The sequence below is a fragment of the Tyto alba genome, unplaced genomic scaffold, assembly GCF_018691265.1.
Source record: "Tyto alba isolate M040663 unplaced genomic scaffold, T.alba_DEE_v4.0 Super-Scaffold_10, whole genome shotgun sequence".
In the NCBI taxonomy this organism is placed as follows: domain Eukaryota; kingdom Metazoa; phylum Chordata; class Aves; order Strigiformes; family Tytonidae; genus Tyto; species Tyto alba.
In genome coordinates this window covers 1,437,776-1,501,896 of record NW_024881262.1, presented here as the reverse complement: position 1 = coordinate 1,501,896, position 64,121 = coordinate 1,437,776, and the positions used below count along the sequence as shown (strand labels likewise).

Sequence of the window (64,121 nt, the reverse complement as noted above, 5' to 3'; positions counted from 1 at the left end):
AGTGGTACCAGTTTAACTCTCCTTGTTCTTGGTTGTTGCAGTACTTAGGTAGAAATTTAGCTAGTTTCTTTTAACAACATAAAGGGCAAAAAGAAATGGTGGTGATAGCAGAGCCTGGGTAACAATAGCAGTGTTGGTTGAACAAATCAAAGAGCAGTTGTCTCAGACCCCTCTTTTCCCCCCATGTTGTGGAGGATCAGGATCAGGCTGTGGTATTAGGGCCACCACCAGAAGAACTGCATGCTTAGGTGTTCATGGGTTGGTACGGTCAGGTCTTGAGGGGAACCTCAATCCATCCCACTACTACCAATTTGATACCAGTGTCAGCAATAGATGCCCAGAGCCTGGAGAGGGGTCACAAAGCAGCAGGAAGACACCTGAGCAGCACAAAAGGATTCCAGTAAGTCAGCTTCAGTAGGGGCCCAACTTAAATGTCTACACAAATGTGCATAGCACCTTCTTTATTGGGGAATAAGGAAGAGTAGCTAGAATGTGTGCACACCTGCAGGGATGCAATCTTACTGGTATCATGGAGATGTGGTGGGATGGCTCCTGTGATGGAGTGTTGGAATGGAAGGGTACAGGTCCTTTAGGAAGGACAGGCGGGGGGGGGTATCATTCACTGTGTCAGTGACCCACTGGAGTGCAGGGAGCTCTGCCTCGTGATGGGTAAGGAACTGAGAGCTTAGGGGCCAGGATTAAAGGGAGGGCAGGGGGTGTTGTAGTGGAGGTCTGCTAACAGCCACCCCATCAGGAAGATGGAGGGGATGAGGCCCTTTATAGACAGACAAGGAACAGCCTCATGTTCACAAACCCTGGTCCTCATGGGGGATTACAAACACCCCAATATCTGCTGGAGAGACAATGCAACAGGGTATAAGCAATCCAAGAGGTTCTTGGAATGCATTGATGATAACTTTCTTCTCCGAGTGATAGAGGAGCTGCTGAGGAAAGGGGCTGTGCTGGATCCTCAGAAAGTTCACCGACAGCACCAAGGTGTGTGGTGTGGTGACATGCTGGAGGGCAGGGATGCCATCCAGAGGGACCTGGACAGGCTGGAGAGGTGGGCCTGGGCAAACCTCGTGGAGCTCAGTAAAGCCAAGTGCAGGATCCTGCCTGTGGGTCTGGGCAATCCCAAGCACAAACCCAGGCTGGGTGAGGAGTGGCTGGAGAGCAGCCCCGAGGAGAGGGACTGGGGGGAAAACTACCTGTGAGCCAGCACCATGCGCTCGCAGCCTAGAACCCACCCGTGCCCTGGGCTGCAGCCAGAGCAGGGGGGGCAGCAGGGCCAGGGAGGGGATTCTCCCCCTCTGCTCCGCTCTGGGGAGACCCCCCTGCAGTGCTGGGGCCAGCTCGGGGGCCCCCAACAGCAGAAGGACACGGAGCTGCTCGAGCGGGGCCAGAGGAGGCCACGGAGATGCTGGGGGGGCTGGAGCAGCTCCCCTGGGAGGCCGGGCTGAGAGAGTTGGGGGGGTTCAGCCTGGAGAAGAGAAGGCTCCGGGGAGCCCTTCGAGCGGCCTCCCAGGGCTTAAAGGGGGGACGGGAAAAGGGGGGGGGGGTGGGACTCTGGATCAGGGGGTGGGGATGGGACAAGAGGGGACGGGTTTAAGCTGACAGAGGGGAGATTTAGGTGAGCTCTAAGGCAGAAATTGTTCCCTGTGCGGGGGGTGAGGCGCTGGCCCAGGGTGCCCAGAGCAGCTGTGGCTGCCCCCTCCCTGGAAGGGTTCAAGGCCAGGTTGGACGGGGCTGGGAGCCCCCTGGGCTGGGGGAAGGGGGCCCTGCCCAGGGCAGGGGGTGCCACTGGGGGGGGGGTTTGAGGTCCCCACCCAAACCATTCTAGGATTGTGTGTTCTTTACTTGTAAAGTAACATGACTAGTGTGTAAATAATGGTATTGGCTGTACTTTCCCAACTATGCTTAAAGTGTGTACTTAACCTACTTTTTTCTTTAATCAAAAATGTATTGGAAACCACTGTGTTCTTTAGCATTTGAAAATTAGCCTTTTCCAAATGTCAGGTGTACTAGTTTTGGCTGGGGTAGAGTTAATTTTCCTCATAGTAGTGTGCATGGGACTGTGTTTCGGATGTGTAATGGAGTGAGTGTTGGTGGCACAGGGGTTTTTTCAGGTGTTGCTGAGCAGTGACTGCATGAGGAGCTGGGAAGGGGCACAGCCAGGACAGCCGACCCCCCCCTGACCCCAGGGATATCCCACACCAACCATTGGGCTGTATTGCTCAGCAGTAGAAGTGGGGGGAGGAGGGAGGAGGGGTTGACATTTGAAGTTGCAGGGTTCATCTTCCCAAGTCACCATTAGGTGTGACGGAGCCCGGCTGGCCTGGGGATGGCTCAGCCTGCCTGCCCAGGGGGGATGAGTCGCTGCTTTTGCTTTGCTTGTGCATGGCTTTTGCTTTATCAGTTAAATTTTATCTCAACCCATGAGTTGTCTTTTACCCTTCTGATTCTCTCCCCCATCCCACTGTGAGGAAGTGAGAAAGTGGCTGTGTGGGGCATAGCTGCACACCGGGGTTAAACCATGGGATTGGGTTATTGAGCAATCTGAGATAATGCTGACGTAAGGTTTTGCACTGTCTTTTTCATATGGCTAGCTAGAGACCATGGATGTTTCTCTTCCTAGTTCATAGTGCTCTTACTTAATGAAGGCTGTTTCTGTCTGTGTGTTAGAAACCCCAGGTTATGGAATGAAACAGAGTTCAACGATGATAATTAATTTTTCCTGACTGTTGTGTTATCTCCAGTTTGCCTAAATGATGCGCTTGTTATGATACAGCTGTTGAAAATCAGCTGCAGACTACAGTAGAGCTAAGAGCAACACTATCTCTGGGTAATTCCCAGATTTCCTCAATCTCGGCATCAGCATTTACTCTAGGTTTGTTTCTAACACTTGTGTTCTGTCCACTTTTTTTGACTTACTTTAGAAACAGGATCTACAGGGGGAAGAAAAAGTTTGTGTGAATGTATTCTGTAGGTATAGAGTTTAAGGTATGTGCGTGTAAATATGATGCTGCACAAAGACGTCATTTTGTGAGGTTGTGTAGGTTGACTAAGCGGTGCTACTTTTACTACTTCATTTTCAGCAAATTAGCTTTGCATAATGGAGAACAAACGTGGCTTCTGACATGAAAGTCAAGAACAATACTGCATTATAGCATTTTTTAAAAAAGTTCAGCAGATAAAAATGTTCTATTTATTATGTTGCAGAGATGATATAAAGAAGCAGAAAAGACAGTACTAATAACTGCTGTTCAGTAGTGTCGTATGAGTGTTTGGAAATGTTGTGACAGGGCGATGTCAGGCGGGACGGGCTGCAGGAGCCCGCAGCCCCGGCGCAGGGGCTGAGGGTCCTTCCCCTGGCAGGGCTGCCCTCCAGTGCTGTCCTCCTCATCCAGGCAGGTACCCCGGGGCTGGGCCAGCCCCACGCCTTGGGCTTTGCGGGGCTCCTGCCCACCTTACATAATGTGTATTTAATTGCATTGTGTAAAATGAAACTTTGTCTTGGGGAAGTGAGAGCCTTTCATTTTTGGTCAAGTTACTTAAAACCTGATTAGAGGAGTCATGTAGGGAAGCGGTACAAATTCCAGGCCCTGCAACAATGAAAGTTAATTTTTATAGTAACAAAGACCCAGCTGTATTCTGTCACTGCTGGGCTGTTTAATTAAAAAGGAGATATTAGTGTCCTGTCCTCATTGAGCAGGAGAGAAAGAGATTGTGCATGGGTGTGTGCTCATGCATGTGCACACAGGGGTTAGAAAGTAAGGAGTGAGTTTTTTAGATCATTCCCTCTGCAAAAATGCTCATCCTAGAGCAGGTCAGAGTTAAAAGATGACTTTTTTTTTTTTTTTTTTTTGGCTAATGAAAATATTGTGGAGTTGTTAGAAGGGAAAAAACCAACACAAACCCTTAGCTTTTGAAAATTTATTTCTACAAACTTCTAGATGAATTGCTTGTCATGCTGTCTTAAGTTTCTAAGACTTCTTTGAGCTATGATCGAATTTAGAGTGAAAGTCAAAGATTTTAAGGTCGGACCGGTTAATATCAATCAGCACTATGGGTGCTAGATGCCACTTCCAGGCACCTGCTTGTGCTGCATGAACAGAACCTGGGGCAGTCTCTTATTTCTGGGGGGGGGGGGGGGGGGGGGGGGAACTACATAATGCATGCTGGGGCTGTGTAGCTTACAAACACTGATGGCATTGGCTGCTTCCCTAGAAAACTCACTGCTCTTCAGAAAGTGCTGCTTTGGCAGCTCACCAAAAGGCCACTTTTTAAAAAATTTGGCTCCTTTGTTTAGGCATCTTGCAGGTGGGGGCAAACCAACCTGCTGGGGCCAGCAAGGAGCAGCCTCGGGCAGGAGAGGAGAGTCCTGAGGCTCCCCCTGCCCCAAGCTGTCGGCGCTAGTACAGGCAATCGTCTTCCTTTGTATGCTAAACCCCAGGTAAGTTATGCATTATAAAAAACTGCAAATACAGTCTTTCAGCATTTATTGTAACTATTTATTAATAACTAATGCAGTCATGTTTAGCATGATACCTGGATCCAGCATTTCTAGTTCCTGAGTGCTCTAGGGTAGGGCTTTATTTCTTCCTTCTCTATTACTATACAGAAAATAATGCAAAATTCACTTACAGAAGTCAGGTGTGCAAATTTCTTGGAGACTCGGGGCAAAGCAGCTGGTGCAGGGCAGGAAGGCAGCTCCTAGGAGCAGCTGAGCACTCAGGGTTTGTCTCAGCTAAGGAAAAGGAGGCTAAGAAGTGACTTGTCGCTGTCTGCAGCTCCCTGAGGAGGGGACATGGAGAGGGAGGTGCTGAGCTCTGCTCCCCGCAACAGGAGCCCAGGGACTGGTTCAGACTGGGCAGCTGTCCGACTCGAGCCAAGGGGGCTGAGGAGCCTTATGTTCTGTGCTTTTTTCCTGCCTCCCTCCCGCTCCTACTGCAGTCCCTGAGAGATGAGGTGTTCTCCCAGGCCGGCATTTTACACCACTGCTCCAAGGTCATGGGCAATACAAGTGAAGTGTAGCTATGCCAGATGAATAGCACCATGCTCTGTCCTTTACAGAACAGAAAATTTCAAATGCCACAGGTCACAGAACAGATTTAATTTCTTTGAGAAGAATGACATTAACAACTTTAATTTTAAGGGTATTTCTTAAAGAAAAATGGAAACTTTGTTTAGTAAAGATGTAAAAGGATTTTATTGATTGTTGTCCTATAAAATCATAGAAGTCTTTAATTCCTGAAGAACTGTGTCCAACAATAGGAAAAATTGAAAAATGTATTTAAAAAACATTACAGCATTTTTTGAAAAAACTAGGTATGAAAAATATATACAATGCATTTTAAAAATCTGAATAAAATTAATGTCTGGATTTATACATTCAGTTATGTGTTAAACATCTGCCTGTGTACAATAAATTTTGTTAAAATATTAGCAAGTTTTTTACTATGTTAAATAAGTCTTTGTTCAATTTACAGTTTCTCATTACTATTTTTTATGAGTCTACTTATAAATTAATTTACAAGGCTGTATAACCACTGTCAGACTGTCCAGGTAAGTATTTTTGTACAAAACTACTGCTGCCTTGATATATTTTGTTAGAGAGATACATCTTTACAACATCCAATTAATTCACAAATTGAATCAACATATTATAGCATACAAAACAACATACAACCCCTTTATAAACAGACGGGGAATGCAACAAGAGGAAAACCTTTGTACTTCAAGCTTTTCCCTCATTTTTACTGAACATGTATTTCTACCCTGCTGAGTAATCAGCTGGTCCTTAGAAAGGTGAAGATTTTTATAATACAAACTGTCACACATATACAGAAAAGATGCACTGAAATTTAAGTTTATTTTTCAGTGCATTTCATTCACACAACCTAAAGTGGTGTTTTTTTCTTTGATGTTCCAAGCTAAACTGCAGATGCAAAGCTTTAGCAGGTGCTGGGTGGAGAGTGCAATTGTGAGAAGTCTTCTCTACAGCCAAGAAGAGCACTTGTGAAGCAGCACCAGTGTGAGCTCCTCTCAAAGCAAGGTCCAAGCACTATTTTATCCATCACTCTCTCACCCTCCCTCATCTCTTGCCTGAAGCAGCCAGTGACATCAAGTCACACTGCAGGAGGGGAAGGCAAAGGTAACGAAATACCAAGTTCAGGTTCCAGGGCTTTCCTCAGTGGTGCGCCTTCATTTATATGTACAATGGAGATGAGAAGGCCTGGCACCTTAACAAAATTCCACAGATCTTACTTGTCCCTCTGTTTTTTTGCCTGTGGCTTCAACATGATGCTAACAAATGTTAAAGATGCAAGTAAACTGAAGTTCAGTTGAACTCTTTGCCTCCACAGAAGGAAATAATCTTCTCTAGTAGAGAAGAGCAGAAAGACTAAAAACCAAGAAAACCCTCACCAAAACAACCCCCCTAAGCCCAGAACAACATATTTCATGTTTTCTGCAGTTTGCATCAAAACCCTTGCTGCTCTAAAGCATGAGCTTAATCGGAAGACCTAGTTAAACACCCATGAGGAAAATGGGCACATTTCCAGCACTTAAACTCCTTTAAAATACCTGTGCTAAAATGGATCTGAGAATGAGATAATCAACATTGTATCTTGCAGAGTTTGGTACCTCTTTCTTGCTTTCAGGAATCCTTTCACCACTGCAGCACTAGAAGGAGAAAAAGTCTGAGCTGCCTGAGGGACCACCGCCCCAGGCCCTTCTCTGGCTTCATCCCTGGAGCTTGCGTCAGCTTTTATGCTTTCTCATCAGGCAGAGATCTAATTACTTCTTACAAAGCCTGGGACATCCCTGGATTTGTGCTGGAGAGGTAGTCCTTCATGAGTTACAGGGTTGGTTATTCTAGTTCAGGTTAAACACCGATTTTGCCGCAACTGGGATGTATCCATTACCATACCCTGGTACTGGGAATCCAACGCTGCAGTTCCCTCGGAGCAGGGAGCCCCCAGTATTATTGTTCACCTCCAGCTGCATGGCTTGGGTGAGATTCTGGTGTTCAGTTTCCTACACAGACTGCTACACCAAGTTCTGCTTCTGAAAAAAAAGTCAAAATGCTCCAAAACAGATGGAAAAAGACTACAGCGAGAGGCAGGGATGGAGGAACCAAAGTTGAAACTGAAATTTGAGTCAAAAAGCTGCATGGCTGATCTCCAGTGCCTAAGGAACTACTTCTAGTTGAAATCTGCTACTGGCTGCGCCAGGTTTCAGTTCAGAGCTCTCAAAACACAAAATAAAAAGGGAGGACGTGTCCAACACATCAGTGCTCTGTTAGCTAGGTTTTTTGCATTGGTGACTCATCTTCCACGCGAGAGCTGCGGGGCCTGCAACCGTGCCCCCACCGAGAGCCGTTAGTGCAAATCCTGCAGTACAGTATGAAGCAGCAAAAACAGTCTACACATTGGTTTCAAGTCCAAGTAAGCGTCCCATCCGTTCCATGTTCTTGTCAATCGTGGCACGACATGTGATTTCTTTAGCACATTCCATGGGAAACCAACCTCTTTCACCATCCCGCAACCGTTCCCCTTCGTACCAACCTGCCAGGGTGAACGGACAAGGAGTTACAAACCTTTTCAAGTAACGTTAAAGATCCTCGGTCAGAACTGTGTGTGTTGCACTGAGTAGACACAGCTGACACAGGCATCACATGCATTATACATCTACCTTTGCAGTGAGTAAAAGTATCAGATTAAGATAGGTTTGGCAAATCAATTCCTTATATTTTAATGCAAATATAGTTTGAAATAGTATGTAAGAATATAGTATTACAATCTAAAGAAAGCAATGCAATACAGTCGATAGGATCTTTAATTTCATATGTAATACTGAATAATATCATTAAGTTCATGTTTAGTACTTCAACTGCTGACAGCTTCAAGCATCACTGAGCCAGCCCATCATGAGATATCAGTAGAAGCACTGGGATGTCCAGGCAAGAACCAGTCTTGATCTTGGGGTACGTGATGCTATGATAAACTTAGGCAAAACCACTGCGCTAGACCCCTGTACTTACCAGGCAGTGAAGCACAGGTATGACACAACTAATGCTGTGCATGTTTCTCCCAGACAAACCTAGAGCTCACTCACTAAAATGTCCGAGCTCCATGTTTTTAGATAGAATTTGGTTTCCTATTTGTGAATATTTCAGATGTCAAAACCAGCCAGCACTTAATTTATATAGCTAAATAGCTACAGAAAGTGTGACAGGCGATGAGTTACTTTGAACATCTGTTGCCCGAACAGAGGCTGTCCTTCAGAGACCTGAACCAAAATGCTCACATTTCTCCTGGAAGCTGAAACCTTTATTCACTGTACAGCCAGCACTATTACGAAACAAGTGCTTATATCTGGAGTCAGCTGCAGTGGTGACAGAGGGCTACTGACAGCAGAATTCTCACTCACCATCATTTACTTTTTGATAAACCAAAACAACATCAGCAACTTGAAGAGACAGTTCATCTGACTGCTTTGCTGTGTAAGTTCTGATGATCTCTACCTGAGTCAACGCTGTGGAAGAAATAAGCCAGGGTGAATCAAGAGTATCTTTTATTAAAATGTATATACAATTTGTTTTAAAAAATTCCAATTTAGAGTATACCCCACCCCCAAAGTCCAAAAGAGGCAACAAATTTTGCAAAGGGCTTCCTACCTGAGCAACTGCACATGAGCTTGGGATAAACATGTAAGGGAAGAGGCTTTGCACTTTTGCTAACAGATTGAAACAGCTGACCAAACCAGAGTTAATGAGCACCAATGGCAATTACTGTGTGAAACAGAACTTCTCAGAGAAGCCCTTGGGCACAGGAAGGGATGGCAACTTCACATGTACTAAAGCAACAGTGCCCAGGGGAAGAAACGGACCTTTCCAAGGGTATTTAGAGCATCGGCTCGCTCGCAGCCCCACCACCAGACAGCGCCTCTCCCCTCTCCTGTCAGAGCTCTCAGAAATCTCGGCAGGTGTAACTTACTTGTCCTGTCCGTTTTCTGCCCGTCTCTGTCCTGTCCGAGCGCTGTAATCCAGCGAGCTCTGTCACTCCTGCCAACAGCAAACACAAAACTCGGTTTCCCAACTCATGCTCTTGATAATGGCCAAGACTACCCCCCTTTTCAACATTCTGGATTTTCCCTCTTTCTTGTTGGGTGGAGAAAACAAAACCTCCTTTCTCCTACTCTCAGAATACGTCTGGAAGGTGTAATACTGCTTCTCCTAATCTATTACTCAAACATATTTTAACTATTTTAAGCAGGCTGGATTAGGAAAAAAAGCCTATAAACATGGGACCTACTGGCATGATGTCTTATATACTTTTATTTTAATTATTGTAAAGTAATACAGGTAAACTTCTCTGCTAGTGTCTGTGACTCACTTACTAGTAATCTTATATAAAAAAATCCATCTGATGTTCAAAGCACCTGATAAATGCAATACAGCAATTTTAATATACAATACCAACCAGTTTAGTGCAAGAAGTATCTGCAATATGTACTTAGAATGAAAAGGGGGAGGAAAAAAAAAAAAAACCAAAAAAAAGCCAGCCACAGTTTCTCTGTGCTCTCAGAAGGTCACATTTACGTTTCCATATGTGTCAGTTTGGGGAAATCTGAGAGCCAGCACAAACAAGCAAGGATCCAACAAAGGCCTAAATCAGTTACTGGAATCTCACCTTGGATAACCTAGGAAAAACATAACCGACCTCAGATTACGTGTGTCAGTATTTCTGAGGAGAGCAAAAAGAATTATCTAGTTTCTAATTGTTCTACAATAAATCACAGAAGTGCAAATTACTGACAACTAATTTTGGAAGGGAGTGGAACAAGCTAAAGTGCCTTCAGACAGTAAAGAAAAGGAAAGCTAATCCTAAATCAGGCCTGTCAATGGCTGAGCTAGAACAACTTAATCACTGGCACTTTGAATTCTGGCAAATCAGAATTTGAACTTGATTCCCAAAACAAACGTTTCAGTGAAATTAGATTTTCTCTCATGTTGTTGAAGAGCTTTGCTGTCAGTACAGATTAGAATAACACAAGGGATTGGCAGGGTTGAATTTTCCTATTTTCCCCTCCCCTAAAAAAAATTTTTGTTGCTATCTTTGGATAACTTCAGTTTTTAACTCAAAATAATGGAAAACATCTGCCTTCTGCTGAGACCCGATTTTGTCAAAAATCTGAAACCAGAATAAAATTTTGTTTGGAAACAGCACTATGGTGTCTTCAGGAGTGTCAGAAAACGGGACGTTTACACAAATTATGAGCCTTCTCTAGAGTCTGTCTTCCCGGACGCACCACCGCTGGGCGAGCGAGGCGACAGCCCACACGGGGTTGCAGTTGGTCTGGGAAGCCCCGTCTGAGGGTTCCGGCCCCAGCGCCCACCCGTGTCCGCCCAGCCCACGCCGGAGCACTCGCCCGCCCACGGAGTAGCGAAACTCTGGGGGGTGAGGGGATCCGCGCTTCTTTCAGGATGAAAAAATATCCCACTGATTATTTTGAACAGAAATTTTGGTGGTGTTTTTTTTTTTTTTTTCCTGGCATTTAGTAAGAAACTGATTATTTTTTTAAACCTCAGCATGCATCTAAGATTTGATACCTGTTGATCTCATATAGACGGCCAAAACTACAATACTTGCTATTAGACATTTTAGTCTTTAAAGTAGGTGGTACTAAACTTGCTGTGTTTCAACCAAAAGAAAGTCTGCATGCAGTTTTGCGTGAGCTTAATTAACTTTGTGGCTTGCTTTATTTAGACTCCTACTTTCCTTTCCCTGTAACCACTCATAATATTTACTCGTGCAAATCTCTACTCAGTAAGCACTCCAGAGCATCCAGCTTGGCCTTCCCATTGTCGATTCCCTTCCCATCCTTCTCAAAAGTTGAGAAAGTTTTTCTGTACTTTTTGTATACATAATGCTCTATAAAAATAGGTAATTTTCAAATAATTATTTTCAGAATCTTTTCCTCTGAATGACAATCTGCTAGACTGCTATTTATATTACAAACAGTATACAGCGAATCAGTAATAAATCTGCAGAACAAAGTGTCTTTTCGTAAGAATCCCAGACAACTAAAAATGTACTGCTTTTTCTTCCCAATAAAAACGCATTTCCAAACAAGTCTGAATCATCTGCTTACTTTATAATGAGATCTTTAATAGAAGTCATTAATGATCTATAGTTTCTTTCAGGGTTATTCTAAACTTTGAAAGCAAACCTAAAACTGTAAATTTTTCCAGGCTGGCATACGTCTGGAGCACTCTGTTTCATGTCTTCTATCCCGCCTCCAGCTCCCACTAAAACAGATAAAATCTTTCACTTTTGTGGAGGGTGTTGTGTGGAACTTAATGGCACCACAGCGAAACGATGGCCTCGCGGATATTTGCACCCGAAAGAACAAGACACTTCTTGTTGCGGGTTTCTAAAGCGGAGCGCTCTTCAAACTGTGTCGGGAGAACAAGGAGCACCTCTATCCCAGCGCAGCTCCACGGCTTCCCCAGGGCCGCGCCAAACTCCTCCTCCCATTTAATCCAGCACCCTTCCCCTGCTGCACCGCCCAGCCGTTACAACCAATAATTCACAAATCGCTGCTCCAGGACAGGAGCGTTCGGCACTCACACCCTGACGGCGTTTGCTGCTGCCACCACCCTGCCTTGGACACGCCGGTGCCTATTTCCTCCTGCAACACCGCGCTCTACACGTTGCCAACACGGTATAAACGTCCCGCTGCCCAAAGAACTGACAATCAGGATAAGATACTTTAAAACAATAAGCAACAAACCAGCGCAGACGAGCGTTGGAGCAAGCTTAAATGAGTCTCCGCAGGCAGATTGCGTGTGGGCTTCTCAAGACCAGGCTCAAAGAGCCGCCCTTAGCTACGACAGGGAAGGCAGCGCTTCCCTCCAGTGACCTGCGTCCCGCTCGGGTTCACACGCTCAGCTGCCCCTTGTGCGCAGCAGCACCCTGGGCCGCAGGGCAAGACGGGGGCCTCCTGGCTCTCCCCGCCTTGACTGCTCGTCAGGGACCTTTCGGTAGCAATGTAAGAACCTGCAGCTCTTCAGCACCGACGTCTGTTCTTTGAGGTCTGTAATGGTCTGAACGGTTTGTAGGACAGCTAGGTATTAGACTGCACACCTACGCAGCGCTTTCAACTACAGTATCCTCTTTGCTGTGGTTTACTTTAGGCGCTCACCCTCTGGACATAATGATTATGAGATAAAAGCACTAGGTTAACAGGTATGCTAGGCAGAAAACCTGTGTCTACCTTCCAGTTCTCAGGTTTGTTCGAGAAGCATTTAAATGCATCGTGCTTATGCTACAACAAAGCCCAGTGATGACTCAGATATTTAATTTGTAGTTCAAATTAAACGGTAAGAAGTTTCCATATTGCAATGTGTAATCATTAGATTGTGCAGTTTACTTAACAGTTGCTTTAATGTGGCAGAGCTTTGATTTCCTTTTTTTTTACTGTGGCATCACTTAAGTTGGAAAGAATGTAAATTTAACAGAAATTAATTCCACAACCCCTCAAGCCCCAAGAAATCCAAACTGCTTAAATCTCTGTCCTGCAGCCTTTGCTTCTTTGCATCACCAGTAACAACTAGAAGAGATTCAGCAATCCTTGGCTAGGGAGCTGGCCACCTCTGCGGCAGAGGCATAGTTAACTCTTGGCCTGAAGACCCAAATCAGTAGCACATAATAACGGCTACTTCAGTTTACAGAATTTCAGCATATGCAATTTTCCATTATTCCTACACCGTGCCCTCAAGGAAAGAGGTGACTCTGAGTTACGACCACTGAGTTCACGTTAGAGGAACTGAACTAGGTTTGCAGCGGCTTTATTTTATTCCAGGAATATTTATTCCAGTATCTAGGGGGACATTACATAAGCCGCACGTTCTCCTGCTCTGCTGCTCTTCAGAAATCAGACGGGCCCCTCCAGGTTACCCTGCCGCGCTTTGCAGGCGGCCGCTCACAACACGACCTGCACAAGTCAGCGCCGTTCACGGGGGGCACAGCGGGTGCGTGGGTGCCCCCGGGGATCGTTTCTGCGGTGGCGTGCCCGTGGGCAGACCTCACAGGGACTGCTGGCTTGGAACTTCTGGTCTCATTTCGGTTTACGTTTGCAGCACAGACGGGAGCTGGGCGTTTGAGATCACCTTAACCGGGTTGCATAGGGGGAGGCAGCCTGGTGAGATGATGAGGTGAAAAATCACAGAAATTCTGTTTACTTACTGAGTGTCTGTTCCCAGGAGCATCTCCACCTTCTCTCCTGCGTGGTTACTGAGGACGGCCAGTCTGAAGAGGTGAGCTGCAGAGCTCTGCCGCGAGGAGAGCATGGTTGAAGTGTTCTTTACAGGAGAGGAAGTCGGGTCCTCACTGTCACATTGTTGTACCACCAGCTGGTCCCTTAAAGAATAATCTGTGACGTTGTAACTCTCCTCACTGCAGAACAGAGAAGGGAAGAAAAAACCCCCAAGTTTAATGTTTAATTTCCTGTTGAGTATGTCTGGAAGCAAACTCAGTCACAGAATCCACTTTTAACAACAGAGTATGGCCCAATTCTTCTGAAACGTCAGGTTTTCATCTTTTCCGTTTCTCTGTCTTTCAAAACTACCAATTCTCCAAGATTCAGAGTAGATCAGTTTTTAAACCCCATGGAATTTAATTTAGTGGCACAGTTAAATGACTTTGGCATTCCTGAGATGGTGTACGCTCAACTCCACTAAATTTGAAAACAGGCCCAGCAATTGTAGAGAATTTTTCTTCTGTAGCTTCAAGTGAGCAACAGACCTTAATTTTAGAATGTGACAGGACAAAAAGTACAATTTCCCTTTTCCTGTGCCTGTAGAACTATGGATATGCGTACTGCTTCCCGATAAACAACGCTGATCTTCATTTTAAATAAAGCATAATACTCTGTACTCCTTGTCCATTTGCATGTAGAAGGTCTAGTCCAAAGATATAATATTCTGAAATGTAAGCTTAGTCGATTGTGAATTTTAAAAATGGGCAAAGGCTTGTCACACACTATTGGTCTCGCAAAATGCACTGCGCAGTTCACCTTCTGGAACCTGCTTTGTCAATAAACACACCGACTCTGAGTGACACCAGTAAAGATTTCCTACATGTGCTTAACTTCCTGGAAGCGACTAGAAAGAATTCTGGGCAATTATGCAAGTCCCAGCTTTGCTTTCCTTACGGTTGGAATGTAGGTGGGGAGGTGGCCAAAACATTAGACATCACAAATCAGAGCATGGAAGTGTTACTGATTTTAACACCCGAAGGACTTAAATGAAAACACGTGCTCTCCCCTAGCAGCAGCCTTTTCCTTCTAAATGTGAGAGTCGCTTCAGGTGACCAGGGTGAGGACAGGGCAGAGCGGGAAGCGGCGTGGCTGGACCAGGCACGCTGTCGCCTGTGGCAGCAGCGGACAGGAACGCTCGCCTCAGCCCTCCTGCTCAACCCCTCACGATGCGTTTACACCGTCTGCTTCAACTTCAGAATATCCAGAGAGCTTCAGCAGCGTCCTTCAGCACTCACACGAGTTCAGCCAGTTACCGTAGCTGTTGGTTTTGCTGCTTACTCGTATCTGGTAATACTAGAAACGTGGGGTTTTTTCCCAAGTGGAAAATAACTGTGCATTTCCAAACTTTTACAGTCATGAAACATAATTAAAACAAGAGTTAAAAGAATCTACATCGCTTACTCGAGAAATAGCAGCTGATCACCAGAGAAGAGAAGCCAGCTGAAAAGGCCTTTTTGTTTCCGCTGAAGCTTGCGAGCGCGTTGCCCAGAATTGTCTTACATGAATTTGCAAGTTTACCACGATATATCACGAACCTAGAAGACTGATAAACTAAATTACCTCAGTTTCAGGTAAACTTTTTCAGATTTTTGTCCTACACTGGCACAACAATAAAAGATACAAAGAAACAGCTTACATGGGCATAAAGTCAATTGTCCCTCCTGGCCCCTCCATTGCTGCGTTTGTCGAAATTTGCAGTAAATCAAATACACCAAATTTTAAGGTGCAGCTACACGTACTCCACCTTAAAGTAAAATCCATTTAGCTCTTAGTCTTGAGCGATGAAAAGCTGTGCTAGTCTCAGATTACTATGGTTCACTGAAATAATGTAAATTTTAAAAATACTTGAGAAGATTAATTTTGCTGCCAGAGATATCCAGAAACCCAAGCACTGAGCTGATAGAAATAAATCCCAAACACCTGGAACTGAAGCTGATGGTGACGTACCCCTTTCTGTCAGGTGCAAATGAAGCATTTTCTTCCTTTATGGTTGCTCAAATATTAAAATGGAGAGATGATGACTTAATGTCTGTTAGGATATATTCTACCCATTTATGAACTGTCAGAAAAATACCTGCAAATACCTTGCCAGTTATTATAATGGTCTTTATAATTCTTATTTTTAATCCTACAGAAAAATAATTGATAAAACACAACTGAGCAACATTATGACTCAAAATATAAGTTATTGTTGATTTCTGAGACTCATACAGCATTAGAATTTCTGTTCTTCAAGTTATGACAGATTTACAGATCACACTGTATTTGTGGATTAATAGTTTCTGCCAGTGCATCCGGTGTAAAAACAGATTTGTTATTTCAGCTACGTGCAGTATGTTTTTACTTTTGTTCTGTGAATTAAATACTGGAAACAGGTTTTTTGCAGTACAGCTTTGTACGTTCTCAAGTGATGGACACAGAACATGATACTAATGGAACTAATCCTTCCAGCATGTATTTTTTTCTTATCTTTTCTTGAGGAGCTTGGGGACTTTGCAAGGGAAGCAGAAGCAACGACAGACAAGCTTAGTGAGATTTATCCTACAGGAGGACTGAAATCTCTGTAGCTTGTAAGATGATTTTTCTTCCCCGTTTCTTTTTCTCCAGGTCTCAAAATGGTACCAACAATTCCCCACAATCCACTGGTTTTCTCCACTCAGGTACCACTGACAAAGGCACAAACACACCAAAACTTCCAAGAGCACTGTCGCAAGAACTTTAAATAGCTTTAAAAACTCTCTATACAGATTTGATTAACCTAGCTTTTGATCAGACTGTTGTTTCAGAGAGTAAAAAAACTGAAAATAAATCACCTAAGATGAGTCGGATGCAGAAAATTTCTAGAGCTCTGTAAAAATGAAGCCGGGTTAATTGTGCTACTACACATGACTTCTGGGGTCCCAAAGTAGAAAGAAACCAGATTCCAAATAGGTTTGGGTCTAATTAAAGGAATTTAACACATAAGCGCACCAAGAAGCTGGGATAACCTTCAATCTTGCAGCATGTGGAAAGCTAAACATTAATTTCTGCACATATAACCCAGGGATGCCAAAAGGAATCTTCATTCCAGTGTATTCTGTATGTCCTTACCTTTTGGGAAGGGTGTGCACACAGCTCGTCCCTGAACCAGAACGAACTGTAATTTACTGTGACTGTCCTGCTGTAGAAAAGCGTAAGTGCTTCAAGAGAAGCTATGAGAGGGGACGGAGTGGAGACTCGGGATTTAGGTTTTGCAGTCCCTGAAACCCAGCTCCAGGTTCAAATTCATTCATTTATCTACAAAAAGATGCTACTTGCCACCTGAAGACAATTGTTGCAAGTGCCAGCTGAGGGTTCCTACTGAAGAACAAATCACTTTGTATCTAGCATTTATCAGTCTCTCTCTCCCTCTTCCTTTTTTCTTAAACTATATACTCTGACCCAGGGAAAGGTTGGCTGGTTTGTTTAGTGTGGGGGTTTGGGGTGAAGGCGGGGGGTGCTGGTGGCTTTATTTGTTGTTGGGTTTTGTTTGTTTGGGGTTATTTTTTGAAGAAGTCAGTTCTCTATTTTAGTCTGGGCAATCCCCGCTTAGCCAAGGGTGGAACTAGCAAAACCAGCTAGGGGTGCTGCTACGGTTATTTGGGAATCTTGGGTCTGAAAAAGAAATATAGCCTATATGTTTGCGTAATGAGTAATAAATGCACTGCTTACTAATTCATCAACTAGGCCTTACATTAGTGTAGCTAATAATAAATGCATTCCTTGCTAATTAATCAACAGAGATAAACCTCTACAAATGCTTCCTAATTCTTATCTCCATTCAACAGAATCGTCTGATCTGGAACTACCAGGCAGTCCTCCCTCCCTCGCCCAGGAGCTCTCCTCCTTCCCCGCGCACCGTCCGATCCGCCGCTGGAGCCGGCAGCGCTGGCGGGACCGGAGGTACAGAAACAGAAACTTAACCCGCTCAGAACCTTTTTGCTAAACTTCTATTTAGATTCAGAATAGGAAACAACAGGACTGGTTCATCCCCCTCCAAAGGGAACATGTGCAAATTTGAGGGGCGTTCTTATGAAGCCCGAACATCTCTCGCTGTAACGTCATCTGTTTGAGGCCACGCCAAGCACATGGTCAGGCTCCCCGTTTCCTTTACTCTTTCCACCATATATTGAAAGGGATACGGATCCTTCACGAACCTTCTTCAGCTCTGTTTCATCACAGCTAAAGCAGCTGCACTACTCTCAAATCCCTGGCGTCCACAGAAGTTTCTTTGCATTTGTGCTTGCCTTCAGTTACAGACCCAGCCCTGGCGCCTGGAGGCAGCCCGCGGTTTCACAGGGAGCTGTGAGCAGGGAACAGCCCCCAGCAGCAGCGAGCCTCCGGGCGATTTCCAGCGCACAAAGTCCAGCTGCACGGAGCTGCCGGGGCATCTCGGAGCTGCCAAGCCGTAGAGCCATTAAGACAGACTGGATGCTAGAGGTATCCTTGGGGGATTATGGAAAGCAGAATACTCACTCAATGTACACTCATTCAAAACCCTAAGCCGCCCTGGAGTTCACCTGAAGCCTTCTGAAAGCACTCAGGCTCTAACTGGTGGATTTTCTCAACAGCTGGATGAGGCAGCTACTTGGTTGTATATAAAAAAATGTATTAGTTCTGGAGTTCTCCCCAACTCTGCAGAACACAGAGCTGGCTCACAGGCAGCTGTGAGCATTAGTAACGAAAATAGGTAACCAGGTCTGTCTGCCTGGTCCCAGGACATGTGGGATAAAAGGAGGCGTTTGACTTTGGGTGGAGTTCAAAGCTGGCTGTACCCTATTTTTAACAGAATGTTGTTACAGTGTACCCTTCCAAGCCTGCAAAAGGTGTGGGAGAAATCACCTCCTCTGTAGCCCAGTCGCGTCCCGGGGCAGCTCTGAACTGTCCCCTATAGAATCTCTACCACCCCTGGCAACAGCCAAGAGCCTCAACCCAGCAGCTGTGCTCATCCGCGGTGCAGGAGAGGCACGGACCGTGCTTGTACCCACACCTGTGGCTTAGAAAAACTGAAAAATTCCTGAAATAAACCTGATAAAACTGAAAGCTCATTATGAAGGAAATACAAATCCTACTTTTACATTTGTATGTATGTAAACTAAGTATTCCATACTTTAATAAAGCACTAATTTCGCCGTACTTTGTGGAACCTGGAAGCTTCTTCACTAGCCCAAGAGAAAGCAAATCTCCCAAGCACGGCACAAGTACCAGCAGTTGCACCGTAGTGCAGGGAATCATGTGGCAGCTTGAAAGAACCACTCTAAGAGATGAATTCCGTTGCATGTCACCCCTTATATCAGAGCACCACCTTCAAAACCCAGTGTCGGCGGACGCTGTCGGTTTAGCGGTTCCTGCTGGGGATGTCATGGCCCAAACGGTGGCGATTCACAGTACAGCAAGGAGGAAAGCAAAAAAAGAACAGAAGCCAGAAAAGGAGCAAGAAGAGAATGAAACAGAAGGGTGAAGCACTAGTACAAAGCTGAATGAACAATATGTGAAATATTTAGGTTAAAGTCAGTCTACACTTGGATCTTTGCAGAGTATTCACAACGTTTAACTTTACAGATTTCCAAGCTGACTTCCCAGAGCTACCGAAAGAGTCGAAGCAAGCTGCTCTGCCGGAGGGCGGCTGAGACAAGCTGACTGAGGCGGCTCTGCGAGCGGCTCTGCGAGCGGCTCTCCCCCGGGAGGAGCACCGCCGAGCGCCCGGGCGGCACCCGGCCCTTCGCTTCACGCCCCAGTCCAGCCGACAGCCGCTTCGCCTGAACGAGAATTAGCCGACAGCTTCCTGGGCAGCAACCACATAAAAGTCGGCCTTTCTACCAAGACTTGGACATCCTGACACAGGCTAGCACTCACTATTTTTTTCAAGGTAATGCATTAAAACGTTACAAGCTTTAAAAGAGTCTATTTTTTTTAAAATTACATTTAAAAAAAAAAAAAAATCAGATTCTGTCTACACAGAAGAAGGAGCTACAAGAAAGGAACTCGGACAGGAAAAAAGTTCCCAATAAACTAAAAGCTGGGCACTGGGGAAACGCTGATTTTATTCTTCTCCAAAATCTTGTGTAGAACAACATCTATCACAAGTTCTTGTGTCCCTTTTTGGCTTAATTCCAGCGGCCAGTCTGGAGCACTATTCAGTAGCCATTTGCCTTACTTCTTCAAAGGGCAAGTGTGAGGAAGCAGCTGAGCACCCTGCAGCTTTACAGCACACAAAGCAGAGCCTGCGGGATAACCAAGGTCTCCAACACACACCAAAAGGGACCATCCAGTAGCTGCCACGGGAAGCATAAACCTCTGAAACAGCTGACAGTGCGGGGGATACGGCCACACAGCGCCCAGGAAAAAGGAAGGGATTTTGGTAGTTGAGTTCTGATTAACCCATTTAATGGCTGAGAGAAGAGAGTTAAACCCTGCAGTTTCGTATCAGGAGGTGAGATTGTAGCCAAGGAAGATTATGATGAATAAAGTGTCATTAACACTGAAACGTAAGAACTGGGGAGCACGTCTGAGCACACACCAACACAAGACCTCCCTTTATCTTTCTGACAGATAAACCCAACAGTTCTCATTACAGAAAGGTTTCCGGAGCGCTTGCTCCCTCAGCATTCAAAGTGCAGCAGTTCCAGCAGTGACTGGCACGGGAGGGCGTCCCCGCAGGCCGGGCTCTACGCGTGCGGGCAGCTGCTGCGGCGGGACGGCGGGAGATGAACCTCCGGGTACAGCTGAGGCCGCGTGACTGGGGCACCGAGTCATTAGTACTTTTAGCACAGCAGCGAGCAGTGGGTTTTCTGTGCAATGGTAAGAATCTTCTGCAACGCAACCGGCCCAGGTAAGCATACAAACATTTCAAACCGACCAGCAGCAAGTGTTTCTGTCCACTGCTGTGGCATCCATGGTAACACTGTGGGTGGGAGAACCGAGCACCACAAGCGCAAATATTATTACTAAGCTTATTCACATGCTTCGTGCTCAGAGGATCCGGGAGGCTCGCAGAAATCTGTCCCCTTCAATTACATCCATTTGTTTAAGGGGTCTTGGGAGACTGTGAATCTGATCATTAACATGAAGTGTTCTGTGATTTTGGCTTCTGGGCCCATCTAGGGCATTTCAATTCCAACAGCTGGAAGCTGTTATAAATCAAAAGCCCCAAAGTTTGGATAAGATGTGTCGTTATAAAAATCTGGTGTATAATCTGGACAACAAGCCATCACATAGGAAACCGATAAACAATGTAACAACACAGATAATAGATTTTTCACTGTTTTCCCAACTCAAACATTTACTTAGCTACCACCACAGCAATATGTTAACATTAGGCCCATGAGAAAAGAAATGCACTGTTTAAAAAAAGTGCAATACAACTCTGATGTGCTGCCAGTGATTTAACAAGGGACTTTCACAGAGCCATTTCAGCATCAGCTTTGATAAACACTGAATCTCAGAAACAAGGTCACATCGGTAAGACAGCTGGGGAGAAACCTATTCACTTTCCTTCCCATCTTTATAAAAAATCCCCCTTTCACTTAAGTATTTCCCACCCCCCCATCTTCATTTAGCTTTCTCTTTGCTTAAATATTAGTGTTTTCTTCCCAGATTTTATAGCATACCTCATTCCTCAAAATTTATTTAAATTATGGATTTGGAATTTCACAAAAGGGTGTCTTCTAAAAATGGCCGGCATTTGGCTTAACTGGCCAACCCAGATCCAAAATAATTGTTCTTCAAAACAGTTTTCAGCCTTGGGAGTAAGGTTTACCGAGCAAGCATTACCTAATAACAACAGCTGAGGATGTAAATTCCATCCAATTCAATTATGCTAAATGTCCCTCAAAATCTAGTGATAAAAATTTAAATGGAGACTGCTAGAGGTTGTATCCCATACATCATTCTCAAAAACAGCCCAACTGTGGAAAGCGGGGGGGGGGGGGGGGGGTGTTAGGGTGTGGGTGTGAAAAATCCTTCCAAAACTTCTCCCTTTGCTAAGCCATCAAGGATGAATTTTTTAATTTGTTTGACAATTTGGAATTTCAATTGTGTTTGTCAAAAATAAATCCTGTTTAACAAGTAGTTACTTGCCATACAATCTGACAGAAAAATATTAGAAACTCAGGTAACTTCTTAATTCATTTACTCTCTCTGACACAGCATATTAATATAAGTGGCTTTACAAATGTCTACTGGACTTAAAACATGTTTAGACCAGATTTCCTCCTGTTCTATGCTGCAGGTGTACCAGCTCCACTACTCTTTGAATCTCCTTCATTCTTTCAAACTAGAAAATATGTAAAAATGCTGCGGGTTCAATCAAGTTTGCTGTTTCAAAGCCCAAAGCTTCGCTTTTTATTTCCCCTAGGCTGAGGCACACACAACAGTCACAGTAATTTCGGACGACAACAATAACTCAGCTGTTCTCTCTGTGATTCAAGGAGTTGAACACAAAGGCAATTTTACTCCTCTTACCTCTTCTTCTTGGTGATAATCAGGACGTCATTGAAGAGGAAGAAGTACACCTGCTGTTTAGAAGTTCTTTTAGAAAAAAGTCCAGTGTCTTCCACATACGCTGTTAATTCGCCCCTTTTCACTAACCATCGTGAAGAGGAAACCAATGGAAACGGCTACAAAGCAAGAAAATAACATTTTAATCCTTCAGAAGCAGAGATTTTTAAAAATCAAACAACAACTATACATTTGGGGTTAAAATGCTTGAATGAACTCAAAGCTCAGATCACGAGTACAAGCTCAAAACAGAGGTTATCAAGGTTTAAGGTACCTTCACCATTCATATAATACACAAGTAATAGCCTGCAAATACCTGACGTTCACTCATGCACATGACAGAATTGCTCATCTAAGATAAAAGCGAACAGACTTGATCAGTCATATTTGGGATGGAACAGACTCTGTGAGATCTCCTAAGGAGATTAGAAACAAAAAGACTGTCTCCCAGGAGCATGTAAGTTTTTGTAGAGTCAGCACTCATTCTTTAAGCATGTATGAACACCAGATTTTCCTCTAGATACCTCACGGCTTCTCTACCTAAACAGCTGGAAAGAGCTTCAGCTTCTCATTTCAGACACGAGGGCTGCTGCACGCTGCGTCTCATCACAGCCCCAAGGCCAGTTAAAGTGATGCTGTGCCTTCTTTCTGAGGGTGTGTTCTGTACCACACGCAGAATAAAGAGCTGTGAAATCCTTTCACAGAAATGCACTGCACAAGCCTCTTTGAAGTGTTCTGCGAGTATGTTAAAACAGACATAAGCAGATTATGGAGACAGTACACAAGGTCAGATTGGTCCCAGTACAGTACTGAGCAGTATTGTTGAGATGTTCAGAGTATTCAGACTTTTTTTTTTTTCATTAAAAAGTAAGGTGAGGAATGCCAGAAGGCTTAGCAATCAAATGTGGTAACATCTATTTTCTACTCTAAGTACGATGAAGTTTCAACACAGCTCTGGGAAAGAATATGTAAAGCAGTACGTGGTACGTAGCTTTTGTGTTAGCTGTCCATTTTAATGCCAAAACAATACTAGTTTGCTCATGATCTTGTGAATTCAGCAGTGGTTTGAAAGACATGTCTGAAGGTTTTTAGAGGACGTCTCTTTAGGTATCCACGTACGAGAGGCCACAGTAACAAACCGCTGTCCTTCCTCAGGATGAACTCCAGCTTTTTTTTTTCCCCCGTGTTCCATTTCATCAGAAAATGGAATGGTGGCTGTTACGTTTGACCACAATTTCTTTGTAATTTGCTCGGGGCACGCTGCCGTAACGAGCCGTGCGCTCGAGCTCCTTGGAGCACCCTGTCAGACCCGACCCGACAACTCGCCGTGCGTGCGGCACTGGTTCCAGGAAAGCCAGACCCGTTTGTGCAAACCTTCATCCCTCCATTTATGAGGTGTAGGTAGAATCATTCCTCCAAGGTAATTACCATACCAAACCAGTTACGTTTTTTCCCTTGATAGTAGGAAGGGAAGTTTTCCACCTACTTGCTGTTCTCATTAGGAGCTCCTGGAATATCACAGTTATCTGTCCACTGTATTTAAGATGGGTAATTAAGGATACTATAGCTCCTCTTTATCTCGTTGATGTAGTTGAACTCTACATGTTCTGTGGAACAGGATCTCCATTTCTCTCTAGGGTGAGAACCAGCACCTGCAACCACTGAAGCAAGAAGAGGATCACAGCTGCCTCGTGTGAAGACCTGGCTTTATTAATCCAAATTATTCCCAACTGCGGGAGAAAGAGACCCCACAGAAGGAGCTTTTGTTTCTCTGGGCCAGGGACACGAAGGGAGATGTGAGGCCCCGTGTCCTGGTCCGGCAGAGAACCGATCCTCTCTGAGGCCGGGCCGTGACACGGGCTGCCAGCAGGACAAAGTTCCTGAGCCGAGGATCGCCCCGAGCAGAGCCGGCGGCGCGCGGGCTCCTTCGGCCGGACTGTGCTGTCCCGGCGCCCAACGAGCGGCTGGGCCCCACCGGGACACGGAAGGTGCCGCCGGCTCTGTCCCGGCGCAGCTCCGGGTGTCGCCCCGCGCCGGCCGGGGCACCCCCGGGGGGCCGGGCAGCCCCCGCCGCGCAGCCCGCTCCCCGCGCGCTCCCCAGCCGCTGGGAAAGAGGACGAGCCACCTCCCCCACGGGTGCGGACGTCCACGCCTCGGGCCGGTCACGGCAAACGGGCCCTTACAGCTGGATTCCACGGAGCTTCTGTATTTTCCTTCCTCCCCAGCGAAATAATCAAATTTTTGCTTCTACTTCCAGTGTAACTGCCTTCTGCTTATTGAGCTGCTCTACTTTCTTTGCTGCCGTTCAAATGCAATATCACTCTTGCATGATTAGGGCAATGAAGACAACTGCTTCTATCCCCCCCTCATTTAAAGCACCTTTCACATGCCTGTAAAAAAAGTATTTCCTCACTCAGTTTGTCAGCCGTCTTCTTCACTCTGCCTGGGCTGTCTTTTTGTATCTTTTAATCACTTTAGCTGCCCTTTACTGAGCTAACTGCAGCTTGTCAATACTTGCCCCACGGTACTAGGCCAAAAGCAAAACGCAGTGCTTTGACTGCGATCTTGCCCTTGGAGGAATAAAATATTAACTCCCTGATGTTATGTGCAGCCACCCCCTTGGTTTTGAATTTTGAGGTATGATTTTACAGTGACTCTGAAATGGCACATGACAAAACAGTTTTGCCAAAGATGCATGTTTGTAGGAAAACAAGCCCTCTATTTTTCTGGTGCTAAAGGTGAAAAATTTAAGAACAAAAACTTCTGAATCTTAATTAAAAATTAAATTCTACAGATTAGCCATGTACAAAAGTGACATAATATTCGAGTAGCTTCTCTTGTGCTCCCACAAAATACAGTTACATCTAACACAATACTAACAAAAATCCCAAAACACTCTATGAGGTTGAGCAAGAACAGAAACAGTTTACCTAATTTATACTGGTTATAAACCAGAATTATAGCACCATGATGACTGTTTTACAGACAAAAAGTACTTTAAAAATTTCTATTTGAGGGTGAACTAAAATTCCTCTAATCTGTAGCAAGCTCATCACGTTTTCCTAATTGACCATATTCCAGAGGCAGCTTTTAACTTTAATATTAATTTTTCCTTAATTGCCAAAAGAGTACATCATGTATACCATCTACTCTTTATATAAAACAAGCTGTCAGAACCTAAAAATGTATTGAAACGTGGCCAAAGCAGTTTTTTAGACGCCAGCTGGCAAGCCCTCAAACCACAGATAAGGTCTAAACCACTAAGTGGTTATATTTAAGATGCACAAAGGAAGAAAACTTGCATAAAAAAAATACAGAGAAACAAATATTATAAAGTTGTTATTACTCCCAGGAAACTCGTGAAGGCTGCTAGCTGCAGCAAGCGTGGAGAATTCCACAGGGCCTCTCGCCGCTGCAAAGCCGGGCTCAACAGCGTGCATCCCCTTCCCACGGACGGGGGAGGTACCAGACTGTGAGCCACTGCAGCGCTGAACCACCGTTCGGGACTTCTCCAGATTGGGGAACCACGAACAAAACCGCCAAGCGGATCGCCCAAGGGCCCCAGCCCATCCAAAACTCTATTTTAGACCGTCCAGAGACTCGCGGCTGTTATCTCCAGCGGTAGTTAGCAAATCGGATGTCACTTTTTAAGAAGGGTCTTATTTTTTATTGGAAGTAAGTATCATTGTTTTCAGTTTTTTGTCAAAGTCTGTAAATAAAAATACTACAGACCAGCTGAAAAACTTCTCTTTGGAGACAGCATTTCCTCAAAGAGTGAGCAAGAGCCTCCCAGGAACTGCATTTTTAAAAACACAAACCTCTACTTACTACATGTATGGCAATCAAAAAGTCTTCTCACAAAAGACTGCTCATTATGTAATGGTATGAGATGTTATTTATAGAAATGGTATTTTAACAAACATCCGATAGAAAAATGTAAATGTACTTGAAGAAATACCTTGAAAGTACAATAAACCCCCTACTAACGATGACTACGTCTGCTATTTTTTCCTACTGAAAAAACTGATTTTAGAGGATTTTTTTTTTTTTTAAATAAAAGACTACATTGTATTTTCAGTACTAGAAATAGAAAAAAAAAAAAAAATCAGGAATATCTCAGTATCCTAAGACTCCTTACAATTACTTGAGAGTTAGCAGCACCTCCACTAGCAAGGCCACAACTCGGGAGCCAGGCCCTCGGCGGCGGGTCGGGGCGAAGAGCTGGCGCCTCGGGCACCCCCTGCGCCGGGCAGCACCCCCCGCAGCGCCGGGCAGCACCCCCTGTGCCAGGCAGCACCCCCGCAGCGCCGGGCAGCACCCCCGCAGTGCCGGGCAGCACCCCCGCAGCGCCGGGCAGCACCCCCGCAGCGCCGGGCAGCACCCCCACAGCGCCGGGCAGCACCCCCGCAGCGCCGGGCAGCACCCCCCGCAGCGCCGGGCAGCACCCCCGCAGCGCCGGGCAGCACCCCCGCAGCGCCGGGCAGCACCCCCGCAGCGCCGGGCAGCACCCCCGCAGCGCCGGGCAGCACCCCCGCAGCGCCCGGCTGGCGCAGGCACGGCCCCCCAGGCTGACCCTCCCTACAGACGACTATCAGAGTCTTGTAGGAACAGAGCGTAACTGCGAGACACACAACCCGAAAGTGAGCGGAAACGGGCCGCGTCTTTTATTTCATGCTGCTGGAATTCCAGCTAGTCCAATACTATTCGGATCCTTTCCTGGCCTAACAGTATTTACTTACTCACCGTCTTCCCACCACGTGCGGGAGAACATCTCGTCGCTGAGCGCCAGCAGCCGCCCTCCCTCCTAATGGCAAACCCCTCACCGAAACTCAGTCTTTACAGCAATGAGTATTTAATTCAATATATATAAAAAAACAAAAAAAAAAACCAAAAAAAAACAAAAAAACCCCACACATTTTGCTATAACATAACCCTTCTACTAAATTCTTATCAAGAGTTTCCATTTTTATCCTGCTGTAACAGATCATTTCTTTGCAAGAATTACTGTGTGCTATGAAGACACTACTGAAGTTCCACTGTTTCCCGTATCAATTCCAAATACTAATTTATGCTTTAAAGAAACACACAATTTGCTCCTCAGCTGCAGTTCAAGACCTAAGCAATCAAAATTATCTACAGCTCACATTCATCTATTCCCTGAAAAGCCTCAACCTGAAGCTCAATCTGCTTGGTGAGATGCAACAGTTCTTAACTACTCTGAGCTTCGGGGGCTTCAGCTACCCCAGAATATGAACTTGTCTTCCCCGACCAAACAGTCCCACCAGTACTGCAGCCTGCACTACCTCACTGCGGTTATGCTGGCAACGAACCCACCAAAACTCAACATGTAGCCAAAGCCATTCATACACTACATGATGTATGGTCAGAAATATCATCATCATACCTTGATTTTAAACTCCAGCTGGGAGTTAATTGTGTACATCATTTCCGTCCTTTCCATTTTCCGAGCGCCTTCGTTGCATAACCGCACCAGCTAGAAACAAGACATTCATTTAACGGGTTTATTGTACTCAAGACTTGTAACACAAACTTCTGTTCTCAAACGCGCTTCTGGGGAAGCATAAAATTTACAGTGGAACTGACAGTTTCACGCTGGGGCACAGACATGGTGTTTCCAAGACCAGACTGGACGTGGCCCTGAGTGACCAGGTCCGAGCGGGCAGCTGGTTCCGCTGAGGCCGGACCGGGCGACGACCCGAGATCCCCCTCAGCCTGGACCGTGCTACCGTACGGCGATAATTGCTTATTCTTCAGGGGAGTGCGGGTAGCACAGAGGTTCAGCCCAGAGTTCTGACTGAGAAGGGTTACAGCTCTCTGATCCAAGATAATAACCAGCTCCAAAATAAACAACCTTCCAGAGTGACCCGAGGCTGCCAGGTCGACCACGGCCCCCCCACTAAGTCCCCACGCAAACCCTATGGGGCCGTCACGTTAACCAAAGGCAAACAGTATCCCAGGAAAAGCTGCCTTGCAGCTGACCTTCAGAGTGCAATTACAAAGCATGCTACAGCTTTACTGAAGCCTGCACAGGGGGGTGGGGAGCACATAAAAACAGGGGGGCAAAGACAGAAAGGCATGGCAGTGCACGCCCCCCAGCGTGACGCACGGGTTTCCCAACCACCCGCGGGCCTTTCCTCCTCTTACAGCTGAGCACTTTACACACCACACACTGGTCCTACAGAAAAACTCAATTCTGTCGGCAGCAGTACAGTGCTGCCGAGCTTAGGATATTTTCCTAAGTAATAAACAAGGCGGTAATTTAGGCACAAAAATGATCCCTGGTGGCCTTTCTTAAATAAAACCATTTAGAATTTTTACGCTTCAGTGCTCTTCCCATTTGCATTACTTATGCATGGAAAACATCCATTTTTCTCTTAAAGTAGACAATGTTCAAGGCCCAAGGTAATCTCTAGCCCCAGTTTGCAGAGAAATATTTTTTGTTTTAATAAAGAATGCCCAGTACTTCACATTTCACAACAGTCTATGATGCACTATAGCTCCTGAAATTCTGAGATCCTGGAGGCAAACAACAGCCAGTTCTTGGGTCCTTAAGTTTTCTTTTCATACCACAATGTTCTGTTTTAAAGAACTGTCCATTTCCAGAATATAAAAATATATGTTAAATATAAATCTATATAAATAAATATATATCCCACCTTTTTTTTAAAAAAAAAAAAAAAAAAGAAAAAGTAATGTGATTGTTCAGGCTCGAATGGAAGGAACTGGAATTTCTTATGCAAGTGCTGAAATTGGCAATTTCTGCATGGAAAATAGACTCGTGCCCTTCTGCCACCATTGGTTCTTGGCAAAACAACATGACTACAGGAAAAGAACAACTGACAGAAGGTAATCTGGTTAACTTGCAGTAAAAGCAGAAAGAATGCTGAAGTTTGCTTAGAAGATTCAAACTTTCTTTTCTCTACTGTCAGGACGGTGTTTTGGCTTTTCCATACGTGTGGTTCACCATATGGCTTTCTGTTGGAATGACTGGCAACAAACAGAATAAATTTGTCCAACTACACAATGAAACAGGTGAACAAAATGAGTAATAAACATGGAAATTAATTCTCAAATGACTAACAAAACCCAAAAGCAGCCACTTCTCACAGTGGGTTTTTGAAGCGACAAAAGCATGCCGTGAAATTTAGGAAGGAAAACAGTCAAAAGCAGAAAAAATACTGCATCCAGATTAAACTTTGGAGAACTCACCTTGCTCACTTCTTTCAGAGCTTGCTTGCAGTTCTCGTATTTTGACGAATCCTTAGGAGTTTTCTGGCAAATAGTCTGAAATAAAATGTCAGTTACTTCAGAGGACTAAGCAGCACAGACTGGAGCAAGCACAGAACTGTACATACATGCTAATCGAAATGAAAGAGGTGAGGTCACGGTTGTGGCCCAGGACAAACGAGGGAACAGCAGATCACTTCTCCGGAGCGCTTCCTCAGCCCTTGGAAGCTTTCTGGAGCAGGGGGACGCTCTGCCCCTCCCGGCCACCCTCCAGCCATGGCAGCACGGCCGAGGAGGCAGGCCACATCCTTCCAGGAAAGGGAACGTTTCTGCCATCCTGTCTCTAACTTTTTGCAAACCACAATTAGATCCCTTTCAGCCATACACAACCAGGTTCTTCCCGTTCCAGTGTTAAGCTTTTCCTGGAAGTGGAAATGCCCGTTATGTACAACCATACTTGCAATAAGAAAACTGCACCAGATTACTCTGTCTGACCTCTTTGTGGAAGGTAAGTATTTCCAAAGGATTAACAGCAAAGGCTACGCTGTTCTGTGCGCCATGGAAAAACATAAATAGCAATATTATTTTATTAAACAAAAAAGCACATGGAAGGGAAAACAACTGCAGCACCCAAAGAGAGGAAGCACTGGAAAGTAATGAGAAGTAAATCTGATCTGTGATTTACACATGGAAGTTATATCTATTGACAGGGTTTATTCTTATGAGTTAGAGGGGACGATGACGTCCTGTCACAAACAGGCATTTTGAATCAAGGACAGACCAGTTGAATCACTTTTTTTGACTGAGAAACAAAACCACCGTCAGATATTCTACATTAAATTAGTCTTTGGCTTAATTATGTTCCCTCCCCTCTGAATGTAGTTGGAGCCCTATTTCTGGTACTGAAGCCTTAAAAAAATCAAATTCCCTTTGAAGTCTCAATATAAAGTTTACACAACTATTTCCAAGAAAAAACAAACAAGACTGAAACAGTGGAAAATAAAATGCTTGTTTTGTTTGTTTAGATTCCTTTTGCTGAAAAGGGAAAGCAGGTAAAGAAAAGAACAAGGGGAAGACACACTTTGTAACAAATCAAAGTAATACTGGATTATTATTCCATTATTTACCTAGAAATGTACTGCACAGAAGAGAGTATTCAGTGTCCATGAGTGAACTAAGTACCTATCCAGATGATCAAATTCATCAGTGCACGATTTGCAAATATACAGGAGAACAAAATTACGAGTCCTGGTTCTGAGTCCCACCAATGCTTGAATCTGAGCCTGGGCTTTCATCTGCACGACTGCTGGTGGCCCAGCTGATAAATGTAGTTCCAGCCTCTTGACTGAAATACCGTGGACCTTGGTGTGAGCTTTGCTTCACACACATTCACGTGCACTCCCTCACACTTCCCACGTCCCCCAGTAACCTGCACAGGAAGGGAAGAGCTACCTGTCAGGGCAAGGTGCTGGCGGGAAAGCGAGTGTATCGACACCGCCGCAGACCCGCACAGCCCGCCCGTGCCCCGCAGGACAGGTCAGTCCTCGGGGTCAGGCTGCGACCCCCTTACCGCCCGGCTCCTGGGCGTGTTTACTGCCAAAGGGCCCTCACCTCGCCTACAGGACAGCATAGGGCCTCTTGGTTTTTTACACTGCAGGGTTTCACTTTAATCCTAACGCTATAAACAATTTCTGTGCTGGGTTCCTCCTTGGTTTCAGAATCATTCTGACCTTTTACTGTACAATTTTTCCTACTAGATTGTCTAAATATTTGACTTTTGAATGAAGGATCAGGAACAGGAGGTAACAGTCAGAATAAACATGCAAGTGCTACAGTAATTCATAATCAATAGAGCACTATCTACAGCCCTGGGCCTGGTATAAGTAAAGAGATATGAAAAGACTGGAATGAACTAGGAATTGAATATGAAGGAATGCTAACATTAAAAGAACATGCATCAAAGAAAGACAGAAAAGTAACTCTGTTCTCACATCCATCAGTAAAGGAAGACGAGTAACTCTCTGCATGGGAAGAATGAGGAAGGAGATCATCGGTAAATTCCGGCAATCTTGATGGGACTCAATCCGTGACAACACCTCCTTAAATGCTGGATTTGTGGCCCTGGTGGGATAACAGAGGAGAGAATTAAAGAGTACGTTCTACCAAAAAATTGTGAAATTTTCTAGATGTTAAATAAATAATGATTTTATTAATAGGAAAGTGTGATTTGAAGGAGTCAGCTCAACTAAGCCTTCGGCTTTATTTATTCAGATGCCCAAGACCAGTATCGACATCGCGAAACCTCAAGCTCTGCCGTAGATGACCACGAGCGCGGACTCACTCGTGTAACAGCGCACGGGGTCGTGTGACAAGTGTCTGTGACACGGATTCAGCTGCACAGGGAACGTACCCACCACAGACAGGACCAGCCCACGCAGCCAGGCACCTCTCCACCCCCAGCTACTTCAAAGGAAATTCTACATTAGGGCAAAGCTAAGCATGCAAGTACTCGCTTAGCTGGAAGCCACAGGCTTTGCACCAAATACCACAGCCTACTACTCACGCCTACTAGGAACGGGGTGATTTTGCAATCATATTTTAAAATTAGTTCTTACAGTAATTTCTGCAGTGTTCGCTGCTGATAGACTTCATTGGTGCAGTATTTTACATACGGATCAAACGTTGAAGAAGTATGTTTTTCAACTATATCACTAATATCATCAATAAAGATGTTGTTTTGATGTCTTGCTTCAAGTTCTTTAAAGAACCTGTGAAAAAAGAAAATAAAGGACTGAATTTTTACCAAAAAATAGCAGACTTTCACAACATTTTACACTTCACCTGACACAGCCCATGACTTTTATAAACTAATGACAAGCTGAATAGTTTGTGAAAGGGTGAGATCATCTCTCCTTTGGCAGAACAATAAGGGAAACCTTCACACATGCAAGTCAAAGGGTGGCGGTGTCACCTGGCAAGCTCAGCATCAGCCCTGCCAGCAAAGCTACTTCCCATTCTCTAGCTGCCAAAACCCAAACAGCATTACTGATCTGGTTAGACCAGAATTTCCAGAAACAGAGTTGAAAAAGAAACAACTTCAAGCACACATTAACACACTTCCTCTTGTAATAAAGGAAGGACAATACCAGAAATAGTCAATGAAGCAAAGTTGTGTCACTGCTAAAATAAGAACAAAAAAATACATAGCAGGCTGAGCTGGACAAGGTGCTCACAGGCCAAGAACTTCAATCTACCTCTGAAACCAAACACAGACTGGAAACAGTGAAAATGGGAACAGAAACCAAAATCCTGATCTGTTTCCCCCAAACATGTTTAAGAACCTCCCTATCGTTCACCCCCTGTTCCATACGAAAGTGCCTTTGGCCTCTGAAAGCTTTCCACTCCTTTTTGCGTTTCTAATTTAACCAGAAAACAGAAGTCTTAATTTCTGCAATGCTCATTAGAAATATCTTACTGTTTGGGCTGTAAGAGCTCACACGGATCAGCTACTGCAGGTCACTGGAATCACCCACCCCGGCACTCTGACATCAGTGCAATCCTTCAAAATCTAGAACCTGCTGAAATGTCTCATATACCAGTCCTACCTGCAGCCTTTATACAAGATGATTCACTAGAAGAATCCTGAAGAGTAAACCAGACAATTAAAAAATTCTCACATAGTACAGAAAAAGTAAGGAAATACTTGGAACACATGATCTCAGATCAAGCTAAAATATTTCGAAACATGTTTCATTTTATTTTGGCCTTTTATTACATTTTCTCATTACTAATACTGGCTCTTCAAAATCCGTCACCTTGAAGCATTTCATTTTTTGAAGTGCACCACCAACGTTCTCCAAAGTTTGTTTTACAAACAAAGAACTGCAGAACATGGTGAACAGAAGCTTACCGTGCAAGTGTTTAACATGGGTTAATTAAGGTATTTTTTCAGGTGTGCTTTGAATAAGCTGCCTGAATTGAGCACTTGCCTGATTCTCCCTCACTCGGTCACACAGTCAGAATAACCAAGGGGTTTGTTTTTTTGAAGTTCTGACAAATAAACATCAGTCAGTTCAACCTGCAGTTAATCAGTACCACCGTCTGGTGAAAAACAGGACACTGCCTACAAATAGATGTAAATCTGCTCCAGTGCACTGTTTCTTCTTCACTCTTCCCCTTTAAGTGGCACAGCAGTAGTTTTTAATAGCCTTGCCACTTTTGGAAGGCAGAGTCCTCCAGCATCCTTCCATCCTCCACTCATCTTATTTCAAAGCACAAAATATTTCAAGCTGTCACTTGACTTGTATTAGGCTACATATTTGTTTTTTTAGTACGAAGAACAGAACTGAATGGCAAAGCACTCTAAGTTGTTACGAGATCTCATACAATACAGACAAATGCTGAAGTTAAGAGTTGTCTGAAATTTCACTGGGGTCCAGGGAGGAAGGAAAACAAAAGGAGTCTCCAAGTCACACAGTGTACAATTTCTCATGAACTACAACAGCCAGATTTCAGCGGCTGACCACCAGGAACTGCAGAAAACTGGAATTTGTTTCTGCTCTACTCAGACCCGTTTACAGTTGGGAGAACGTCGCAGCACGCTGTCAATGTATTTTGCTCAGGAAATCAGGAAATGCAGCGTTTCTTCCTGCTGTATGTTCTGGCATGCTGACAAGGTGTTTGACCGTGCTGGGCTAGGACTTCCACTTCTAGAATTTATCTGGTGCTTCATCAATGACCATCATCACTCACAGTCATTGTACGGAGCAGCAGACGATTGGGGGGCGAGGAATAAAAATAAAAAAGGAAGAGAGGGACAGAGAGAAGCAGAGTCTACTCAAGTCCCATCCCCCACAACATATACTATAAGAAATATTACCTCTGGAAGTCATGCAAAGTTTGAATCAAAAGTTGGGGTTTTTTGTATATAGTAATTAGCAAATTGGATGCAATCATTGAACCAGACACATCATAAAAACCTTTCACTTATAATTTTAGGACCGATTCCATTTTAAAGAGCAGTACTGAGTGATCGAGTGTTTATATTCAATTTAACTAACTACGAATTAGCTGTGCTGCATCGCTGGCTTTTTCTGCTTCATACCAGAAGGATTTATTTAAAGCATTTGTTTCTGTTAAATCCAGACCTTTTCTGGTTAAAGTTAACTCCAATTGAGTGAAAGTCAAACAGCACCATAAGGCAGCATTTGATTTCTCTCATCTTGCCCTTATGTTGTTTCAAAGAAATGTCCAATTTGTAATACTCTAACACTCCCTCTCCCCTAAAGGCTATGTGCCAAAGTTAGAAATGCAGGTTGGATTCATTTTCTGTTGTTTCTTTTCATAGCACAAGATCTAGAAACACTACAGGTCTCACCAACACTGGAGTTTTCATCTGTCTTTATGAGAAGTTTCCTCAATGCTGGTGGCTCCTGTTAAGGCTCTTCCCACGTCTTTAGGCAGCTCATTAACAAGCTGCTAATCACCATCAGCAGCAATCTCCTACTTGCTCAGGCAATTTTCTTAAGCTATTTTTTTCCTGCTCATTGGCACTGCTTTAATCACTGACTGATAGCCACAACTTCCTCAAAAACATTATAAACTCTTCCATACAATTCACCTTTCTAAGGCCCACACTATGGCTCATTTACAAGTGCAAAACTCCTATCGACATTAACAGAGTTCTACTTAAACAGATGCCATGAAGAAATACACATATAAATGCCCTAATATCAATCATTATGATTGACATTTCTTCTCAACACTCTCCCTTCACTCCTAGATAGAGACATTAACTGAGCAGGACTTACGTTCTATCTTGCTATCTGGATATTCCAAAATTAGACTGCACAGGATTAAAAAAATTCTAATTAGGAAGGTAAAAGATTTTAACTAGGCAGGCCACATTAGAGTTAGAAAAACAACTATAATACATGATCCGTTATTATCCTGGAGCAAAAAGCATGCAGAATCAAACAACAGCACATAAGAGGAACACAGATCAGAAGTACTTAAAAAAAAAAATCCAAATAGATTATTTACACCATGGAAGACAAGTGACAGCAAAGACTTTCTGGCAAGTGAGACTGAGAAGCAACAGACTTGGTGAAGATCTGTCTGAAACCAAAGTAACTGTGGAGCAAACCAGGTGATCAGCATCCAAGAGAGCTAAGAGGGAAAAAAAATTCTGATAAAGTTACTATGAGATCATTTTATTCTGTTTGCAAAATGACAGAATACATGTCATAACACTGCCCGGCCGGTGAGAGGGACAGGTGGCATATATAATACCGCTACAGCTTTGGATACGGGTTACACAGCAGTCATGGAATCAAGGTTCTCAAACATTTATCTGACTTTTTTCCTACTGCTTGCTTTACTAATTTATCATCTCCTCCTGGGTTGATGTAATTCACCACCACCCATTCCGGACAGTGCCACTGCTCCTCTCGGTGAGGGGCCAGTCGCCGACAGTCCCAGCCCAGCCCCACCACAGCCATTCCCTGGGTGGGACTGGACGGCAGCCTGGCTTGCAGGGCACTTCTTTCAAGTTCGTTATGATTAGTCTTGCTTACCATCTTTGAAGTTATAATGACCTATATGTCTGGCATAAAGAAGATTATAATGCAGATTCAGCTTCATAGCAATGTTGCTGCTCACATGTTACTATCCAGTAATGGAAAAAAGTCACTGGAGTGGAAGCAAGCACAATTTGGCTTCCTTCTCCTAGAGATAAGGGAACTGGAAAAAAAAAAAATATCAATTTCAGATAACTTCAGATAAAAGTAATAAAAACTTCAGAGTAGCCTTTCCAAATCTGAATATTCTCATTGGGAACAGAAGCTTAACATCCGCATCACAAATTTTTAATTTTCTTTTTGGAGAGGGTGAGGATTGGATTTAAAATAGTAAAAATGGGAAAAATTACAGCCTTATTTCCATAGAATGTTTATGCTGAATCAGAGCTTTTAGCAAAAGAATGGATAAAAAGAGGGTAATTAAAGTGAAGGACTGCATCCACAGATGTCTGAAATTAATGTTTGTTATGGGAGTTACCACAGTCTAAATAACGGAAAACAATACATACAAACACATGTATTTATAACACCAAACACTGCAAAGCTAATAGCCCATAAAAATACCTTTTATTAGGCAATATCCACAGAGCAACTACAAAGCCAGAGGAAAAAAAAAAAGACCCTGACAGCCTAATTCTTCATTCTGCACCAAACTGGAACAACTTTCAGCAGGCCTCCCCACAAGTAACTGTACTAATGGGAAGCCACTTGCCTTTTCAACTATTTATAGTATTCTGGCAAAAATCCAAAACAATAAAGAGGCCGTGGCAACCCTGCCAATATATTCTGTTACAGCGAGATTCCTGAGATAGCGGGTAAGTGCTCATAGCATCTAGCTCAATGGTATGCATTTCAGAAAAACAAATCTTGATTCAACCAATTAATACCCACTGACAAACGAACCCACAAAGAACACTCTGTGGCACTAGAAATGTAAATCTTTTTGATAAATTATGAAGACATCACAACAAGAGTCTTTATTTTAAAAACCTTTCCCATGCTGAACAAAGTAATGCTTTCTATACTACTGAGAAGAAGCAGGGTGCTTCTGCCTGTCTCCCCCAGTCTGAGAAGTTACCTACATACTCATTTGTCACAGAACAAAACGATCTCTTGCGTGTCACAAGCAATGAATTTATAGATCATTTTGTGAAGCTGTCTAGCAACAGGGATGAGCCCCCTCCCATATAACCCACTTGCTAGAATGGCCAGAGTAACAAACACAGTAAGCAAAGACCTTGGAGAATGGAGAACAACTGGACATGTAACTTCTGTCAGGCTCTACAAACCCGGGCTGCCACGTGCAATCCCTTGCTTCACAATAAGCAGGTGTTAGTACTTCAAATACTGATGTTGTTACTATATGCAAAAGAACTAATCAATCTCGATATCTGGGAAGAAATTTTTGTTGATGTAAAAGCATGAACCATACAAAAACATTAATCAAACACTGCTTAGTCTTGAGGGAAGCGTATCAGCCAGGGAACTCTCCATCACAGTCTAGAAATAACAGCGATTTATAGAGTGCCCAGGAAAGTCTCCAGAGGACATGACAAATTCCAGCCTTGATTTCAAATGACAAATCCCCCTGCCAGGCTCTGCCCCCCTCCCTCTGGGAGCTGAGCCGGGGGGCGCAGGCACTCCCGGGTTAACCCTCCTCAGGCCGGCACCCCCGCCCGCCTGGCTGGCGGCCGCCCACCTCCCACACCCGAAGGAGAGCAAGTCCGAAGGGCCAGCGGCCCCGGTTCCCAGCCCCGCGCCCCTGCTGCGCCCCTGCTGCGCCCCTGCTGCGCCCCTGCTGCTCCTCTGCTGCTCACCTGCTGCGCCCCTGCTGCTCCCCCGCTGCTCCCCTCCTGCTCCCCCGCTGCTCCCCTCCTGCTCCCCCGCTGCGCCCCCGCTGCTCCCCCGCTGCGCCCCTGCTGCTCCTCTGCTGCTCCCCCGCTGCGCCCCCGCTGCGCCCCTGGCTGCTCCCCTGCTGCGCCCCTGCTGCTCCCCCGCTGCTCCCCCGCTGCACCCCTGCTGCGCCCCTGCTGCTCCCCTGCTGCTCCCCTGCTGCTCCCCCGCTGCTCCCCCGCTGCTCCCCTGCTGCGCCCCTGCTGCGCCGCGGGGCCCGGCCCGGGAACGGCCCCTGCGAGGGGCTCAGCACGGCTTCGAGGGCTGCTGCACCCCTCTGTGCCACCGCAGGCACGGCGGCCTCGCCCCTGCACATCTGCAGGAGAAGCTGTCCGGGGCAGCCAGCCACCACACGTGCTTAAAGGTAGGGAGCGAGCTGCACGTTTGATACTGCTGCACAGAAAGCTGCTTTTCCCATAAAAATGTACAAATAAGCACCTGCATACACGATCTTCATATCGCTACAGCCGCATCCGTAGCAGGAGTCACTCTGAGACATGTGGGACAGTAAATACCCCACTTTGGCAGGCTGGGCTGCCTAGGTACAAGCAGTGCACGCACCCCCCTCTCTTGTTCAGAGTAACATGAAGCAGTACAATGTAACTCATCTATTTGCAATGGAAGCTTTCATCTCATGAATTTGAGGTTTAAAATCTCATTTAAACAAAGCACATTGACCCAATGATACATGAGAGGAGCCAAGGCAACGTACATATATTCTCCCACGACGACAGCTTTGCTAAACACAGATATTTCTAGACTTATGAACAACTTGGTGCCTTTTCAAAGCTACACATTCTTTTTATGCAAAAAAGGGCAATGTCAGTTGTCTGAAACCAGACTGACCTCTTGAAGACTCATTGCTCAGCGTCAGCTAAGAAAGGCTGCTTCTTCATTGCCTGTCAGCCTCTGTACAAGGAAAGCAGAGATGCAAGTTCGAACAACTGTTGATCATCCATCCCCTTTACTACTGAAGAAATAAATAGATAAATACAGTTTTCCTCTTTTCTGCTTCCTGCAGCAACAGTAAATCTGCAAATTGGCAAAAGAGTCATAAGCTGCTACTAGAACAAATGCTGCATGACCCAACAACAAAGCAGGATGGTTTTAGAGGACCTGTGGGCACTAAGCCTCAGATGATCATGACAGTGGTGCTCAGCAGGAAAGGACACGTAAACACCTTCTGAATAAACAGGTTTTGGGTTACAGCTGCAAGGCTTTAAAATTTTTGAAGTACTTTTGTTCTACTGTCCTTAAACACAAATATCCACATAAATAATTCTCTATGCAGAGGTTACACCACAGAAGAAGAGCCAGAGGCTCCAAGACATCAGCTACAAATGTTGCTGTGGGACTTTTTTTTTTTTTTTTTTAAACAGAGAATAGGTTTACATACTATACAGATGGGTTTCAGTACAAATAAATACCATGGCAAACAGCAGCTTCCTGCCACAGTTCTGGCGATGCCAGCTTCCCAACTTATTCTTTGCTTCTCCTACCATGTTCTTTCAGGTTCGTCACCGCAATTGCTTGTGGGCTGACACTCAACGAGATCTGGGAACTGCTCTGACAGGGATGTGAGGGAGATGAGAGGAAAAAAGCTCCAACCAGGTTTGTTTTGTGGGGTATTTTTCAGCTACATCTCATCTGGCTGGCAGCTGGCTGAACTGAGGGAGTAACGGAGAAGGGGGAAAACCACCAGGCACCACTAGCACCAAAACTGGGCCCTTTACGTCAGTGTGCAAAAAGAAAGGATACACATGCACAAACAAACTCTACTGCACTGGTCCTACAAAAGCCCTCTACAATAGAGAGGGCTGTTATGACTCTTCGTTAAACTCACAATTTTAAGGCCATTCATCTTGAATATGGATTCAATCCCTGTTTCAAACAGCACGTCATCTCAAAATGAGTTATTTCTATTTGATGCCAAATAATGCTGGATAATACAAACCATCTTAAGTCACTGGTGATGGAAGATTTGGGGTTTAGGTGGTGTTTTCCTTCTTTTAAGAAAAGAAGCTATACTGTTAAAGTTAAAAAACAGTCATTAGAAGACAATTGGGTAGAGCGTATCAGTTCTTCACCTAAGGACCTCAGCTAGAGAAAGAAGAAAACGGTACCTCCAAAAGTACTTAGTGATAGAAGTAAAGGAAAAACTGAACACAAAGTCCTAGACCAAGGACTAGCAGAAGAGTTTTGAAAAGTAATTTAATTACAAGAGGAAAAGTTCCACAGGGACCTGACAGTGAGTCTCTCATCATAAGAATCTGGGACACTGAGTAACACACCATCTGTGCTGCATTTCCACAGGAAGATGAATTGACAGTACAGAGCTTCAGAGTCATAAATTTTTCAGAAAGGGACACAAAGACAATTAATTTGTCAAACTAATTTTGGCAGTAATACAGCACACAGAGAATACTGAGAGGACAGCGTGCGGATGCAGTTTTGAATACAAGCGTAAATAGGCAAGAAAAAATTACTAGAATTCTCTATAGAGAGAGAAGTAGAACAAAGTAAGATTCTAATGGCCACTGCTCAAAAATACCATTTTTGTAAGTTTAAAACAGAAATTGAATTACCTTTCATCTGACAAACACTGTTAATATCATCAAGCCTTGGCAACCACAATTAAAAATCAATTAAAACACACACCTACAATCATGCAGTTGAGATGACACCGCAATTGTAACTGGTCTCTCACAGCCTGGGGTGCTTCGCCGTTTCTTTTACTGAACCTTTTCCCGAGAAATGAACACATTACCGCTCACCACTCCCTGACATTTGCTGTCAGTCCAGTTCCAGTGAGATAAGAACGTAGAATCATGTTTTGTGGGGAAGAAAAAGGAAGGACCAGAGACTGTATTACACAGGAGAGATTGCGAAGGCCTTAAGAGAAAACCAGAGTAACACAGAAAACAGCCGGGTGGCTAAAGGTGCAGCCTGGATCCTGGGCCTTTTCAGGTGAACTCAACCCTACTGCAGAGGAGGGTTGAGCAGGACGGTTCTGCAATTCTTTCCTCCCCTGGCACGCAAATGCCTGAGACTATTGCAACCCTATTATTTCAGGAAGGTTAGGGGAAAAAATTAATGCATTGAAAACCACCCCAATTGACTCTAGAAAACTCCCGAGTAAAACTCATCAAAAGAACAGGTTCCCTCTATCCTTTAGTCAGCGTTGCAGTTTGTAGTGAGACACCCTCCCTCTGTTACTCTTGACCTTGGCAAATGGTGGTCATTTAGGTTTTGATTACATGGTAAGAAGAGCTGATATATGCAGGGTACATCCACACTGCCAAATAAAAAACCCCTAAACCCAAACCGAGATACTTAATGTACATCATGCGATCTTTCAGAAACAATGCCCTGAAGGGTCTACTCGGAGCAAAGCACCCAGGGATCTGGAAAACACGGGCCAATCAGTTGCCTTGATTTACTACATAGTGTTTTCTTTTAATTAGAAAAATAGGTAAACACAATCATTAACATGATCCAAAGGTCTCCTTAAAAGATCACACCAGCTAATACTGTTTTAAAGGGATTAAAGTGTGTCTAAGCAAAGCTTGATAAGCATTTCAAGAGCAGCTGGGTAAAACACCGTGGAGGCAGGATGCTAGAAACAAAATCATGGTTACATGGTCAGCATTTAAGAGACACTGCAAATGACCCCTGGGATGCAGAAGACTCTCTGAAGAAATACAAGTTTTATGCAACTAATATTAAATATGTCCAGCACCAGAAAAAAAGAACCATAACGACAGTTTATGTTATGTTGGGGTTTCTTGAAGATACTGTACAATCCGTTAGAGTGACAAAGTAAGGCAAGTTTACTCTGGATTCTAGTCCCATCTGGTTTTAATAGCTGACTTCAGGCTCAGGCTAAATTCACTGGTAACAGATACACAGCTGCCAATGCCCTCCACCAACACGTGCCGTACGCAGCGTTACTGAAGATTCTCAGATGGCCTCTCCACAAGCGATCTTTTACAACACCTCTGAGCAAGCGTGAAGGCAAAGATAAGGACGCCTGAGCAGAGTCTGTGAAATCTAACACAAGCTGTATTTAATTTCACAGAGGATCGTACAAGTCAGAGACAAACAAATTGTGAACAGATACAGTTTTCTTTACGATTAGCTGGCATTCCTTCAGAGGGCAGCTGAAACAGAGAACGCAATGGACAGCCTGAAGCAAACTTTACACAGGACAGAGGGGAACGTACTGAAAAACACCTCACTACTCTAACCCAATGTTATATTAAAACACTGATTGTTCTCAGGAAATCTTTTAAGAGTTAAACCCATCCCCACTGGCAACCCCCACCCCCAGCTCGCTATCAGCAGTATCGTGGGCTGAGAAACTTCTCCATAGGTACCAGCCAAAAAAGCGCTTCCCTGCCTCGGTCCCGGCTGCGGCTGGACTGGGCTGACACCTCGGAGCTGCGGCAGAGGCCGGCGCTGGGCTCGAGCTCCGGGGTAGCCGGGAGGGCAGAGCCCCCGCCGCACGGCCCCTGCCCGTCCTCCCGCACCCAGCAAGGGCTGGCAACCCTGCAGTCTGTCTGTACAGCATGAAAACACACCCTGAAGGTGATGGATGGAAATCGGCAAGTTTGGGGCATTCTTCTCCGTATGTTTAAGTGAACAATTTGAAGCTAAAGGCTTATTGTATTTTCTGGAAAACTAGGTATTTTGTTCAAGGACACTTTTTGTCTAGGTAACTGCCAGGAATTTACTAAATTAAGCATTCTACAATGCTTATATATGTATAAACATTTCTAAATGCATTAAAAAAAAAAAAGGCCTTCTTTCTCTTAAGTTCTGTTCAACCAAGAAAATGAGCTGAGGGAAGTATGATTCTGTTCATATTTGTTGCTCCTGAGTACTGAAGTCATCTATTTAATCTTGTCTCCAATAAGGAAGCTAAACCATAAAAGAATAAACACTAGGTCAGGAATGCAGGTACCAACTGCATATTATATTAAAGTTACTGTTTGCCAACAGTCCTAGTCATTTGCAAAGAAACAGCGCAGGTCAACCTAGAGAGCTGTTTCAGCTGCCAGAAGATCCCTCTAAACAAATAATGGCTAGATATTAAAGCCAGAGTTCAGCAATGAGCGCTGATGTCAGAACAAAGCATGAAGGAAGCAATCTGAGGAAACACAGGATAAATGCACTGTCCCAAGTCATCAATATGATGCAAGTCCACAAATGTGTTCTGTGGGCACCTAAAATTTAAAGAAAAACAAAATGGTATTCTGGCCTCTGCAATGACTTCTCCAGAATCCCTGGAATCTCCTGACAGTCAGAAGGCCCCACTGGCAGTAAAAGCAGATTCTGCAGCCAGGCTGGGAGAAAGGCACAAACCACAAGTGGGAAGTGTAGCAGTGCTCTGCCCACGCGTCCCCAGCGCTCTCCCCCACGGGCTGTGGGCCAGGGCAGCGCTCCGGCTCCCGCACAGAGCCCCGGCTGCCTCCCACCCTGCTTCCACCGCACCTGGGAGGACTCTCCTTCCTCTTGTTCCCATTACTCTGTCCCTTGCATCCAACAGTCGCTCAGCCTTACTGGTAAAGAAACCACTTATCTGGTTCCAAACATCCAGGATGAACAACCTTCTCCGAAAGAGCACAGAAATTGTCCCCCAGATCCCACCTCAGCGTCACGTACCCACCAGGGTAACCACACTCAGCTGGATACCCTCAAGACATTACTCAGCTTTCTTCAAAAACTGCTAACTGCATGAACTGTGGTAAAATACAGAACACAGACTAAGACCATCAGTCTAGACCAAACAGGAAAAAAGGATGTTAATGACTTGTATCACTGTCTTACCTGGAAATCAAATTGGTAATCTAGAACATATGACTAATTCTCTTTCATTATAGCTCATTGTTGTTTTTTTTTTTCTTGTTTTGCTTTGTTTTGTTGTTGTTTTTTTTTTTTTTAATCTTCCAAAGAAACTGACCAACAGAACTCTGCATTCTCTCAAAGTAATGTTTTTAATGCCTAGTTAACTGATTCAATACACACACTTCTTAAATGAACACTAAGACTGTATTTTCCTATGGAAAAAGATGCAGCCGCATCATTTAAAGTATGTTGGAGAGATGTGAAACATTAACCTAATTTACAAACAAGTGCTCTGAGAAAGCTTACCTGGTTCCTAACATATAATCACACATGTAATATTAAATTAAGATACACAGACAAGATGTTAACCTACCTCACAAACCCACATGGGCTTCTCTACCAAAACCAAGACGCAGGGTTTAAAAACAGTCAGAACCTGCCAAAGTACTTTTTGCTGGTGTCTTTTTCTGCTAATGCTAATCGTCTGATATTCCATAAGCTTTTTGACTTTTGCTGGCCTAGTGGCAGAGAGAGAAACAAAATGCTAAAGCTTTTCTTTCTGCTATAAATTTGGTGATTTGACCTGTCAGACCAATTATTCTTCGAGACTTTCACTAATTTCCCTGTAGCTCCTCTTCCCCGAGACAGGCTCTTGGGCAGCTGACCTCCTCTGCACCAGGGGCTGAGGCTGGGGAGAGCTCTCACCAGTGACCCTCATTTTGCAGTGTTCTCAGACTGCCCAAGCTTTCACTTCTGGGCAAGCAGGCGCCCATGGCATCCCTGCCAGCTTACAGCTCACTGTACCAGCTCTCGCTGACTGGCAGCTCCTGTGGTTGGGTGTTCTACCGGTTACGAACTCCCGTACTACACATACAGGCAAACACACAATAAAAGCCTTAAGCTCCCGCAAGCCACCTTACAAGATGTTTTCATAGACAAACACACTGTATGCTGCACAAATTATACAGATCAACTCTTCTTTGTTAGAGACATACCAACGAGCTCCCAAAAGCAGAGACGGTCTTTGCTGTCTGTATTTGGCTTCTAACAAAGGCAGCTTTGTTTCATCAGAAATGGCCTTGTCATGCATTAAAAGCCTATCTTGGTGTTTCTGGAGAGTTTCCATTAAACATATTCTAAGTCAAAGTTCCTAGATATAAGCTCTAAGTAATTTTGACTAAAGATAGTATTTTTATCAGTTCACGTTCCTCAGCTCACCAAGCTTTTGTCTGAGCAACCAAAACCACTTATAACTACGCTCATACTCAGATTTTGTATTTTTAAGTAAAGGCTGCTTAAAATATAGCATAATGGGACAGATGCTCAGTTTTATAACAAAAGGAGGGATTTTGCTACCTTGAAAGACCTTGAAAGCAGGGAGTGACGGTTTGTAGATACCAAGAAAGAGGCTTCTGTTTTAAAATCACTTTCATTATTTACACAGATGAGGTTGTAGAAAGCCAGCACAAAGTTTTGTTACAGTTTAACAGTATTGCGTAACTTGGGAAACAAAATATGTTTTCATTTAAGTTTAAAAAGGAGTTACAAATTCTGTTGTTACTCCAAGTTATAAAAAAACAAGTTCTTAAACCATTAGACTTTCCAGACAAGGAAGAATAAGATTATAATTCTAGGCCCAGTGTGATATTTTTCCATTCTTTCTTTTTTTTTTTTTTTTTTTCCCCTTCCCACTTCCTTTGAAGACTATTAATCAAAAGGGTTGTAAGAATTCCCCTAAAAATATTGCTCTCCTCACCCCCATCTCTGCTTTAAATATTTTCAATGAGAAATTTGGAAGTGGATTTAATGATCTGGAAGGCTTATTCAACACAACTGAAAACACAGGGGAAAGAAAACCTATTCATAGGGCTATCCTGGTATGGTCATCTGTGTCTTAGAGAAACAATCCAAACGAGAGGGAAAGTCTGCAGGCTAATTAAACCTTTGCTTTCTATTAAGCTATCTAAAAAAGATGGCAATTATCCTCTAATACACAATGGCTCTGTGACACCAACATTTGTCTAGCAAAAAAAAGGCTCACGATACTTTACTTCTCCTTACATGAAATGTGAATTGTAAAAGAAAAGCCTTTTGAAAGTACTATTCCTTGAAAATGCAGACTTTGATAACCTGCACTCCCTGACAACACTGCTGTCGTACAACTCATTTCTGTGGTGGCTGTGGATTCAGACAATACCCAACTTCTGGCAAAAGACCTCACCTATAAGAAAGAGAGAGAAACAAAAGGGAACTGGGGGATGGAGAAATGAAGGTATACCCAACACGTCCAAATGTACACCTATTATACAGCTCCTAAACTAGGTTTGCACTTGACATGACACATTAGACTGACTCACACATGATCAATGAAAAAATATCTTATTACTGCATAAACTTCAGAAGACAAAGTCAAACTGCTGCACAACAGATGTAAAATTCCACAGACTTTGTGGGGCTTCAGAGAAAAAGAAGCCAAGAAAGGACGTTACTATGACTGGGAACATGAAACTTGAGAAGTTCCACAAAGGTAAATGTGGATATAATGCTAAAGAATTCAGAACATCACAATTTCTACAAGAGAGAAACAAAGGAGACAAAAGAAAAAGGAACAAAAAAAAAAAAAAAAAAAAAAAAAGCTGAAAAGGTAGGAAGGACTGACTCCAGAAATATTCCTGACAGATTCCTTATCCAACCATTAGCCCCATTTCTGTAATGAGGCTAATATTTTTCTGTTCCACAGGTAAAGAGAGATAAATTTAAAGCTGTACAGTGCTATGGTTGAGATCAATCAGTATCTTAACTAGGCCATGTGCATCCTTTAGCCATTGTACTTGATTTCAAACTGAAAATACAATATAAGGAAAAAAGCACATTTTTATTTTTTAGTTATGTAGACCACAGTAATTCACCTGCTGATATTGCTATTAGCCAGGCAATGATAACAAACAAATTATAACAAACCAAAGCCTCATTAAGCAACTTTTTGAAATGAAGTTTGAAGTATTCCTAACCCTGAAGTATGCTGTGAGTGCACATATGTATGCATGTACTGTATTAAATAATGCTAGCAGTAATTATCAGCAATCATCATCCAGACTTTTCAGCATTTGTATCGTGTAAGATTTGCCAACATTTCCTTTTCACTAAGCACTGTTTGTAGCGTGTCCATTTTTCTTGTTATTGACTTTGTCGTGAAGAAACTTGCCAAAAAAAAAGTGCACAGCACAGCAGATCTCCTTTCTAACAGAAATACAAGCCTCGGGTGTCAGGTGCTATGGCTGCACAGCACTGCTCATAAACAGTAAAACGCCTATGCTGTTTACATAAAAGATACCACAGTCACACAGTATGCTGCACATTGAGTACTCGGGAGAAAGTAAACAGTGATTCAACTGATTAAGGAAAACATTGGCAAGAGTCAGTTCTTAAGGGCAAGTATGAAACTCTTGCTCAATTTTTAACAGTTCAGTAAGGACAAACTAAGCTTAATTTGAAAGACCGTAAAGACTGAGTATGAATGCTTGAGTATCAACATTGAGCTTAGGCACTGTTTGGATTTGAAGGATGCTTATTTCTACTAAAATACACAATATTCTCTCCTTCCCCACCAATTTTCAGAGAAACTAATTAAATGCAAGCTCAAACATAGTGGCAAGGTGAGTCTGTCAAACTCATGTGCATGTCCGCTGTTATTTGTATTTTCCACCTTCCAACCAGCACGCAGTTTTAGAAAGAATGGTTACCACTCTTGAAACCGTTACTTGAGATTCCAATAAGAAACTTGGTTTTATGTTCAAACAGGTATTAAATTAATAACCAGACATCTCCAGTTCAGCTTACCTGTAAGCTCTCCTTACTAAATCAGTACAGCCAGAAAAGTAAACAACTGTTCAACTTTAAAACCAGAGAGTATTCTGACAAGAGAAGCTAGTATCTTTCCAAATAAGAGCAAGATGCCTCAGAGAACAAGAGTGCAGGTGAGGCGCAGGCTGAGTCTGCAAATACCACCATATATCATAGATAGTACTAACCAAAGCTCTACTGTTCGACGAGCTGCCTGTGAGGTATATAATGAAAACATAATACAATTAAACAGGGGCTAACAAATAGTACAAAACCAGAATCCATGGTGAGCAAAATAAAACCTTAGCTGTTTGTATTATATGAAAGGATTCTTTAGCACTGCAGAGCACATATTTTGATGCTGTCAAAGAACAGAGAATTGAATTGCATTCTAATGTGTTTACAGCTTATAAAAAACTAAGACTCCGCATATTAACATGTGCAACATTTGACTTCTCATTCTTAAACTGCCATGTCTTAATTTTTGCTGAATTTGCTACCTTGCAGCTGTTGCTTCATTTTGTGGTAACACAAAAACCATTATTTTGTATACTATATTTCATTACTTGCTTGAAAGATATTCTGATGACCAGTAACCACAACCTCAGTTATAATTTAAATAGTGTAAATAACTGAGATTTATAATTACTATATTTTTAATTTAAACTTATAATTTAGGTTGGTTTTTTTTTCTTTTTTAATATAGAAATGCATTGCTACACTTACTTTTTGCTTGCTTCGTAAACATCCGTGATGTTGGAGAAAAGGTGATGGCTCTCCGTTTTGGTCATCGTGAGACTCAGTTCCCTGGAATTTTTAAACATCCGGATCAGAATCTCCAAGCTCAGCAAATAAGAATGCTCAGAAGATATCACTTCAAATATTGCCTGCAAAGTGGAGGGGGGAAAGAAAAGACTTACTATTGAGTAGGTTTTTTTTTTAAAAGAAAAAAAAAAAGGAAAATGTGGAGGAGGGGTGCAAAGAAAAGTTATTGGATATAAGCTAGAGATTATAACATAAATATTCATTTCCATGATAGCGGCATTATTTACTTAGAAATACTTTAAAAAGTCTATGTTCAGACTTTGCAATGCAACTGCGGAGAACCTGAAAAGAAAAAACACCAGTTGTGATAACTCCTCATTCATATTCCTGAGGTGGGGTTTGGGTTTTTTTGGTTTTTTTTTTTTTTTTTTTTTTTTGCCTTTTTTTTGTTTTTTTGCTTTTTTTTTTGTTTGTTTTTTTGTTTGTTTGTTTTTCAATTTAAAAAATAAAGAACACATCTGTTTCTGTGGTCCGGTTGGAAGCTTCATGCCAGTCATACAACTGTTGACCAGCCGGTATTTACTTTTGCTTTTTTTTTAAACAGAAGCTGCTAAGTTATTTACTTGAAAGAGTTCTTGGGTAACAGAAAACTGTTTGCACCTGCAGAAAAGCAACCCTCTCTGCACATTCAGGTTTTAGTCACCTATCAGCAGTGCCACCCGGGGCACTTTTAACACCCCCAGCCGGGCGCAGCGTGGGGAGCGGAGCTGAGCCGTCTGCGCAGGGGCAGCGGGCTGGAGCAGACCCCCCTGCAGTGCCCAGGCACCAGACAGGCAGACCCCCAGCACATCCTCTCACCCCAGTTCGCCTTTTATCACCCCAAAAGAGTAGCTCCCATAACTCCCATCAGCTGGCGGACACACCGAGCAAACTTTTAATGGGCTCTTGGACTCTGAAATCCACATACTTGTTCTACTGGAAATTTTCATCTCTCATGTAGAAACCTACTGAGCTTTTAGACATCTTTTACCTCTAGGCTTTATGTGATGTTAATCTAATGAAGTTCTTGTATGTATATACACAGAGAAAAATTAAATAATTTTCAGGAAGCCTTTTGTCATGAGCTCCACCAAGTCACATTTGTCATCAGTGCTCCCTTCCAGGCATTACTAATGCAGAATACCATCAGCACAGGTAATATAACTTTGTTCTCTTTGTTTATAACTAACGTTAATACTTCCATGCATAATTTCATTAGTTATCTGCAATTAACTTCTCTAAGCATTCTCAAACCAAAGGAGAAAGATCTACTTTAAATGCAAGGGTGCAGACTGAGTATTTAGAAAGGCTAATGCCCACGGCTCTCCAAACAGAGAGAGAGGCTCTGCAGCTGGCAGTCCCCAGGACTTCACTTGGATGCTCTGATGTACGTGCTCTAGAGAAACCCTGCTCTTCCATCTCCAGGGATAAAGGCAAGGGAGACTCTGGGCAGGCTGAAGGCAGTCCTCCTGATTATTCCCAACCAAGACAAACCATACTGGGAAAAGAATGCAAAGCACTCTGCTCAGAACTTTTGTTCGGAAGATTTCTTAAAGAGTTCAAGTCTAGTGAATTCTGCTGGTGTTCCTAAGGTAAGCTTTCGATCAAATACAATTTCTCTTGGGTATCCCGAGTCTCAGTGTTCCCAGACTGCACTTTCAAAATCATCCTTGTCCTTCTAAAAAGTCTTCTTCAAAGAGCTGAGATTTTAATAACAAAATAACAAGTTTGGGATTTCTTAGAACAAAACAAAAAAATCTGCTTTAGCTGAGGCCTTAAAAGTTTATGCAGAGCAAAGGCAACTGCACTCCACAGAAACCCTACAGGGCCATTACACATCCAAGAAAGGAACTGTAATGTACCTAACAGTAGTGTCTCCATCTTACAACCTACCTCAAAAGCTGACAGGATCTGGTGGGAGATACAGCAGCAGGTAGGTAAGAGCTAGAACACACTACATGTTATTCACAAGAGTGAGTACTGATGTGCAAGAAGATATGCAAAGGTGATGCTTAAAATAATGTTAAATTGCCTGCCTGCCAACTCCATCAGCCTCAAGAATCCAGAGAACATATACAGACGTCAACCAAACTCTGGTGGCAAATCTACCTGCTGCTGGGTAACAAAGTGCAGAAAGGGGCCTAAAAAGGGCATTTTGGCCTTTGCCCAGCAGTTACATTCCCAATCGTCAGTCTCCCTGTGCTCCTCCCAGCTGTGCTCACAAAGAAAGGATTTACCTAACGATTGCTGTAAAATTCCATGGCTAATAGACATTTTTCAACACAAATACACAAGCTTCCTTATTGTTGTTGTTTTGGAGGAGTTTTGTTTATGCTTTTACTGAGGACCCTCATGAACTTCTTCCAGTTTGGTAATAGAAGGTCATTAGCAGTCAGAAATAAACGGAATAAAGAAAGACACTTTGCTTCTAACATGTAAGGAAAGGAGAGAGTATCATCTTACCATGACTCAAACACATTTTGAAAAATAAAAAAATAAAAAAGGATTACGAAAGGATCCTGAATTTGTCGTACAGTAACTACACACCACAGTCAGAAGCTGTGGTGGCATTTACCGGGTGCTTGCTAACAGGGTGTCTGAATGACACCTGCAACCACATTGTGGTTCATTTGCATGATATCAGGGTAAACAGACTTTTGAACCCCGATGGACAGTAAACACTCCTAAAAGGCCAGATGCATTACTGCAGTTTGTACGCACATATACATTTAGAATTCCCAGCTTGCAAGGAAAGAAGATCTATTGAAAATTATTTTAGTTCAAGTTAGTCTACCTGTATGACACATTTTCTTTAGGCAAAAGAGGCACAGAGACCCATCTCACTAATGTGTTCTGAAAGATGGAATGTGTATAAATGGATGACATTGACACTTAATCAAGGTAGAAAGTAAACAAATATATTTTTCTGCAGTGACAATGTATTATGATAGCAAAAATAATCAATTAGGCTCTAAAAATCAATTTAAAGAATAATTGATAAGAGGCAATTTAAAAGGATTACAGCAAAGGCATTACTTGGTAGTACAACTACATCTTAATATTATCTACTTAGGCTCCCTCTGAAAGGATGGGCCTCATATTCAAATAAAAAACACTTCAGGCTTGAAAAAATTTTTGGTAGCACTAAAGACCTGACATTTAAAAGGCATCTAAAGAACTTGTTCTCTTTGAAGGGATGTAAATATGACTCCAGGAAACATAGACTAAAGGTCCTAAAGGATATGACTGAAATAAATGCCTTGTGTCTCAAAGCTTCCCAGCAGGAGGAGACAGAAGAACAGAACACATGGCCTCAATTGCTGCATAGCATCTTCCCTCAAAAAAAGCAAAAGAGGATAGCCAAAGAAATGTAGCATTACAAAAAAACCCCAATAAACTATTGTCTAAATCTCATGTATGCAATACAAGATGCTTCTGTATATTGTGTCTGAACAGAACAGCTGTAGCTCACACAGCTCAGTTAGTATTTGAGGCTTGCTACACACATCTGTGAACTTCACAGGAAACCCCAGTTGGGTCTCACTCAGCTGCATTCACTGAGGTATGTTCTGAAGTGAAATGAAGGTATTAGAACTAATTATCATGGCAGGTAATGCTATATATAGTGTTTCTATTTAAAAAAACTTGGGGATTTTTTTTCCTATGGAAGGACATACCTCAAAATCTACAGGTACATAGTTGGCTAGGTCAGGCTATTCTTTTCAACACCTCTCATTCATTTTGATATAGCCCCTGTACATGAGGAATGAGGGTAAAGCAGATAAAGAGGACAAAAGGAGCAAAGGGTAAAGAGCCAGAAAGAAAAGATAACTACATCAGTAATTGCTGCTGCTGTCTGCACTGCTGACAGCATGGATGCATCTACTGCATTTCAGTGTGAAAGGAAAAACATTAGTTACACCAGATACACAGTGCTGGCACATTCCGAATAGTTCACAGTTGTTCACAGGATTAATTACAACTTTGGGGCATTGTAAAAACTTGTTCTTTGTTCTTCACTGCCTTTAAAAATTTACGTGCCACCTCCCACTCTCTGTGAAGACCAGGTTAATTTTTACACCTTTCCTGGGACAGCAGGCAGCAGTGACTGGCTGCTGCTACCGAGCAGCCACCATCCAAGCCACAGCTGCTGGAGCGAGCATACCTAGGAACCGCTCCTCCAGCAAGACCCGCAGGACGTTGGCAGGACCCGTGGCAGGGACACATGCTCATCAGCAAGAGACAGGTTTTGTTTACTTAGTCTCCCTGGGGAGAGAAGACACTTCACTCTAGGACAGGAAGCAGTGTGATGAACTTGTCTCCTTATCAACAAATAGAGAGTATTAAGTCAGGCACGCAGTGCATCCCTAAGCAATCAGCAAAAAAGAATGTGTTACTTTAAAGAGTACCTCCTGTCTTTTTCTTTCTTCCTGGCTGATTGCTTCTGATAATCCATTCTTCTTTACCTAAAAAATAAATTAAAAATTTTAACATATTTTGGAAAAAATTTATTTAAAAAAAAAAAAAAAAGCCACAAGACTATCAAAACACTGCACTAAGGATTTAGCTAAAAGCATCTGTCTGCTTCAGAAAGACAGCAATGAACCAGCAGAAATAAAAAAAAAAAATAAGTCAATAAAGTCTGTCACTTGATATATCAAAAGAACTAATTAATTTCATGAAAAACTATCCCAAGACACAAACACAGAACTACTGCAGCAAAAGCATGCATAGTTGAATCACAGTCACCCTGCACAACCTCCCTGGATTTTTACACACACAGAAGCAGGGAAACTGCTTTCTCCTTTTAAGTTAGATTTCTTGACTGACACATGTAAACACAAGGTTCATTTTCCAAGTCGGTCTGAAAAATCTTAAGTGTCTTCATTTGTTAATCACGCCTAAAGGCACAGACAAAGTACTAGACAGGTAGCTTGCTGGCCAAACAAGTATTCTGGAAGAGCACCAGCTCTACCCTAAACAGACATGGCAAAGTCCTGAGTAAATACCCCTGTATTTCTATCCTCAACCCTACGATGACTTCTCTCCCTACAGCCAAATCAGCAAGGCCAAGTTTGCTCCCATATATAACCATCACGAAGTCCAGCCATTGCCACATTTTCCACAGCCTGAAGCCGCGTGCTCAGCTACCAAATTCCACACCAGAGACCTCTGAAGTTTATTCTTTTCTGGTGCAAACCACATTCATTATGTCATTTAACAGGAGAACATAAAAAAAAAAAAAACAAAAAAAAAAAAAAAAACAAACCAAAAACACAACCCAGAAAGCAAAGCACCAAGGAGGGACTAACTTCATGTATTCCCTAGAGGGGTGTTAAGCTCTGGACCTCAAATCAGGAGGGTGCCCTGTGTACAGCATGCTGGGCCAGGGAAGGGGAATGAGGCCACCTCACAGCACGACACGGGAGATGCTGTTCTCGTCCCGGAGCAGCAGTATGTCCTGGGCCATGAGACCCAAGAGATGCACTTCTCCCATTTTTCTTTCAGTCTGGTCCAAAAGCTCCTAACGTACTGTCATCGACAGCTTTCTCATCTTATTCCACTCGTTCCCTGGAATTTTAAAGTATGTGTTATGCCTCATTTTATTCCTGCATACCGGGCACCACAAAGCTAGGTAGCAGGTTCAAGAGTAAAGATGGCATGGCATTAAGAAGTGCCGCGCTTTGGTTTGCATGCACACGGAAGTATGCACACACACATATAGAGTTATAAAAGTAACAAATATTCCAGTGTTCATGCAATTGTTCTTTTGAACACAAGTTATGTTTTTTTGTGTCACCACAAGCATACACTTCTGAATACCAAGCAAGAACTAATTAGATGCCTTTCTATTAAATTATTCAAGTACCCTTCAATCAACAACCTGAACGCTTTAAAGCTTGCACTACGAAGTACAATGTCACTTTTTTCTGGGTGCAGTGGAAGACTCTTCTAAAAATATGCCAACACAGGAAATACCTATGAACATATCCAAGAGCTTTCAATGCTTCCTGTTAATACAGCAACTGAAAATTTTCAGTGAGGTCAATGCAGCAACCACTATATTCATGTTCAAAAAACTGTAGCTGTGTTTCGTGATCATTGTTTTGTCTTATATGGGTGTGTACATACGAAGTACACATATAAATTCATCACATAAGCAAATGACTCAACCTTATAGGCTTAATTAACAGCAATACTTCCAAAGAGAAAGAGGCCCAAATACGGAGACTATTTTTGGCATACTCTGTGAAAGAAAATTAAATTCCTGGTTTTGAGGTATCCAAAATGTTTCAGATGAAATAGCCTAAAAATCACATTTGTGATACTATGCAAACAAAAACTTAATATAAGCTGAGAACATAACCAGAAAGAATGGAAAAGACTCAACACTGCAGCTACTGATGTTGTCTTACTGTCACACTGAACTGCTTTTTTCCAGCAACTCAGTTACAACTGATTCAAACTTGGAGACGAGGAGGAAAGGATGAAGGAACAACATGTTAACTCCGCGGTTATATATAAGAAGTTCCTCCAGAAATCATGAGGTGCTGCAGGGGGGGAACACACCAGAAATATATCTGTGAGAAATATAGTAAGTGGCTGCACCATAAACCAAATTGAACATAAACCCTTTGATACTGGGAGAGAAAAGAGAGCTAATGCAGAGATTAGCCCTGAAGTTCCTTGCCAGTAAAACCAGGCAGTTTTTGTCTACCACCCCAGAGAAGAGGCAGCCATGGAAAGGTGACAGCAGGAGTGGCTCAGTAAAGCAACTTGCGGCAGCTCTTTAAATGAATGAGAAAAATCACAACCGCGCTTGTCTCAAGCCAGAGGAGAGATAATCAGAAAAATGAGAAAAACGTAAGATGACCAAAGCTTGGAAAGAGTTTCAGGAGAGACAGCAGTTGAGAGAGCATGCAAAATCTTGATGCAGCGCTACATAAATGCACTGAACCTACTGGGCATGAAATGGAGGACTTGATGCTAAACCACCTGTTTAATGTTAAATACTTCCATAATTATAAGCATTACCCATGCTATGGGACATCTGTTTCCAGTGCTAGATCTCAATAATATTTATGAGAATCACAGCAGCATTGACAGCAGTAATGAAAAGTGAACATGCATCATATTCTCCAGCCTGGGCAGCAAGAACCTGGAAAAACAGACATTTCAGAGAGTCACAGACCGGTTTGGGTTGGAAGGGACCTTAAAGCCCATCCAGTCCCAACCCCAGTGCCAGGGGCAGGGACACCTTCCACCAGCCCGGGCTGCCTTAAGTCCAAAGCCCACCAGTCAGATGCAGCAGTCAGACTGCAACAGGCTGCCCAGGGAGGTGGCGAGGTCTCCACTCGTGGAGATACTAAAAACCTGACTGGACACAGTCCTGAACAACTTGCTCTAACTAAACCTCCTCGAGCACGGAGGTTGGACAAGATGATCTTAAGAGGCCCTTTCCAACCTAACTGGTGCTGTGATTCTTTGCATGCACAATAATACACATAGTCATTATCCACACCAACTGAATGCTGCACTTGTTGGAAAGTAAATACATTTTAATATAGTGTGCAAGTTCGTATCACTGCCTATGATCTGCTGGAAATTCTTCAAAAAGACCGAAAGATACTTCTGGAATACATTTTGGAAATACTGGTTATTCTCCCTAAATTAAACTTTGAAATTAACCAGTGACGGCTGGAAGGAACAGAGATAGTAGGCAAGGCAGCTCTTTACCTAGTCATCTGCTTAGCTGCTGCTGTCTAATCTGTAACAGGCATCTGAAGAGGAAGAGGGCTCAAGAGAGGAATTTGAAAGGAACTGAATTTGAATAGCACCCTACTAATATAGCACCACTATTTAAATGTTCTCTGAAAAGCTCAATTTTAGTTTCATGTGTGTGAGTACATTGCAGGAGGACAGGAATGTCCTTTTTTTCATTATTATCGTAAAGGATTTGACAACTCCATACGGGAAGGTTTCACTATCCTCCTCGAACAGAAAATCTGGCCAGAAGCCTGTCGGCTGTCGAGCCTGTACGGCCGACGGAAGATCCTGCAGAAAGGGTAGATCCATTCTGCTCTTTCCCCTCGACTTCCTCGCACAGGCACTGCTAACACATACCATAAACATATTATGCTCCTTCTTTCCTAATGTATGTTGAAACCAAATACTTTGACGTTTCCCAGCTGACTTCCTGTTACAATTCCATACTCACTTTTTAATACACATTGACAGCATGTAATTTTTCCAGAGAGTTATAAACACAGACACGATGAGATTCAGATTCCCATATTTTGCTTTCTCGGTGCACTACCTTTTCCCACATACTCCCCACTTCCAAGCTCATAAATCAAGTAAAGACACTGAACAAGTCTGCTGTGCTAGAAATCATAAAGAACAAGCTGGTTTATACAACTATAAGCGCGGCACAGAAACGGTTCTCTTACTGTCACGATCTTCATACTATTTTGGCCTCACAACGAATTAGTGTTTTTGAAATTATTATTATTACTGAATAGCATTCCTTCCAAAATACCTCAGCTGCTGAACATTTAACTGCTAATTTGCCTAGAAGGCAGGAAAAAAACCCCAATTTTAATTATAAACAAATATTTTTGCAACATTAAGCAAATTAACTACATTTTAAATTCTTAATCTGTCGGAAGAAAAAATTTAAAGCACGTCTTTGCAAAACCACATTGTCTTGCCTTCTTTGTAATTACTGAATCAGAGGGATTCATATTTCAATACCTTAAACTAAACAGCCTTAGAAGATTTTGCTGAGGCTTATAACTAATTTGTGTAGGATATATACAGCCAGTGGCCCCAATTGTCAAGCATTCTAGGTGATCACGTCATGTAATAATCTTTCTTATGCCACATTTAAAGATGAAGTTCTACAACATTCTACAAGTTACATAAATAACAATCAAAAAACTCCCGAAATGCTTCATTTTAGGGATATCCCTCCAGAAGCCACAGAAATGATCAAAGGATAAAATTAACCACAGAAACACAGAATTTTTCCAGTTTCTGTAGTCTCAAAATCATGCATACAATGAAAGCCTGTAGAAATATCAACTAGCATTGTTAATTTGCCATCTTATTAGCAGGGAAGCTATCAAGATTACAGTACTGATTAAAGCAGTTTAACAATATTACTAAGAAAAAGCCACTGCAGATGCTTCACACTGTGCTAAACATAGCAGATTACCACCATCTCAATACTCAATTTTTTAAAAATGGTTTCCTCCATTAAATATATACAATCAAATCAACTTTGAGTTGGCTTGCAGCAATTCAGAACAATTCAGCAGACACTTGTTTGTAACTAACTGAAGCTTTTCTTTAGTATAATTCACCCTTTTAGTGAATTCACACATACACTTTTTTTTTTTTTTAACGAATCATAAAGTTGTGTATTTGCCAAATACAGGACCCTAAAATGAACTTTCTCACTTGCACTGATTTTCATGTAAAACAAAGACCAGTAATTGATCAGGACTTCCATGTTGCTCTTATGAAATGAAAAACAAAGTGTAGTAAAAAACAATAATAACAGGACTAAACCCTATTTAAGGTTTGGTCCACACCACTCCAATTTACTGAAAGGAACTACAAAGCATGGATTTCACTGAGTTTACATGCTGTTAGGATTTAAACCTGTCTTTTCAGGTGTTCTGACAATACCTCATTCAGAACAGCCAGCTACGGTAATATACATTGGTGTAAACCATAGCTTGTTGGAGGACCTGCATCGGTACGGCTGCCAACACGCCGTGCAGGCAAGGCCTAAGCAGCCAGCTCTAGTGACTGTGGGCAGTACAAAGTCAGGGTCTTAAATTCCATGTGCAAAGAGAGGCCTGCTTAATTTTTCTTGTCCAGCAAGTCTAAAATGAAAATGAAATCAAAAAAGAAAAAAACAAAAAAAAAAAAGAGAAATGTACCTTAAAGTGTAAAATTATGAAATATTGTTCCTTTACATTTCAAAACTGTATTCATTTTAATCTTAAACTATATTGAATTCTTTTCCTTGGTAATTTCAACTCACATACTCTAACCAGCAGTCTGTTGCGTGTCCACATGAACCTCCAAGTACTCAAGCTAGAAAAAGGGAGGTGTCAGGAAACTAGGGAAATGGATTCCGGCAGGACCATCAGTCTATGCATACTAAAATTGCCTGAGAAAGCACGATTTATGCTTTAAGCTGTTGGGAGCTACCTTACTTAAATCCTAAACCAAGAGCTCCAGATTTGGATTAGTAACATCTGAATAGCTGCAAACTTGTCAATAAAAAAAAAAAAAAAAAAAAACAAACACCTTCTGTTTTGGAAGGGAAAAGAAGATGACAAACTTCAGCCAAAACTCCAGCAGCAATTAAGACTTGCTTCAATACATTCTTAGATACTCTGTCTTTGACTCTACAACGATCAAATACTCACAACGGACAGCTGACTCCATGTTGATCTCAGGGGCTTATAGTGAAAAACAATCTTTTCGTCCGATTTCTGCTCTCGGGGCTCAGACTCTTCATCAGAATCTATGTCCAGAGCTTTTTCTTTATAGTTCTGATATAATACAGCATTTTCTATAAAACAACAACAGTATGTCATTAATTGCTAGAAAGTTAGCTTAGTTGCTTTCATAAAAATTGTAAGTAACATTGACATTTTGGTTTCTTTCGTTGTTGAAATGTGCTGTTCGCAAACTCCGAGACAAAGATAGTATCTTATTTAGGATGGACAATGGTGCAGTACAGTAACAATGGATCACTGTACCGCTACCAAAAAGATCCACGCTGACTGAATTAAAGAACAGATGTGTCCTTTGTCATGAAAATACAGAAAACAATTTTTTCTTCCTTGGTTTGCTGTACAACATTTCATAATTAGCCAGCAATTTAAAAATGGAACAAGCATGTCAGTACAGCAGAGTCACTAATTTGGAGGTCTAGCTATTTTAATCTGCAAGACCATTATAAGTCCACTACCCATGCCAACTTTTATTCTGTCAGCTTTAAATGCCATCTTTGCACTTCACTAAGAGAAGGAAACGATCTGAATTTCAGAAATTTGAGGTCAGGACTATGCCAAATAGAACCTTCAAGGCTTGCTTGAAGAAGCATGAGACCGATGAACCTTAAAACGAGTTACACTCATTATATATTTCAGTACTGCTGGTATTAATTCAGTAATATCAATGGCCAACGCAACACAGGTGTGGAGCATACCCGTTCCATTGCCCAACCTCCTTGACCACACACCCTTTTCAAAAGCAGACAGAAAAGGACAGAGAAATTCAAGACCAAAATAACCTACAGACGCATTAATCTGTTAAGAAAGCAAGCTCTAAAAGGTATTTTAGAGACAGGCCAGGCTTTGGACAACATCCAATCTTCCTCTTCAAGAGAAAGGGGAAAGCAGCGAAAGGTCTGGCTGCTCCACACACAGCTGCAGCTCCTGAGGTCCTTATGCCCAGCTGGGTGATCTGTTCCACCTGCTCAGCCCATACCGCCCTGGCTGACTATTACACAAGGTCTGGCCTTTTGTATTTGGTCTCTGGAATGCGTCTATACAGTTTATACACTTTTAAGACAGGAAATTGTGTACAGCAACTGAATTCTGAGAGGTATTACAGAGAAAGTTATTAGTTGGGATCAGTCCAAGATAAAAGGAAGCCTTCGGAAGAGAATCTAGAAAACATCATCAACAGATAGTGTGAGAAAAGATGAAAATAAGATTAAGATATGATAGAATAGCAAATAGAACAAAATAGGAAGTTTTGAAAATAGAAATAAGAGAGAAAGGAAGGTAACACAGAAGCTGAGATGGCTTTTCTCTGCTTAATACCTCCTTAAGGTCAAGAGAATAGCAGTTACTATAATGAAACTTCCATGGACTCTTAGCCAGGAAAGAATTTTTTTCTTGTTGAAACACTGGGAAAAGCAGCAAACTTGGCAAAGCCCAGAATTAGCAAGTAACATAAAAAAAAGCAGATACAAGGACAGCGTTTTTCTGGCAAACTTGAAGTCTAGGTAGCAGGAAAAGGAAAGGATTAAAGTCAAAGAATTCACCTCAGCACCCTTACCTGATGAGGAAAAGAGAGAACTAGCTGCATGAACCACCAATTTAGAGAATAACGATTCAGGTGTCTGCTGCAAGTGATGACCCAAACCCATAAGCTGATCATCAAAAGCTACGTCCTGCACCTGGGAAGCGTCCCGGCCAGCTGGCAGAGCCAGGTGGAGAACGTGCCTCATCTCCATAACTCTACACAACTGCGAGGGCTGACATTGACACCTCCATCAGTTCCGCTTTTAGGAGGGACAGCAGTTTAAGTTGAAAAGAAGCCCTTCAGACAGAACCTCCTCTTTAGCCTCCCATTCTATATTCTTTAAAATAGTCTCTAAAGTATGTCTAGTGCCAAAATAATGGTTCCATATTTTAGTCAGTTTACTGAAAACCAAGGTACTTAGTCTGTGACTACATACAAAAGAAGCGTGCAAAATTATCCTGAAATTCATCTCTCTCGTGATTGAGCATATTATCAAGTCTGTGCAGCAAAGGGCTTACCTTCCCCATCAAACGTCCCTTGTCCTTTCAGCGTTTTCTTCTGATAATTTCAACAGGAAAGAGATACATACACATTAAAAGGAGAATGAAAAATAACCAACAATAACAAGAACTTCTATTTGATATTTAGGTACCAAATTAACTGGCCCTAATCTATAAACCTCTGATGTTGGACAAGTATTCATGAAAACAATTGTTTCATCACAGAAAGTGAAAAGTTACACTAGTTTCCCTTCTCTCAGGCATTGTTTATACCTATTTGTTCTAAATGCTTTATTTTTCTTATGTTTGAAAAGCATAGAAACACAAGCTTTACAAGAGTTCAGTGAACTTGCAACTCATGTCACTGTCCCTGGGCTCTTCTGGAGGATATGAGGTACACGACTGACAGGCCGCCTCTTTCCACACACTATGCAAAGAACCACCACATTAAGTATTTTGTAAACTAACATTTTCGGACCAAAACAAACCTTTGAAATTAAACAGCTGTTTGGGTGCAACAAGTCATACAGTTTAAGAAGTCTATTTTAAAAAATGCTACTAGCAAAGAGAGCTGTGTGTGTAAAGACAGGACAATGTCACGTCCTCCTATTTTAAACATAACTTGCTGTTAAGTCTACTACTGAAGCCAAGCCAAACCACCTCCCCACTCAGCAGCAGTTCAAAATTTGATCCATTGCTATTTCACCACTTGTAGCATTTTCACAAAAGCTTCCATAACCATAATTTTTAATTGAGCTGAATCTACCAATATATTTTTTTAAAAATAACATTATATTTAAAAAGGGAATACAAGTTTACTATATGATATGTTCAAGTAAAAGACTATTTTCAGTAAGTCTTCAGAATTTGTCACACATTAACATTCAATATAAATCTACTACTCCTAAGGGATTACAACCAAGAATTAAAAACAGGCAATCTGCTTTTACTTCCAGACATTAAAATTAAGGTACAAAAAGATATTTGAAGTGGTCTCTATCAATTTAAAAACCACACTCTGATTTTTAAAAATATTTTTAAAGTAACATCTCAGAGGAGTAAGGGAAGAAGTTATTTTTTCTGTCAGTCTCTCTACTCTACCAGGCACACTTTATTAAGTCAATGTTGGGTTTTTTCCCCTGTTTACTACTTTCTGGGAAACGGATTTCAAAACGTCAATTTGATTGTGAAAGAGAACCTCGACGTGCTGGGGAATCCAGCAGGAAATGCAAGCGTGAGGCTGCCATCAACACATTTCTGAGCTGCCCAGATTTGTGTCCCTGAAGGCTCTTTTGAAAACAACACTTGTGAGTGATCTGTGAGACTCATCAATAACTACAGAAAGTTTCGTGGTATCAAAAAGCAAACCGAAAAAAACCCCCAACACTTAAGGAAAACAAGGGAGATTACAAATCACGCTCCTGTGTAGCCTACACTATTCAACTCCACATGTCACCGAGCAGGATAACTTACCTTCATCCTCCCAAGGCTCGAAAATTTCTCTTTATCTTCAACAACCGCTTTAAGGATGGGCTGGGACATTCTGTTTTTTTTCTTAAAATTAGAAGAGCTCTCGAAGTCCACGCCGCTCACCACAGCTCTGCGGTAGGACGTGGACCTCAGGCCGCGCCGCAGGGTCCCCGGGCTGTCCAGCTCGCCCTCGGCCTCCTCCTCAGGCTCGGCGACCAGGGCCACGCCGAGGCTCTCCACCATGCTGCGGACCTTCAGCACCCTCCGGCTCGTCTCCGCGCTCTGGCCGCCGCCTTTGCTCGTCACCTTTATTTCGGAAGCCAGGCTCTTGGGAATGATCTGCTGCACGCCCACTTTGAGAGCGGCGGGGCTGTTGGTGCTCAGGACCACGGGCTGCTCCTGGGGGGACGCCGGCCTCTGAGGAGTTGCGCCTTGCTCCGGGGACATCGCCTCGGGGGGCCCCGGCGGCGCTTTTTCTGGTGTTTTGGAGACCTGGTGGCATGGCGAGGGCAGCGCCGCCGCGCTGTTGTTGCTGGAGGAAGGTGCGTTTCCAGGAGGCGAGGGGTGAGGGCTGGCTGTGAAAACAATCCGCTCTTGCTGCGGGGCGAGCGCTGACGGACTGGAAATCCTCGGGGGCCGACCCAGCTGGCCTCCCGGTGAGGTAATGGTGCCGTTGGCAGTAAAACCCACAGGGCTGTTCGGGAGCAGGGCGATCAGCCGGGAGGGCCGCTCCGGGGAGACGGCTCCGCAGGCTGGAGGCCGCCCCTTCCCGTTGGACACCGATCCCATGCTGGAAGCGAACGGCGAGGGGCCCCTGCGGAGCGCTGCGCGGCCCGGGCAGGTGCTGAGCGTGCCGGCGGGCTGAGTCACGGTGAAGGCGCACCTGTCCTCCACGGGAAAGTCGGTGTAGAGCACCCCGTTGGGGCTCTGGTACGACTGGGGCCGGGGCTTGCTCCAGGCGCGGGGCTGCGGCCGGGGGGTCGATCTCCTCTTCCCCCGCGGCGCCGCCTCGTCGCTGGCGAGATCCGCCCGGCCCTCCCCATCCATCGCCCGCTCCTCGGGGCCGCCGCGGCCGGGGCTGGGGTGGGGGGGGGGGGGCAGCCCCTCCCGCCCGCCGCCGCTCGCTCCCTGCGAGTCGGCGAAGGGGAAGCAACCGGCACCGCCGCTGCGCCGGGCGGGGAGGCGGGATCCCCGGCGGCGGGGGCTGCTCCCACCTGCGAGGAGCCGGCGCTGGGCCGCCCGGGAGGGAGGGAGGGAGGGCCCGGTCGCGGTCCCGCCCGCAGCGCCCAGGGCCTCACCTCACGGCAGCCGCTGCCCGGGGGCCGGGTCGAGCCGCCTTCCCGCGGCCGCGCAGGGAGCGCGGGGGGGGGGGGGGGGGGGGGGCGGGCAGCGCGGTCCCGGAGCAGCCCCGGGACTCGGTAGCGGTGAGCGGCGTCTCGCACCGGCGAAAGCGGAGTTAATTTACCTCAGCGTTAACGTCCCCTCGCGTGTGGCGCGGGCGGGAGCGGCGGCGAGGCCGGTTTTGTGGACGGCGAAGCAGACCGGCCCTCCCTGGCGCTCGGGGCCTTCTTGCTGCAGTTCCTGATGGTGACAGCTTTTCGCTGGAGGAACGCACAAGCGCCCTCCACGCGGGGAAAATGTTTGATTTTTTTTTTTTTTTTATGCGTGAGGGGAGCGGCGGGCGCCCCACGCGCGGGTGGCGGGGGCCCCTCTGCCCCGTGGGTCGGGAGGGCGCTGGGCTCGGCGGGCCGCCGGCGGCTGAAGCTGAAAGCTGGGAGAAGGAGCAGCTTTTCGGTAAGAAAACAGGGCATAAACCGCCAGTCCGCGGGGAATTCTGACCGACTACATCACCCTGAAACCCCTGTGTGTGTGAAAACACTGAAATTTAACCGCGATTTCGGTACATCCTATCGACGACTTAAATAAAAGGAGAACCGAGGAGGTTTTAAAAAGCAAAACAAACCGCATGTTTCAGCAGGGTGCGAGCTCTGCCCGGGTCCCGCAGCCACCGCTGCCCACCCCGGCTGCTGAGCGGCGG

At 43.7% G+C, this 64,121-nt stretch overlaps 1 protein-coding gene across 1 annotated transcript; it reads right to left on the bottom strand.

Moving 5' to 3' along the window:
* Positions 1-5,213: 5,213 nt before the first annotated feature.
* On the bottom strand, positions 5,214-63,424 carry ARHGEF26 (Rho guanine nucleotide exchange factor 26). Its single transcript, XM_033000073.2, has 14 exons — positions 62,087-63,424; positions 60,632-60,671; positions 58,502-58,647; positions 52,466-52,522; positions 47,979-48,139; positions 31,707-31,859; positions 31,083-31,212; positions 29,074-29,148; positions 27,248-27,337; positions 21,808-21,962; positions 13,254-13,463; positions 9,000-9,067; positions 8,434-8,538; positions 5,214-7,568 (listed from the first exon to the last, which is right to left on the bottom strand). The coding sequence occupies exons 1-14, from the start codon at positions 63,128-63,130 to the stop codon at positions 7,426-7,428; spliced, it is 2,577 nt and encodes an 858-aa protein (XP_032855964.2). The 5' UTR covers positions 63,131-63,424; the 3' UTR covers positions 5,214-7,425.
* Positions 63,425-64,121: the final 697 nt, after the last annotated feature.

Excerpts from the sequence above, each read along its gene's own strand:
- ARHGEF26 (XM_033000073.2), bottom strand. The coding sequence starts at position 63,130 with ATGGATGGGGAGGGCCGGGCGGATCTCGCCAGCGACGAGGCGGCGCCG. Across the intron at positions 8,539-8,999 it reads GCAGAAAACGGACAGGACAA|CGTTGACTCAGGTAGAGATC; the intron begins GTAAGTTACACC and ends TTTCTTCCACAG. Across the intron at positions 7,569-8,433 it reads TTATCAAAAAGTAAATGATG|GTTGGTACGAAGGGGAACGG; the intron begins GTGAGTGAGAAT and ends TCACCCTGGCAG.